This window comes from Equus asinus, chromosome 1 (assembly GCF_041296235.1).
Source record: "Equus asinus isolate D_3611 breed Donkey chromosome 1, EquAss-T2T_v2, whole genome shotgun sequence".
Lineage (NCBI taxonomy): Eukaryota > Metazoa > Chordata > Mammalia > Perissodactyla > Equidae > Equus > Equus asinus.
This window is the reverse complement of record NC_091790.1, coordinates 116,093,939-116,165,390: the sequence shown is the minus strand read 5'-3', so window position 1 is coordinate 116,165,390 and position 71,452 is coordinate 116,093,939. Positions and strand designations below refer to the sequence as shown.

Genomic DNA, 71,452 nt, shown 5'->3' with positions numbered 1-71,452 from the left:
GAGGAAGGTTGGCCCTGAGCTAACATCTGTTTCCAATCTTCCTCTTTTTTTGCTTGAGGAGGAGTGTCGCTGAGCTAACATCTGTGTCAATCTTCCTCTATTTTATGCGGGATGCCCTCACAGCAGGGCTTGATGAGCAGTGCTAGCTCGGCGCCCAGGAACCAAACCTGCAAACCGCAGGCTGCTGAAGTGGAGCGTGCGAACTTAACCACTATGCAATCAGGCGAGCCCCAGTGACTTATTTTTTTAAATTCTAAAAACATACTAGCAAACAGAAGAATGAAAATCACATTGGCATCAGATTTAGTTGCTAGACAGCGTGTTGAAGTAGTAAACCAATTTCCCCAAACTTTTAAGGATAAGAGATTTTGTGGCTATACCATAGTTCTACATTAACTATAAGGTTCAAAGGGAAAAATGATACCCATACACGAAATCAAAAACCTTACCTGCCACATACACTTGTTGAAAAAAATTCTTAAAGATTTCTCTCCAGAGAAAATTTTAAATAAGTAATAATAGAAGAGTGTTATTACTTAAAACTATTTTGTTTGCAAGTAACGAGAATCTAAGTAACCTGGCTTAGGCAAAATCGCGAGTTATTATAAGGATGCAAGGCTACTTTACAAAATCTATCTTAGATTGAGTCCCCCAGAAACCAAAGCCTGAAGCAAAAGATTTTGTGCTGCTATTTGATTAGAACATGCAAGACTTGGGGTCGGTGAGGGAATAGGAAGCCAGGAAGGGCAGGAAGGAGAGCCAACCAAGAGCTGTTACCAGGCTGTGGCCACTTGGTATCCAAAGAGGAATCGTGACAGGAGCATCTGTTCTCCAGGAGGCCTTATGAATGACAGGTATCAGGACAGTCTGTGCAACAGCTCCTGACTCCATTGAACAATGGTTTTCCCACAAGGAGCTGATTTCTCTGTACTTCTGAGTTCTACCATCATAAATGGGCACCACACAGATCCTGAAATTTCTCATGCTGCAGGAGCAAAACGGAAGCCTCAGGAAGAAGGTGAGTGGAGGGAAGTGAGGGTCAAGCAGTGTAGGTATGCAGCAGGCCTTGCCTGGCATGCCTTTGGGAAGTTAGAGCCCACCCAGAGCTGCTCACTCGTTGGTTGGAATAACAACTGGCCAAAGACTCTGGAGACGGGCGTGGATAAAAGGATCCGAACACACTTTAGACGTTGTCTGATGCAGAGTCCAGGAGCAGGGACATGGCTGGGCCTCTGCTGTAGACTAAAACCAGGGGCTGGGACCCACACAAAGCAGAGCCGTCCTTGGTTCCATTTCTCTTCATGCTTCTCTCTGTAGGTCAGCTTTGTTCTCTATGGCCCCAGATGGACTTGCTCAGAAATGAAGGGTGATTAAAAACATGTGAAAGAATGGTCTTGACAAACCAAAGGTGACGAGGAGCATGTTTCACTCACCTCTGAACCTTAGTTTCAAAAAAATGAAACAAACAAATAAATAAATAACTAGAAGGGATAAATCATGTAAATAGGGGAAGTCCAAATATTACAAAGATGTCAATAATTTCACGTTATAGATTTGGAGCAATTCCAGACCCCGCTGTAAGGGAATGTGGAGCAGGATCTTAAAATGATTCTGATTTTAGCTAGAGAAAAAAATGAGTGAGATTAACTTTTAAATATGAAAATCAATGGTAATATAAAGAAACTAGATTTCCAGCTACTAAAATATATCTAATTACACTTGGCTTAGTGCAAGAATAAACAGATTATGAGAGGTCAATGTACAAAGTGGTTTGTCAAGAACATCTCTGGCCATTATGTGGACATGAAAATTCAAGTTGTTAAGCTGATCCTGATTCTGATAATACCTCCGTCTGGGACTCTCATCATTTCTGCTGCTGCTTTTACTAGTCTCAGTGTTTGGCATTTAGGAATTTCTCATTCTTCCTTGTGAACACAAGAAAGCATTAAAAATTTTATTTATCTGAATCCATTCTACATGGTGAGAAATGAATTTATAACTCCTTCACACAAGAGAGGCCAAATAGCCAAACTGTGGCTTGGATCTCCTAATTCAATTCTAACTTTCCCAGGGAGTGGAGCTCATATCCTAATTTGGGTCAGAGGTCCACTCCTGACATAATCAGCTGTAGCTTGAGAGACAAAGCCATGTATAGGAACATAGCTGCTCCCACTGTGACCTTGTGGATTAAGCAAGTAAAGAAGAGACATTCCCACTACTCAGTGATAAAAAAAAGATGAAATCTTGCCATTTGTGACAGCATGGATGGACCTTGAGTGTATTATGCTAAGTGAAACAAGTCAGATGGAGAAACAAACACCATATGATCTCACTCAAATGTGGAAGATAAACAAACACATGGCTACGGAGAACAGATTAGTGGTTACCAGAGGGGAAGGGAGTCAGGGGAAGGGTGAAAGGGGTAAAGGGGAGCATGTGTATGGTGACGGATAAAAACTAGACTTTTTGGCCGAGTGGTTAAATTCGCACACTCTACTTCGGCGGCCCAGGGTTTCGCTGGTTTGGATACTGGGCGCGGACATGGCACCACTCATCAGGCCATGCTGAGGCAGCATCCCACATGCCACAACTAGAAGGACCCACAACTACAATATACAACTATGTTCTGGGGGGATTTGGGGAGAGAGAGCAGAAAGAAAAAAAAGAAGAAGAAGAAGGTTGGCAACAGTTGTTAGCTCAGGAGCCAATCTTTAAAAAACAAAGAAAACCTTCGACTTTTGGTGGTGAATACAATGCAGTCTAAACAGAAGGTGAAATATAATGATGTACACCTGAAATTTGTATCTTCTTATAAACGTGACCTCAATAAAAAAGTAAAATAGCAATCAGCTATATTAGAAAAGAGAGAGACATTTCCAGGAAAGCAAGGAGAATTAAAACAGTGGGTGCATGGAAAATTGTAGAACTTAGAGTTCAGTTGAAATGATTGTCCATAATGTGACTTCAAGATTCAATGTAATTACTGAGAAAGAATTTCTAAGATGATAGAAGCATAATAATGATCACCGGGAAATAGAAGTCCAGATAATTGCAATAAGTGATGGTTTTATTTGTTTAGGAGGGAGGTTATGTACTATATTAATTACTTCTTAATAGAAAAGTATAGGCTAAATCTTCTTCATGAATACTTTATAATAAGCAATTATTATAGTTTCCATTTTTAAAAAATAGGACAAAAATGTTCCTTTTCTATGATCCAGTTATTTTCACTTGTAGAAATCTATCCTAAGGAATAATTTGAAATGCAACAGACATGCACAAAAAGTTATTATAATGTTATTTATTTATAAGCGTAAAAAATTGAAAATAACTTAAAAGTCCAATTATGGAGACATTGTTTTACATAACTATTGGTATAGTCACAGAATGTATGCTATTGAACTATTTAAAATGATGTTTACAATGCATTGTTAATAATGAAAAAAATTCTTAGACTAAGCTAAGAAAAACTAAATATAAAATTGTATAAACTCAGAGAAGTAAAAGTAAGTATTTTGTGATGCCAGAAACTGCATCAAAATCCTACTTGGAGAGCCTCTAAGGACAATAAAGGATGTCAGCAGTTCTTGGGGTTTGTTGGGGTTTTAATCTAGAAGAAGAAATGGGTGAGAAATTATTCCTTACAAAATGACAGATCCATGCACAAAATAAAGAGCCAATAATCTCCTTGGCCTTATGTACACATTAAAATTCAGGTTCCTAAGTCAATACTGAATCTGTTAATACCTCCATTCAGGGTTGTCATAGTTTTAACTTGTGCATTTTCTACTCCTGGTTTAACTTTACTGAAATGACCCATTCAAGAAGTAGAAGGACATCAAAGCTTTGACTATTTTGCTCACTTTGCCCCTACTGGATTCCAGCTTTCTCTGACTGGATGCAGCTCTTGACCCTCAGAAAGGATGCTCCCAACATAAGAAGAGGGCCTTAGTGCCATAGAAGACAGAGGCAGTGGCAAGCTTTCCCATTGCTTCTTCTCAATGACTTTGGCTTGTCAGGCCAGGACAACTGCCATATGCATAAATAAGAACTTGTGTCAATCAAAGTAAAGATGTATTACTCAGATGAGTTTGGGAGCACAAAATAGAACACTTGGACCACTATAGTCTCATGGCCTTTTTCAATAGGGGTTCTGTGAGAAAATGAAGCCCTCCAGAAAATGATTGGAATCACTATTTTCTCAACTATCCCTCAGATGATAACATTACTAGTGCCACTACCGACACAGAGGAGAGAAGTTAATTCATTATATTCATTGAATGCTTTAAAGCTTAATCCTTTCATGAAATGTTAGTCGAGAAGGGCTAGAGACAATAGCTAAAATAGACCACGCTTATACCAAGCAAAACGGGCCACTTTCTTTGAGTAATTTGATATTTCAATCTACTAAGTACTGGATAGTCAAAATTACAAGACACATAACCTATTCTATCATCTGGCTTATGACCTCAGGAAATTTGTGGCCTAAAAACTTTAATGGTCCAGGTTTGTATTAGTTTGCCAGAGTTGACATAACAAAGTACCACAAATTGGGCTATTTAAACAACAGAAATTTATTATCTCAGGATTTTGGAGATGAAATCAGATTTTGGTAGGGTTGATTCTCTCTGAGGGCTGTGGGGGAAGGGGCTGTTCCAGGCCTCTCTCCTTGGCTTGTAGATAGCCGTCTTCATGTTCACATGGGGTTCTCCCTGTGCCCAAATTTCTCCTCTTTATAAGGACACCAGTCATGTTGGATTAGGGCCCACCCAGCGCCCTCATTTAAACTTAATTGCCTCTATAAATCCCTACCTCAAAATAAGGTCACATTCTGAGAGACCAGGGGTTAGGACTTCATATGAATGTTGTGGGGGACACAATCAACCCACAATAGGCAACTGTTCATTGTGCCTGGTCAGCATCCATTGCACTTTCTTCTTGAACTGAAATCCTCTTCTCAGTGATCATTACTACTTCCAGGACGAGGCACATAATCCAAACTCCAGCAATCAGAAAAGCACATCTCCCTGGCATTATGATTGGTCTAGGGATGAGCACACAACTCAGATCAAGCTAATCAACATCCTTGCTATAACTGTAATGACCGGAAAAGATGGCAGGTGCTAAGGCTTGTGCAAGCCCAGCTCTGATGGACATCTTTGGTGGCACATGGAAAGATAGTGCCTGAGGATGAAGTCCACCAACTGGCTGTGTGGCACGCTGCCCAGATCACTCCTTCAGAACTGGAGCACTCATTTTCCCAGCTGCTTGGAATTTTGGCAACTGATTGACTCCAGCTTAGTTGCTCTCCATGAACTGCCCTCAGCTAAGCAGAGCCACCTGGCCCAGTGACTGATTCATGTGGACATGAGGGCTTATAAAGGCCCAGCCCCCTTCCCTCAGGCAGAACCCTAAAGGGTTTTCCAGCCGTGGGTCACCTGCGAAATCAGCTGCTTCCCTCTGCCCAATCCTACTGTCTTCACTCTCCTCACACATGTTATACCAAGTACACTCCCCAGTAAACTTCCTGCATACAAATCTTTATCTCAAACCTACGATACCAATGCGGAGGAAAGCAGTATTACAGAATCCTGGTTACCTTGTTTGAGGGTGTGGATCCAACCCTTGGACCCCTTGGTTACATGAGCCAATAAATTTCCTTTTTTGCTTCAACTAGTTAGTTTTGGGTTCCTTTCACTTTCACCAAAAGAAACTTGAGTAATTACCACACCTTGGATTCAAGGATCAGAAATAACCAAGTGTGAGCTGCAGAGGAATGACCACACGTTCATTCAGCAAACACCGGGGCGCATTCACCCATCTACTCCGTGCCTGGTTCTGTTCTGGGCTCTGGGGACATAGAGTGCATAATTCAATGTCCCTGCTCTCAGAAGGCTTACATTGTAGTGGGGAGAAGAGGAAATAATCCAGTAAGAAAATAAACATAGAGTAGAATTTTCAGTAAAGGCTACCCATCCAAAACGGGCCCTGGAGGAATGGAGTGCCACAGAGGTTGGCTCTACCAGGTTGGATCATATTACACTCGAGCAGAAGAGGCTGCTCCCAGCTTCTGTACGCACACGCCATGTCTCCATGGAGCGCTCGCTGCTATGGCCTTCTTAGAATCACCCACAGGGACAAGCAGAGGCCTTGCAATCAACATGCTAACCCCCAGTGCTACTTTTGACCAAGGCCTAACTAGGCAACTCCGGAGACTGCTACGTCAGATCTTGACATTCTGGAGGCTCTGTCTCCCTGGACTTCAGCTCAGTTCCGTCTTTCTCAGATCATTAAAAGTGCCTTATGTGAACTGTTTCACTTAGCACTGGAAAAAACCTGTGAGGTGGGTGTTTCCATCTTCCCTGGTGGATAAGAAATCCAGGTCACTGAGAGAATCCATAACTTCTCCAAGGTCTTACACCACTGAGTGGATCTGAGGCTGGGCTGTCTGACTCTGGAGCCTTAGCTGCCCCTCTGGAAGCCTGCACAACTTGGCAATACTTGGCTCAGGGGTCACAACCTGTCAGGGTGCCTGTCAGACGTGTTTTTGGGTCTGTGCTTTTTGGCAATGTCAAAATCATGAGAAAAGGGATTAACACTTACTAGACACCTACCTTGTTCCAAATACTTTTCATGTGTAAGGTCATTTACTCTTAAAAAAAAAAAGCAAAGGAACAACCCAGCAAGGTTGCTATGAGTGTCCCTGCTTTATGTATGAGGAATTAAGCCCAGTACGGGTTAAGGCGTAGCCACAGCTCTAACTAGTGACAGAGATAGCTCTCAGACCTGGACCTAGCTGACTCCAAAACACGCACTCTTATTATGCTTACAATTGTACCACGCTACTTCTCCAAGCAGATGGTCATGTGGCTCCACTGAGGTTTAGTTGTTTACCTTCATTTAGTTTCCTCTGAATGAAACTGATGTTGTTGAAATATCCAATGTTTTTGAAACATCTCAAGAGGATTCATTATCTTGGGAATTGAGAATAGAAAGAGATTAATTGGGATGAATCCTGGCTACACTATAGATTTGCCAAGCTTTTTACTTGGGCATATATTTGCGTCCCACTATCAATAAGGAGTACTACACAGGAGGGGTCTCTGCGTAGTGCCCACATGCTTCCTCCTTAGAGGACTGGTGAGTGTTCCCACATGGGAGAGCTGAGGCATGGCCTCCATCCTGGGCGCGGCCCTCAGCCTCTCCCTCCTCGATTCTGGGCCTGCTTGACCAGATTACTCTGTCTTCTGTAGTGGTCATGACTTTGCAAGATTCTCCCCAAACTTCCTCAGGCTTTTTGCCTTTCCTCAGGCAACCATGGTTACCTCAATGTTTTTATCTGTACGTCCTATCACTGTGAAGATTCATGTCCATTTGTACCCAATACTAAACCCATGACCAGGGCAGGCCCTCTCCGAGAGGTCCCAAAGGTAGGACTCTTGGTTTGATCTGGGATTCTTTCTTCTTTGCTCTAGTTTCTCAAAACCGTGATTTCTCTATGCTCATTAGGCCCCAAGACAATCTCCCAAGTGAACACACCTTGGCTGCAGTACCACAGATCACTAACCTCTTTCTGGCTGTCTTCGCCTTCTAGTCCATTCTTATCACCAGCTCAGTGGGCATTGGATCTTTCCGTGGGTGTCACTGATACTGGCCCCGATATCAGTTCCCCTACTCTGAACCCAGGACACATGGGGTAAAACCAAAGCACTTTGCCTGCTTACTCCTCAGCTCCCTGACACCAGAATCCATCACGGAGACACACAACCAAGGACATGGTTTTCTCCTTGTCTCCCCATCCCCCTCCCTGCAGGCAGCCTCTTGAGGCCAAACACAGGCCGGTGAGAAAGCACCAACCAGCAAGGCCACAGGCCCCCCTCCCCTACCTAAAATCCCAAATGAAAACTCCTGCTCGTTATTTTTCAGGGAGTTTGGGATTACAGCGTTAGCTGCCATTCTCCTTTTTCAGTGCTTTGCAATAAATTCCTACTTTCTTCCACTATACTCAGTGTCAGAGATTGCCTTGCTGCATAACGGGTGAGGGAACTCACATCAGGTTGGATATCATCACTGTGGCTCACTCAGCTCCTCAGCTCTCACAGGTCCTGTGTCTTCCAGAATCTTGGGTCCCCTGCTACCCCATCCTGGGAAGAGCTATTTCTACCCTCCCCGGTTTTTGGTGGTGAGGATTAAGTTCCTTAGGAATAAATGACTCCTTTCTTATAGTTGCTTCCTGGATCCCCTTTGAAAAGATCTCTCTTCTTCCACAGCTTCAGGGCATGGGACAAAAAGATCTTTACTTAATATGCAGACCTTACAACCAGCCTTCCAACAGCTATTCCTACAGAAAGCCCTTTCCGATACTTAAAAAATCGTTTTACTTTTTCTTGCTCTGTCCCCATGCATATGGCTTATACATTTTTATCACAAATTTACAAACTATTTAATGTCTCTTTTAATATAGGTAATTACAGTGTATTTAAAGAGCTGATGCTACTCTTGAAGCATCTAAGTTTACTGCAAATTACAGACTTGAACTTTGGGGCTGGTAGTAAACATCATTTTCTTGTTATCTTATCATGACACATTCATAAGTCATAATTATAAGTGCTCTGATAATAACATATCAGTGTATGCTTATTCTTAACGCTATTTTCTCCAAAAATGAACTCTTTAAAAATAGAAACACAATTCCAGTCCATCAAAGTTTCACAATGTGGTTCGTAATCATTCTCTGAGAATAAAAGAAATAGCTTATATTTAATGAAAACTTACCATGTGCCATGCTCTGTGCTGAGCACTTTATAGATATCATCTCATTTAGTCCCTCAACAACTCTAAGAGGCTGGTATGATAATAATAATTTCCTATGACCTAGCTGAAGCTCAGAGGAGTCAAATAGCCTTATGAGAGTCCTAGAAGGAAGCCACGGTGGAGCCTGACTCCAAAGTCCAAACCTTAACTATCAAGTGACGTTGCCACCCAAACTAGGTAAAGATGAAAGTGTGTGTGTGTGTAGGAGAGAGAGACAGATAGAGAGGAAGAAATAGAGAAACAGAGAGAGTAAAATGACTGTCTTCAGCTCAGTACCCTCTTACCCCAATCAGATCCCCCTCTGTAGACCCTCTCCTGTGAACAACGTCACTCTCGCTAAGACTGAGAACATTCCATTTACTGGACAATGGAAGAGACATTTCTTTTCTCTTTTCTGACCAGTGGGGGGGGGGGGGGACGACTTGTCTTTTGTTCTCTCTGGATAGTCTCCTCAAAGCTTCCTTTACCTCTGACCTACTTTTTCAGACCACAAACGTAGTCAGAATCAAATTTACAGACAGTCTTCAATGTACGAAAAGTGTGTGTGGTTTTCTACTGTGCTATTGTGTTGGTTGTGACATAGCGGGCTTAAAAATATGCTGGCATTTTTGTTATACATAACCTATCGTTTATATAGTTTTACAAGGTTACAAGAAAATTCCTTAAGATATAGTCCTAATGATCAGATCTGTTTTGATTATTTAAATGTGGTCCATGAGAAACAAACAACAAATGAGCCAGATCACCCCTTGGGTCCAAATCCTGTGTGCCTGGTAAGGGGCCCAGGAAGTTGAATTAAGCTTTTCCACCTTTCAGTCTATGAAATTACACCTTGGTGTACTGCCGCTTCAGAGTGATGAATAGGTGGCCACTTTACCCGATTTCGTTTTAAAGAGAACTGTAGTGTGAATAATAGCATTGCAGTGAGTTATTGTGGCAGCAGCAGCAACAGCAATCTTGATACTATATTTATTACATGGAGATGGTGTTATTAAGGCTACGAAGTCAGAACATGGCATATCCATCTCATCATTCTGCCCATTTATGTGGAAAGAAGCAGATGACTCCTGTTCAGTAGCAGAGTGGGTCCAGGAAGCCCTAATTTGTCCCTAGACGGACGGTAAAGTGATAGGGCTTCTTCTTCTTTGGTTCCTTTCTCATTTTGCCGATCCACTGCTGACTCTTGAGAACTGCGTTGGCTCAGTCTGTATTGCCTGCCTTTGCCAGAGGTCTTGCGGTCAACTACGGCTGCAGGCTGACATTCACAAAAAATCCCTTCCAGTGCATAAAGGGGCTCTGGAATTTTCCAAACGCACACAGCCCCCTCAAGTTATAGGGCTTAAGGAATCTAACTATGCACCAAGATCTCCTCATGTAATGTCATTGAGACTCACAGTGAACTTCCTCATCAAAGTGAATACATTTTTATAACTCTTGTGATGGGTTCTGTGGGTTGGCTGACTCAACACGCAGCCCAGCTCCTTCTAGTGGAAAGATTGGGAATTTAAAACTGATCTTTCCAAAGTTCCCTTCAGCTAGGGTTCTGGATTTGAGTTGTATTCTGTCGAGTGCATGTGATCTTGTGAGAAGTAGAAGGCAGAAAGGAGGCAGAGGCTATATTCCTGCCTTGTTTTGGTCAGTTTTTTTGTATAGCACTGTTCCAGGGCCTGTTCTCAGCTTCCTGAGTGTCAAGAGCAGTTGAAGCAGCGAAGATGATGTCTTTATTTCAGCTTCCTGGCCGCTGGACACGGCAGCAACACTGGATTCCTGAACTCATGGCTCTAGGGAAGTCTCAGGAGGAGTACCTCCTCTGGGCACCTGATCCATATCATTCTTGGGTCCTTAAAGCAACCCAGGCCTTCAATCTTGCACCAACAGATGCAGTTGTAAAAGCTGTCTGCCGCAGGAAGGGCACACTCTCTTGTGCCCTCAGATGCAGCCAGTGAGGCTAACGGATGAAGAGGACAAAGCTGGGGGCCATGGAGGGCAAAGGGGTAGGGGTGCTCCTCCCAGGGAGCAGAAGCAGGGTCTAGACCAAAGACTTCATTTCATTGCCAAGATCCAACTTTTCACAACTTCCACTTAGCAGGAATTCATAACTCCCATTGACCAATGACCACCAGCTGCGTCCTGTCTTTCTCTTTTCCAAATGAGAGTATTGAAGTCACCCTCTTTCTACTTTGTTGTACTTTGGGTATAGGTGGAGGGCAGAACACTTTTCTATTTATTTATGGGCCAACAAACCAGATGATCCACTTGCAGCTCTGCTGGAAACACTGAGAGATGTTGGACTTTGAGCTGGTTGCAGTAACTGGAAGGAGTTTGATTGACTCCTTTAGGGAAGGAGGGAATGTGTTCAGTGTGTGGGAAGAAGCGTAGGCATATTTAGAAGGCGAGAGAGGAGACCTATGGCAGAGACTAACTGTCCACAAAATCCATTTTTCTCTTTAATGACAGAACTCTTATGTTCTAGGGGCCATATGACTGCCAAGGCATAAAATACATCTCTCAGCAGCCCTTATCGTTTGATGTCATCAAATTACTAAATTCTGGCCAATAGGATGTGAAATCAAGTCATTTCTGTCTGTTCAGAATGGCCCCTGCCCCCAAAGAAAGGTGTGCATGCCCTCCTGCCCTGTCCCCTCTCTGCTGTGTGGAGATGAGGACCTTTGAGAATGAGAACTTACTGAGGATGGCAGAGCCTCCCACTCACTCTGACCTGATTAATTCTGGACTGTTATGTGGCAGAATTATGCTGTTGTCTTGTTCAGACCGCTGTATATTTGGGTTGCTTTGTTACAAAAGCTCATCTTGTACTCTGATATTTGTGGCTTACTGTACTAATGCAGAAACAGATACAAAAGTTCATAACTAGCTAAGCCAGTGGCAAAAGCTGGCCAAACTAGAAATAAACATTAGAACCACATATAATAATTACCAGTTGTTACCATTACACCTCCTGGGACCTTGCATTTCTGTGGCATCTGTGGTAACTCCTAAAGCAACTTTATTTCCATCTCCTCCTCTCTCTTTTCAGACTCTGGTGTCCTCCTGATCTTCTCATTGACTCCCTCTCTGAACACACTAGTATAAATGAATAGAAGATAACTCACATATACTGAGCACTTTCTCTATGCCTAACACTATATACGAGGGGAGGTGGACAGTAGAATCATTGTTATTTCTCAGATGAAAAGGTGTAGTTCAGAGACATTTGCTAACTTCTCCTAAAGTCGCTTATCTAGTAACTGGTGGGACCTGGCTGAAAATTAGTTCCTCTCACTTTAAAACTTAAAAGTGTACACTCATACAGGGATTTATTCGTGTAGTTTCAGGTCTCTGAGTTGGATAGAAAAGTGGGTTTCCTATATGTGTTCTGTGTGGAGCCACTGAATCATGGCACAGAAATGTTTACACAGTTCTGGAAGCACATTAACACTTTTAACTCCTTTGAGGGCTTTTAATTAATGTAATAATGATGTTAATATAATGCAAATGACTATGGTGGCTTTTTTTCCTGCATTAATTATTAAGTATTTTAGGTATTTTCCAATACATTTTGTATCTTCTCTCCTTTAGAAGTATCTAGTTCAATGCTTTCCATCCTGCAGATTTATTGAAAGGAGCATGGCATCCTAAGGAACTCAACATAATCATAGCCCAATCTTAACCAAAAAAATTAAACAAAATATAGTAGAGTACACCAAAAAATCAAATATCAGAATGCACTGCACACAATATAAATAAGCATTATTTGTGAGAACGTTGTATTGGTATATGTATATTTATCTATCTATTTATCTATCTATCTGCAGGAAGAGAGACAGAGAGAGTTAGTTTCCTAGCATAACAAAGCACCACAAACCGGGTGGCATTGGTGTGGCCATGCTCTCTCTGAAAGCTCTAGGAAAGAATTCTTCCTTGTCTCTTCCAGTTTCTAGTGGTCACCGGCAATCTTTGATCTTCCGTGACTTGTAACAGTATAACTCCAATCTCTGTCCCCATCTTCACATGGCCTTCTTCCCTGTGTGTGTCCATCTGTGTCTCTTCTCTTCTTATAAGGACACCAGTCATGTTAGACTAAGAGCCCAGCCTAGTCTAGTATGACCTCATCTTAACTTATTACATCTGCTAAAACTCTATTTCCAAGCCAGGTCACTTTCTGAAATTCCAGGTGAATATGAATTTAGCAGGGACACTGTTCAACCCAGTAGGAGAGATATATTTATTTGTGTGTGCATGTATATGTGTGCATGTACTGGGTCAATAAAAAATGTGTTGCTCCCTGTGGGTCATGATATGAAATTCTCTGATTCTAGTTGAAGGGGACATGGCATTCCCTTATCACAACACTGCAAACTACCAAACACATACTGACACATAAGTCCTAAGAGGATGCGAAGTAGAGAAGAGAACTGAGCTATGCAGAGCCCAGAATAAACACTCAGCGTCACACCCGCTCTCTCTTATTTGACAATAGATTTGCGGTTGTCTGGATCAGTGAGTGGAGCTCATCATAAAATTTTGGAATCAGACAATGTTCCAAATTACTTTAATGATGATCTTTACTGTATGCCAGTAAGCATCATGAAAAGTAACTATTCTGCAGCCACTCTAGTGATCTTACGCTGGATTTGAACTAGTAACCTAGAAAGCAGTTTCTTGAGCATACCGATAATACTTCAAGGTCTTCAGGGATCAACTCAGTCTTAGTATGAAAATAGAAGCTTCAATGGTATATTGTTATGAAACCCACACAACCAAGGACTAGAAATTCACTGTAGAAAGTAAGTTTCAAGGATACAATGAGCAACCCAAGTATTTCTTTTTTAAAATCTATTTCACATCAAAGTATCAAATTTTCCTAAGCTAAAAAATTCCAATATATTGCCGATAGATGTAGAAATTAATTGGGAAGGAGCTGAAGCAAATATAGCAATATGATAATGTTAAGTTTTGGTGAATTGAACACAAACACTTCTCGTAATATTCTCCATATTTTCTTGTACATTGAAAGCATTTCTTTCTTTCTCTTTTTAAAGAAATCAGTTGTGCCACACAGTGTTATTGTGCTTATTCAGAGCTTAAGGGGTGGCTGCCATTTTCTGTTTTCAGAGTCCCTGCCTTCCTTCCATGGACAGATGTACAAACTCTTTCTTACCTGTTCTCTTGCTCTTGAATGTCACACACAGTCTTCAATTTCACAAGAAGACTTAGATCTCTAGTACCCATTGTGAGGTAGTGTCCAGTGTGATCCTGGATTCTCTTCTCCAGCCTCTTTTAAGCCACTCTGCTTATTCCTCATGGCTTCAGAACACCTTCAGGAGCAGCTCTCAAGGAGCCCCAAAAGAGTTCTCCACAATAACATCCCCTCCTAGGGAAAGTATGGTACCCAGGCACTAAGCCTGGCTCTGGGGGAGGGCAGGCTCAGGAGACAGATGTGTGTGGTGTGTGGCCAGCAGAAGGAGCCCTGGTGGGTCTGAAGGACCAGCTTCCATGAGTGACAGTGGGATATAGTAGTGGTCTTCAAACTACATTTTGTTCCACAACATAAAAATTTTAGGCATTGACAAAAATAATTTGTAAAACCATATACTCCTTCACACATTTTAAACCTGATTCCAAGAGTACTTATTACGTTTAACAGTTGCAAAGACTATAATTTCTGGTGTGCATCAAATATTGATGCATTGTTACAACTGTTATATCACTTTTTTAAAAGTAGCCAGTGGAATCTAAATATCCTAGCAATTTGATACCCACAAGAATCTGTTTTTAAAAGATCTGAACAAGAAGTTCCTTTTAGCAGACAGGAGTTTTAGTTTGTTCCTTGCTAACTCCTTTCTCCCTCCTCCACATTAATTTATCCAAATGTAATATCATTCTATGCTTGAAAGTCCTTTCTAAATCACCATATTATATTATCTGCAACACAAATGTGTATATAAGTTGAACCTTTTCATTTCATGTGCCCATAATGCTTTAAATGTTAAAATTTTCCATCATTATAATTGCTAGTACACAGTTGATCAAAATAACATTAATATGCTGACACTTTTGATGGAGAATTATTAAACACAAAAGAAATTTTTTGTTGGAAATGAATCTCTTAATGAGATGAATGTGGCTGCATTTAAAAAATTCATTCATAGATCCATGCGTGAATATTATTGTTACTAATATGAAAAAGATTTGGGGGTTTTTCCCTATTTTTTATTTTTATATATGTAAGGACTAAAAAATCTTGTTTAGATAAATAAGTATATGGGGATAGAAAAGGTTTTGCTGAAACAAGTCACTCAATTCTTTGAACCCCTTCTAAGTTTTATGTCAAAAATCACCTAGTGATTTGTCATAAAATTATTTTTCACGTTTTATCAAATGACAACTTGATTAGGCTTGCCTTCAATTTTGTTGGAAGAAAAGAGTTGGAAACCACTTGGCTTGCAAACGAATTTTTATCCAGTTATTAGGCCTTTCACCAAGAAAGCTTTGCCAAGATTTATCAAATGACTCAATTATATATGCTACTTTCGACTTAGAGGTGCTTTCTAAAATGAAATGTATTCAAAAGGGTTGGGAAAATAAAGATTCTTTATTTTAACATATCTTTGCATAGTCATAATTTTTAATAAAATTATTTTTATCTTATCATATAGTTTAAATATGTTTTTGTCAAAAGTTTGATAAGCTAAAACAACAAATTTAGCTCACTAAGTTTGTGGAAAATGTTCACCATCTAACCTCGTTGGCAAAGTCAGTCACATCACAATTACTTTCTTCAGAAAAACTCTGACTTCAGTTTTCAATTCAAGTAAATAAATTAATATAGATTTCAAGGGATATTGTGAAAACTGAATACATAAATTATGAAGCACATCTTATACAACAGATTGTTGAAAGTAGTAAAATTGAGATTAAAATTATGTAGAGGTAATAGAATTAATTTTCTCATTTTTACAATAGATTATAAAACGAGAAAATAATGCTATTCCTTGTAACAATCTGTAATTAAGTGCTGAAATGTGAAATTCTAGCTGAAGAAGCATGTCTTTCTCTTTAAAGTGGGAGAGGGACTTCCGGGAAGGGGATTTCAGAATGAAGAAGCTTCCTGAACATTCCAGCCAGTTCTCAGGTGGATCAATTTCAAGAAAGAATATGTGTGGGAATTGAGAACCTAGAAACTGATTCCCTTAAAACTATGCTCGCACGCCCCTTGGAAAGTCTTCTTGACCCAGGAGCACCCCAGATTGAAGACCAAGTAACCTATCTGCTTTGACACCTACAGGAACCAGGCATATAATCGGTAACAATTATTATTATGTTGAGAAAGGCCAACTGCCATTTATAGGCCGAAGACTCTTAAAATTATAATCAGTAGGGCTTCTGCGCAGTTTTCAGATGCCAGCTGAATATCACAGCTGGGTGACTCCCAGTCGTCTCAAACACAGCACCCCCATAACTGAGCTCATGCCTTCCTGCTGAGGCCTACCACTCAGCCTATGTGTCCCGTCTCAGAGCATGAAACCAACATCCACCTAGTCACCTGTGGAAACGCTTCTGTTGTCCACCGAATGTCCACTCCACTCACAGAACCGCTGTTTAGTTCAGAGAGGCAATATACCCAGCTGGAAAACTCCCATGCAACCAAGGGCAGCTATACCAACTGGCTCTGCCAACGCGTATTCTGACGACAGGAATGGGCGTCCAGGGAAGCTCTTTGCAAAGGGGCAGACCCAGCCTTTTGTCCTTCGCTCCTCTTCTTCATCCAGCCTGGACCACAGATGTGATGCTGGACGGAGCATCAATGAGATGACAACATGAGGATGAAGGCCCACGCTACAGCAGGCGGAGCAGGAAGCTCGAGGAGCCCGACCCCCTGCACCCGGCTGCAGAACAGCAGCTGCGCCTTCAGCTCTTTCACCAAACAGTCCTGGCTTCCTGACCAACCCAGAGACGTGAATCCTTCTCCAAGGCTCATTTTCCTCACTCACCACACCCACCTAGTGTCCAAGCCTGATGATCTTCTCTCCCCAACGTCTCCATCCTTCCCATTGTCTCTGCCCCGACAACCACCGCCTAACGTTGAGCCTTTGGTTTTTCCATTTCACTGAGGGCAATGTTTTCTTATCAGAGTCTCAGCTTCCCCCACATCTTTAAACAGACTCTGTTGGCTGTAGTATGAAACACCAACTTCTTTTTTTTTTTTATTGAGTTAATGATAGGTTACAATCTTGTGAGATTTCAGTTGTACATTAATGTTTGTCATTCTTGTTGTAGGTGCACCACTTCACCCTTTGTGCCCACCCCCACCCCACCTTTCCTCTGGTAGCCACTAATCTGTTCTCTTAGTCCACATTTTTAAATTCCTCATATGAGTGGAGTCATACAGAGATTATCCTTCTCTAGCTGGCTTATTTCACTTAACATAATTCCCTCAAGGTCCATCCATGTTACTGCAAATGGAATGATTTTGTTCTGTTTTACAGCTGAGTAGTATTCCATCGTATATATATACCACATCTTCTTTATCCATTCATCTGTTGATGGGCACTTAGGTTGCTTCCATGTCTTGGCTATTGTAAATAATGCTGCAATGAACATTGGGGTGCATAGGACTTTTGGAATTGCTGACTTCAAGCTCTTTGGATAGATACCCAGTAGTGGGATGGCTGGGTCGTATGGTAGTTCTATTTTTAATTTTTTGGGGAATCTCCATACTGTTTTCCATAGTGGCTGCACCAGTTTGCATTCCCACCAGCAGTGTATGAGGGTTCCTTTTTCTCCACAAACTCTCCAACATTTGCTACTATTAGTTTTAGAAATTTGTGTCATTCTAATGGGTGTAAGGTGATATCTTAGTGTAGTTTTGATTTGCATTTCCCTGATGATCAGCGATGATGAGCATCTTTTCATGTGCCTATTGGCCATCCGTATATCTTCTTTGGAGAAATGTCTGTTCATGTCTCCAGCCCATTTTTTGATTGGGTTGTTTGATTTTTTTGTTGTTGAGTTGTGAGAGTTCTTTATATATTATGGATATTAAGCCTTTGTCAGATATATGACTTGCAAATATTTTTTCCCAGTTAGTGGGTTGTTTTTTTTGTTTCAATCCTGTGAAACACCAACTTCTTTAAGTGAAACACTAGGTCCTAGACTGTGAGCCAACTCTGGCTTTCCATGCTACACTAACTTCTGACCATGCTTCTCTCATCCTTCACTCCAGACAAACTGAACTATACTGAGTTGTCTGCACTTTTTAGACCATTTTTTTCTCTCTTCTTTCCCCTAAAATAAACTTCATCTCTCATGTCATTATGGTAGGCATCTACTCTCTCTTTCTCTCTTTTGGTGAGGAAGATTGGCCCTGAGCTAACATCTGTAGCAATCTTCCTCTATTTTTGTATATGGGACACTCCCACAGGATGGCTTGAGGAGTGTTTGTAGGTCCAAGCACAGTATCCGAACCCGTGAACTCAGGGCCGCTGAAGTGGAGCACGTGAACTTAACCACTATGCCACGGGCCAGCCTCGACATCTACTCTTTTTTTTAACACTCGACTTACACCACTCTTGAAGGCTTTCCTGATTCCCCCCTTCCCTTGCTGAAACCTATAAAGAAAGAGAATTAGGGGATTAATAAGACTTGATTTAATAATCATTTTATCCTTTTCTGAGAAATGGAAATTTAAAGTGCTACAATCTCTACATGAATATAGAAAAATTGCTTTTAATATATAGTACATATTATATATGTAGAAATTTACATATATATGAAATTCATATATATGAATTTTAACCCAAACTGTACCCTAATTAATCCTGTTATAGATGACATTAATTGTTTGTGGATTTCATAGCTTTGCCAAAGTTACTGTTTCCACAGAAGCTAGTGATAAAATAGAATCAGCCCAGTAATTTTGAAAAATATCATGTGTATCAGACTAGGGCCATTATTTTATATGGCTTATTAGCATTGCTGTTTATTCTGAACACTGAACCGTGCCTGGCGGTTACCTGTCTGATCAGTTTGTTTTAAGTAGGAACGAATCGCAGCTCCATCAACATGTCAGCATTTTATGAACATTTGGGGGCAATGATTGAATAGGAACAATGTGAATTGTCCATTCACTCATCATAATACAGGCACCATCATGCTGTAAGTGTTGATTATATACTCACAGTTGAGAAGAGATAATAATGCCCAGATTTATGTTTGACTGTATTAAAATAAACATGGTATTTGAAACATCTGGCCAGTCTTTGCTTCCCTATAACATGTAGTGATTAGGAACTATTTTTAAAGGCTCTTCCTACAGTGCTAGAAACCCTGAAATGATATACACAATAAAGAAGACTGGACTTGAGAACTTATTTCCTTAGCTTTGTTGGGCATTTATTTTTAATGATTATATAATACACTGAATTGAAACACACCTGCACAACATGACAGGGCACACTGTTCCAGGATGTGATGTAAAATATATAAAGTAAAGGGATCTGCCTTTGCCCCTCAGCATACGTCCTGTGGAACTAAGTCTGGTGGACTGCTTCCGAAAGTGACCTCCCTTCCAGTGTCACACAGAACATCCCTGTCCAGCTTCTCCCCTCCAAAGACAGTCACAGCTCAGTGTGTCTCTTTGCCACTTCTCATTCTCCCCAGGAAGCACACAGTCTCCTGCTTTTTTTTTCTAAGATTTAATTTTTTTCCTTTTTCTCCCCAAAGCCCCCCGGTACATAGTTGTATATTCTTAGTTGTGGATCCTTCTAGTTGTGGCATGTGGGACGCCGCCTCAGCGTGGCTTGATGAGCAGTGCCATGTCCCCGACCAGGATTCGAACCAACTAAACACTGGGCCGCAGCAGCAGAGCGCTCGAACTTTAACTACTCAGCCACTGGCCAGCACCCCCAGTCTCCTGCTTTTGGATCACGTGCCTTCCCCGGGGCAAGATGTGTAGGATTGTTTCAAAGTGGGTGAAATGGGAGGGAGAAATTGAGCGGTCAGGAAGAGGGGCCAGGAAGGAGGTCAAGGGGAGAGTGGTCTTCTTGATAAAACCCTCTTCCCCACTCACGTTCTTTATGAAGAGAAGACACCCAAAGAGAAGGGGCTAGAAAGGGAGGGGAACTGCCCCGGGCCGCCGCGGCCACAGGCCTGCACCCCGGGGCCCTGCGCGCGGACCGCAAAGCCTGCCCGGCCTGCACAGCCCCCCAGTCCCGGGCGCGTGAGCCCCCCAGTCCCGGGCGCGTGAGCCCCGAGCCGGAGGGCGGAGAAGACCTCCGTCACTGAGCGGCCGGTGCGGAAACTTGCTGCCAGGATGACAGTAAGGAGAGAGAGGGGAAAGAAACAGAGAGGAAACAAGGAAAGAAAAAGGAGGGAGGAAAGAAGGAGGGAGAGTGGGAGAGAGGAAGAAAAGGAGAAGGAAGAAATGGAGACAAGAAAGAGAAGCAGGCAGATGACGCTCCCCCCACACGTCCCCAGGGTTTAAGGATGTCGGCCATCTTCCTCCAGCCCGTGAAGAAGGACTTGGCAGCGTGTACCCCTTGTGGCAGGGCCATGCTGTGTGGGCTATATCTTCTTGGCCGGAGGAAGAGAGTAGAGGCCGTAGAGCCAGCTGACGGACCCTGTGTCTGTCACAGAGTGTCTCTCTGACGGGGTCTCAGCTCCAGTGCCCACAGGGCCACATGGTAACGCGACAGTGAAGCCAGCCAGGGAGTGGCTCTGGTGACCTGGGCGCACAAGCCAGGGGCCACCAGAACTTTACTCCCGCCAATATTCACCACGTCATAATCTTGGCCTAGATTACCAAATCTCCTGTTGCATTTTTGAAGAGAATCCAGGAATCTGTGTTTTTTGAGGAATCTCTTCATTTTTAAATGTCAACAAATAATTCTAATTGTTTTCAAACAGAAGGATCAAAATGAAATACTTCTGTGGGCCAGATGTAATCCATAGGTCCACTTCTTGGTTAATTTTTTTTTTCTCCTCCTTAAACTTCTATGTAACTTTGTGGCAAGAGCAGCTGATCATTCATTTCCGTTTTTAGGAGGTCCGTGAAAGGAGGTCAGAAATGTGGAAATTCATTGTGAAAACAATTACTTAAAGGAATTGTTAAAATTACACAAATGGAGATAATATTTATCTACGTTTTGGGGGGGTTGTTTGGGAACACAATAATCACCATTTATAACATTATTTTGGGGAAAAACAAGTTCCAACAACAACAAAAAGAAGTTAAGTTTTTGGAACTGCACCTCTTCATTGGTTGTGGGATGCCATATAGCCAGTATTTCAGTGGGAGAGGGTTTTCTACGAGGTGCTATCTGATGAGATTTTGGAGGATTCCTAAAGGTTTAGCTAGGTAGTTGGTGTTCTTGATATAACATAGTCATCTAGTCTTCTTTGTATCTAAGATACCTCAGCCAAAATTAGTGCTATTACCTGTGGCCTATGCCACATTAAATGGTAAGATCATAGATCACTTGGAACAAGATATAAATATCCATCAGAAGATTAACATATAGTCAAGCCATTTGATTAGAAAACTGAGCATCTTGACTTTAAACAGGATTTATAGATGCTAGGATAGTTAATTTTATATATCAGTTGGCTAGGCTATGGTGCCCACACACTCTTTAGATGTTGCTGTTAAGGTATTTTCTAGATGTACTTAACATTTACAATCAGTTGAGTTTAAATAAAAGAGATTATCCTCCATAATGTGGGTGGGCCTCATCCAATCAGTTGAAGGCACTAAGAGCAAAAACTGATCTTTCCTAGAGAAGAAGAAATTCTGTCTCAAGACTGTAACATAGAAATTCCACCTGAGTTTCCAGCCTGCCCACCTGCCCTCCATATTTCAGACTCACTAGCCTCCAAAATCACATAAGCCCATTCCTTAAAATTAATCTCTATCTACATGTACATGTGTACTATTGGCTCTGTCTCTCTAGAGCACCTGAGTGATGAGATGCCCACCTAGGAGTCTGGAAATCAGCCTTCCCCCAGTCAGTCTCTTTCACCTGTTCCTCAGTTCTGCCTTGAAGCATTATTTCTTTAGTGTAAGGCTTAAAATGTGAACATATAAAGTTAACGCTTTGTAATCTGGCGGCTTTCATTTTGCATCACAAGTTCTAATTCAACCTTAGGCTGAACCTCTTAGTCTATGGGGAGAAAACAGCTAAGGAACTGATACTTATTGAGCAGACACTTTGTATACTTCATTCAACAAACTTCTGAAGTCGGCAATATTTTTATTAGTATCCCCATTTTTATAGAGAAGGAAAGCATCTCTAGAGAGCATATCATATATGTACAGCTTGATGCATTTTCACAGTCTGAGCACATTTGTGTAGCCAGCACCTAGGTCAAGAAACAGAACATGACCAGCACCCCAAAAGCACCCCCAAGTACTATGTATATATAAGTACATATGTATGTAAGTGTATATATGCATATGCACGTGTGTGTAACCACTACCCAGAGCAAGATAGAAAACATTTCCAGCACTGCAGAAGGCTCCCCTTGAGCCCTCTTCCAATCACTCCCGCCTCTCAAAGGGAGCCCTGTCCTGACTTCCAGCAGCAAAGATTCGCTTTCCTTGTTTTGTATTCTATATAAACAGAATCATACAATGTATCCTGGAGTCCCGCTTCTTTCCCTCAACCTTTGTCTTTGTAAGATTCATCCATGTTGTTAACATGAAGCTGTGGTTCATTAATCTGAGACTCAGAGATTGTAAGCCACCACTGAAATCATGCAAATTATGTGACCAAGATCACACAGCGATAGCATGCAGCAGGGCAAGTCCAGCACACAACTGTCTTGTTCCAAAGTCCAGGCCGTGTTTCTGTGGGACCAATGTTTTCCAAAGCAGCAGACGTGGTGTAACTGCAGCTGGCACACAGGTGAATATTAACAGCTCTGCTTTATTTTACGTATGAAGAAACAACAACTAGCCCGTAACAGAAGTTCCTCTTTATAAATAGACGCAGTTCAAAAGCTAGACCTGCGCCTGCTCTGTGAGCCGGTACCTCCTGCTGTGCACACGCCCACCAAACACAAGAGCAAGCGGGGGCTGCATTCCTCACAGTCACGCCGTAAACAGCCTGAATTCCCATCAGCAGTAAAATGGATAAATAATTCGTGGAATATTCATGTAATGAAATGCTATACACTAATAAGAAAAGAACTAATGCTGCAAACAACAGCACGGATGAATCTCAGACATTGTGATGAGCAAAGATGACAGACACAAAAGAGTGTGTGCTCCACAAGTCCGTTTTTATGAAGTTGAAGAGCAGGCAACACGAATCTACGGAGACTGACACAAGAAGAGTGGTCACTTGAGGGAGTGACAGTCACTACGAAAGGGCATGAGAGAGGCGTCGAAGCCTGGACACATTTTGTACGTTGATATGAGTGGTAGCCATCTGTGTGTGCGTACGTGTAAAAATTCATAGAGCTGTACACACAAGACCTTCACCTGATCATATAGTCTAGAAAAATCAGTACAGTTTAGAATAAAAAATCTATCTCCATTTTTAAAAAGTGAATCTATTTGATCAAAAATACTAAATTAAAAGCAATTCCAGCGTTCCACAAATACTCTAACAACCAGGAAGATTAGAGTCACTTCATAAAACGTGCTTGAGAAACACTGCCCTGGACGCCACAGCCTCCCCCTACGGCAGCGCTGGGGGACAGGGAGCGGGACCTGGACCCTCCCCGTCTCAGAGTGAGGTCTGAAGCTGGTGGTCTGGCGCCGCCTGGAGCTTCTCAGACGGGTAGGGTCTTCTGCCTCTCTCTAGACCTAGTGAAGCACAACCTACATTTTCACAAGATCTCCAGGGAATTCATAGGCCCTCGATGGAAAATGGAAGCATTGAGAGCGACAACGACAAGGCTAATTGTTTCACCTGCTTCTACTTCATCTTCCTCACCAGATCATAAGCTTCTTGAGCACAATGTGAGAGTGACAGAGAGCTCAGACTCCAGTTATGCCATATCCTAGCTGAGCAGCTTTGGGAAGTTACTGGATTCCCTTAGCCACACGTATAAAGCAGAGATAATGATAATAATAGCATTATTATTGATGCCTACCACATGGGGTGTTATAAAGGTTCAATAAAATAATGAATGTAACGTGCTTAGTGCTCTGATAAATACACAGTAAAAGACTAATCAGCGTTAGCTATCACTCTCACCTTGGTCCATGGTGATACGTGAAGGACACTTGTTCATTTAGTCAACCAATGTTTAGTAAGCACCTACTGCATGCTGGGTATTGTTTTAAGCACTGAGGACACACCTGTGAACAAAACATTTAGAAATCCCTGCCTCGTTGGGGTTTCTGTTGTGGTGTGAAGGGTGGTAGCTGTGCAGCACCTGAGAAGTTTGAGAGACCCTCAGGAGAAGGATGGGCAAGTTTCCTAACTGAGTCCTGGGGATCTGGCAGCACTGAGGACAGGCTCTCCCTCCCAGACGGGCTGTGACCACTGGTAAACGAAGTGTACCAAGGTCTGTCACGCCTTCCCTGGAGACAGCGCAGCAACGTACCAGGAAAGAGAAGAGGTGGCACCTGCTAATCTCCGCTCAAAACCTCTTTGTAAAGAAATCCTTCTTGTTCCCTTGATACCTTTGCCGCTATAATTAAATTGGGAGGAAAGTCTCTATTTATATCTCAAATAAAGAGGAGTTATGATGAGCTAGCACATTGGCCCGTGTTTCTGCTCCAGGCAGGTGATAACAGAGGCCGTAATCCTCCCCTCGTTGCTGGATCAGTTGTCCAGGTGGGCGGAACTACCCTGTGTCCACCCTCTTTGAACGAAGCACGCCTGTCCTGGGGCTCAGGCCTCGAAAAGCGTCCACTTTTGGCCGAGGGCTGAAAGCAATGCCGGTAACAGGAGAAGAAATCTTTCTGCAGCTCTTTGTCTCTTGGTGTTCTTCAGTTTTTGTCATAATGTACTTAAAAGAAACACATAATCTAGCCCAAATTGGAGAGTCTTCTGGGTGTTCGCAGATCCTAAAAGAGAGGCTAGGAAGTTGCTTTGGGGAGGCTTTTTCTATTTTTTTCCCTTTCTCCTGTTTCTCCCACTGCATGAGTCACTGCATAAAAAGCCACTGAAAATGCCTGAACCCATTCAGAAAGTCGTTCTGGGCCTCAGACCTTCCTTCCCAGCCTTCTTGACCCTCCCTTCTCATATTGCCCATTTAGATTTGAGTTGAGTTGAGCCCTGTAGACATTCTAACACGGCAGGGAGGGTCAAGCCTGGGATATAAATAATCCAGAGGCATCTGTGTTTTTGCCTAGCGGAAGCTGTAGGATTCTGGACTAGAATTCCAGGTTCAAGTAGCCCCCAATGTCAGCATCTCTGAATTCCAGGAGTTGATACCTTCAACCTAACTGGGTTAGCACAGACTTGCCCACGTTCCCAGATACCGCGTGACCACTTCTTAGGAAGCAGCATTACAGAGGTGTTTGCTCCCTTAGCCCCAGGCTTGCTGGCTCCTGGCTTACTCCTTTTCCCCTCTTCCTGACGCTCATCTATCAACATGCTTTGCAATCAAGTCTTACTGAATCATGACACCTTGATTTCCAAGTATTTAATAATAGAAGTGAACGTAAGGTGTTACCATAACACAATGATTTTCATGGGAATTTTAGCTTTTTAGGACATTTTCCTTAATGTCACCAACACACAACAAGTAGCTGCCCTTTGTTAAAAGTTTCATCAGGCTATTTGTTTGAACATCGTGTCTCAAACTTTTTGGATTATAGTCCGTGTAAGAAAAATGACCCTAAGTGCCACCCAATAGTCTGATTTTCCAGCAGGAGAAAGAAGTGTGATAAAAACAAATTATTGCTCTATAAGCACGTATTGTATGCTTTATGTACATGTTTTCTCTAGCAAGAGTATGAATTATTCATATCTCAAAGTCTAGTTTTAGGAAAAATATAGGCCAAAAGTACCATTGCCTTGAATATGTGTCACCATTTACAAATGTTCTAATCAAACACCAAGTTTATAATAATGAACTTAAATTCAGTCGTTAAGCAGCCAGAACGGTAGCAATCGGAAATCATGACCAACTCAGTAAAACACTGATGATACACCATTAACAAAGCACTCCTTGAGAAAAGCCTAGGAATTCCAACCATCTTTATGTGCATATGTGGTACGAGTCTGACAAAACTGGAGTTCCGAGTACCAACCAGACTTGTTAGCAGGCTACTGAATGAGGTGCTTTGTTGGCTCTGATTTTAGCTTACAAATAGCTGAGTTAACAATCCTTAGCTTTCTTAGTAGGTTACTAGTAAGCATCTCTTTGCCCTAGGTAAAATGAAAGTCACTTGCCCCGAAGCACCAAAGAAAGACTTGGCGTGTTCAGATTGGTGGGGCTCTTCAAGAGGACTCTGCTCTGGAACCCACTTTGAAAACCATGGTAGTAACTTATGCAAATATGCACGTGCAAACAATTGTTGCTTTAGGCCATTTGCTGCCCTGTTCCTCCTCTATTGGCATCTCTGCCCTTGTCCACTACGTAAGCTCCCCTTTCTTCATTCTACTCTCTACTCTGATCTTTGTCATTCTCTCTCTCAACCCAGAATTTTGAGGCCTCTCCAAACTTCAAAATCTATTGTCATTCCAAAATAAAGATTGCTTAAATCTTTATCAAAACCTAGCATTCCCTCCTCTTGTGCTTTAATTTCCTTGGGAATGTTCTAGTCAACGACAGCCTCCGCAGCCAGGACTTGCGATAGCGGACACTTCTCTTGGCCACAACTCTGGGGAAGCAGCTGCCGTCCTCTGCCTCTGCACCCCGAACTCCTGTGTATGCAGGGCCCCAGTTCCCCAACATGCACACACCTAAGACTAGATTGTTCTTGGTTCATTCCGAAACTTTTCAATTTTGGCACAGCCTTGCAAAGGCTCATTTTTAATTCTTTAATTATGAAATGTATTCTAGAAATCTGGCAAGGAAATGAAGGGTTTGTTATTTCATAAAATAAGGAGCCATGTGTTACCTTTCCATAAGAAACTACTCATTTATCAACCAAACACTATATAATAAAAGTTGCTAAAACCCTGATTTAAAAAAAAAACAAAACTATAGCACACCACCAAATCAAAGAACTGTAACTGCCAGCCCATATGCTTTCTTATTATTTTAAGCTGGAAGTGACCATGATACAGGAGCATACTCCTGATGCTCAGAACAACTGAGCTCTTCTGCTAACTTCATCCATCCATCCATCCTTTCATTCTTCCAGTCATTCAACAACTATTTATTAAGCACCTATCATGTGCCAGCACTGTTCTAGGTACTGGAGATTCATCAGTGAACAGAAAGACATAGTCATGATACAAAGGTATAGTGAGTTATGAGAGGTGAAGATTTAGACTTCAAACCAAAATAAAACTATTGTTTGTCAATGAGTCTCTGGATTTTCTTCCTCTGTCTTTCAGTAAGCCTTGTTTCCTCCCCTTGACGTCTGACACAATGAAACCTCACCGTGACCACTTCCTCTGCTGCGTTGTCCTTGATGCTCTGGTTACTTTCAGTACTGCATGAAACAAGTAACAACCCCAACGACAATGTCCCTGCCAAATCAAATAATAGTAACAACTAACATTTATTGAGCAATTACTGTATTCCAGACACTGAATTCTCACACTAATCCTAAAACATAGGTCTTTGATGGGCTGAATGCTTCCTGGCTGCAATGGTAGAGTCCTGAACTCTGTGGCTGACTCCAGCTCCCAAAATACCTCAGCTTTCTCATGGGCTCTTGGTGCTGACACCCTTTGCCTCTCTCTGCAGCTCGCTGTCAAGCAGGCTCCTTCTCTGCTGATTACAACATCAGCACACAATAAATATTGAATATGTGTGTAGACTGTTTACTATTCTAATCAAATAGAGCATCCATGAAGTTAATTTGGACCTATTTAATGAGACATGTAATTGTTATTGAATTGCATGGTAATTAGATAAAGTTGTTCAAATAAATTCTGTAATCAGACCCAAATAATTATTTTATGCTTTCTACTCCCATTTTTTAATTTTGCAAGATCTACGATTTCCTGATATCATGTGCTATTTCTTCTCTCACTTCTTCCATTTCTTCAGAACACACTCACGTGAAACAAAATATGATAAGCTGAGATCGTGTTCCCCAGTGGCTTAAAGGCCACATTCCTTAGGGATGACATCTTTCTGGGCCTCTCTGGGCATACCACACCTACTTTCCTGATCCTCATCTCTGCCCAGATGCCCTGGAGGCTGAAGGGTTCAGAGACAGCAATAACCAGGCAAAGCTTGCTTTGAGAGGGCTGCAGATACATCACATGCTGGGGACCGGCAACACAGGGACCTCATCACAGCTGACGACAAGGCAGAGCTAAAAATGAACTCTGAATTTTATGCATTTGAGATCTAGGAGTTTCAGAGCAAAAAGATTAGAGAAAACAGTTTAGGAATAAGAAAAAAGGAGATATTTTCCAGATAGTATGGTAAATCGATCAGCTTTTTAATATTCTTTTATTCCTGAACCTGTTCTTAACTGCAGCAAATATATGAAGAAAGCCACAAATTCACAAGGACAAAGAATGTGGAAGGAGACAATAGCTGATGAGCAAGGTTAATAATCTTCAGAGGTTAGAAGGCAGATGAAAGAACGATAATAGACTTGAGAAAGCTGCCACCTCAGCACCTGTGGCTAAGGACACCAGCAGGAATTGAGCCAACCCTCCCTCCTCGGAGCCCCAGAGGGGCTCAGCACAGGGCACTTCCAGGGGCCTTAAGGCAGGAATGAGGCACGTGCTTGAAACTGGGGACTGGTTGGACATCTGTACACTGACCTGATGCACCTTCCCCAGGTCCCATCTCCCTTCCTGTGAATCCAGACAGCCACCCCTCCTCCTCACAACACAGACTAAGGTCTCCGGGAGAACGGAGAGGAAGTGGTCCATACCGAGACTCCCAGGTACGGTAGAGGGCAAGGGTGACGAGGAGAGCTGAGAACAGAAGAGCTGATTGGAGAGTGGGACCCCAGCCTCTTCCCCAACTCTGCTTCCTGAGTGCCAGCACCCAGGAGACACACCCAGGCAGAAAATGGCTGAATTCTTCTTGAGAGAAAATGAATGGCTTCAGAGAAAAAAATAAAATAAAACCTACAATGTTGATGTTGGGGATTTTCACAACAAAAAGCTTGCTTATGGTCTGATTACCATACAGCAAAGCTCACCAGCACAAGTTGGCAAAAACTCTCTACCAAGCCAGAGCCTCCTATCGGTTTTTGGTGATTCACGATTCAATATTAATAGAGAGTCAAAGATCTCTAGGAATTTGAGGAAATGCTCTAGCAAAACACACAAAAATGGAGATACAAACAATTTGAAAAAAGGACCTCAGTTGAAAGAGACAATACAGAAAGTAGAAGAAAACATCCATGAAACCATAATGAATAGCCTTAGAGGGACAAGACAAGACATCATACCCATGAAACAGGAACAGTATGCTATCCTTTAGTAAAAGTATGAGAAATTTCAATATGAAAATAGAATTTTAACCATTAATTTTAAACAATAAAGCAAAGTAAATCTCTTATAAAGGAGAACAAAAAGATGCAAACGATAGAAGGGGAAAATTAGAAAATTAGAGTATTAATTCAGAAGTGCCAACATCCAACTAACAAGAGTTACAGAAAGAAAAAAAAACACACAGAAAAAATGTTGGGAAAGCAATTATCAAAGAAGTAACACAAGAAAACATCACAAAACTAAGGAACATAAGTTGCCAGAATGAAAGAGTCAGTCCAATGCCTGAAATAAAAGGTAAAAAAAAAATTATCTATACCAAGATACAATTTGGCAAAACTTTGGAGCATTAGAGATAAAAAGATCCTAAAAGAAGTTTTCACAATAAAAAAAAAGTCACATAAAAGTGATAAGGAATTAGAATGTCACCTGACTTCTCAACAGCAGAAGTGGAAGCTATTTGACAATCTACTGATGCCACTTTTTCTACCTTGGAGTGCCTCTCTTTCTCTCTTTCTCTCTCTCTCTCATCCTCTTCTCTAAGGAGCCATGTCACCCCAGGAGTTGTTGGCAGCTATTTTTTGACCAGGAAGAAAGTCAGATCAGAATGACATAAATGAAACTGACATCACAGAAGGCAGAAGGAGAAACAGAAAAAAAAGCAGGATCTTGATGACATTGAGTTGCTTGATCGAGCCATCCCTGAATCCTCACCCCTCTCAACATTGCATTGCATGTGCCAGGTAGTTGCTTTCTGGCCATTTATGACCTAGCCTCAGAAATCACTAGCATCACTCTCATTGTATTTTATTTGCTGAAGCAGTCACAAGCCTGCCCAGATTCAAGTGGGAGAAATGTTGAACTAGCACTGACTCTCAGAGATGAAGTTTGTGAGTAGTAGACCTGGAAGCTCACTGCAGGCTTTCCTGATAGAGGATATGTGCCTACTGCAGCACACACCACTCCTAGCCTGCGGGCAAGGAGTGCAGGAGACCGTTTGTGCAGCAAGCATTTCCTGTGGGCAAGTGTTGCACATAATGAACCTGCGTTACTCTTAGGGTTAATACGAGGCAAACTCGTTTACAGTCGCTGCTGAAATCACCCACATTTTCTTAACCATGGACACTAAGCGTAGGGCTCACCTGTGGAGGGAATCTTTTTTTATGCCCCACAAAGGCGGTCATATCCCTTCATGAACCGCGCCTGTCTTCCTCCGCTCCCCAAACGCAGAGCACCTCTGGGGGCGCCCGGCTCGCACCGGCCCGCCGGTCACAGGGCCACCGGCCACAGGCCCGCCAGGTCGCACGCCTTCCCCGCCCCATGTGCAGCCCGAGCCCGTGGAACCGGGCTGGCAGCTGACGGAGTCGATCCTTAAGCTGATGAGTGACCTTCGGGGTGACCTGTCAGCAAACATTGTCAGTTCAGGACAAAGGGAGCTCCTCGGACCCTTCATATCAAGCATGTTAGTGTCGCCATGCAGACACACAGCACCTGAGACACGCAGCAGCAGAGCGACACTAACAACCACAGTAGCGAGGGAGCAAATGCACATTACACAGCAGACGGAGGTGAGGAGAGCAGGAGGACCCGATGGAAGACTCGGAATCCTGCGGCAGGGGGCGGGGCGAGCGCGAGGCTGTGCCCGGGAGCAAGGGCGATCCAGGCCGCCCTCAGAGCCACTCGGACCGCGTCCCCTGGGTCGCCGGTCACGGGCTCGCGGCCAGACCCTCCGCAGCTCGCGGACTGTGTGAGCGGAGGCCACTGAGCTTGCACCGCCTCGAGTCCGCAGCCCCTCCCCGGGGAGCCCCGCCCCGGCCCCGCGGCCCCGCCCCCGGGAGCCCCACAGCCCCGCCCCACCCCCAGGAGCCCCGCCCCACCCCGCCCCCGGGAGCCCAGCCCCGCCCCGCGGCCCCGCCCCGCCCCACAGCCCCGCCCCCGCCCCCGGGAGCCCCGCCCCACAGCCCCGCCCCCGTCCCGGGAGCCCCACGGCCCGCCCCGCCCCCGGGACCCCCGCCCTAGCTCGGGCTCGGCTTGGGTCTCGGGGATCTCGCTTTCTTTCCTTCCGCATCGCCCAGGATCCGTCCAGGTCGTTAATCCCCATCACCCAGCTAAGAGAAGCTCCATTCCTTCTAGTCGAAAGTGTCTTCAGTAAAAGAACTAGAGAAAAAATATTTTTTAAATAAACTTTTTGCTGAGGCTGCTAGAGATTAAGAAAAAGGGGTTTTCAGACGAAATCGTGTTCCTGAAAAATAGTATTCTGTCTGATTTCTCGTCACAAACGGCTCCTGCAGAGCGAGTTTTCTTTGAGGAGTTATTTACATCTTGTTTAAGGAAGAGGAATCGCCACGATTATCTGACTATAAATTAAAGGGCCTGCCTTTCTCTTGACCTTTCCGGATGTATGAGGCTGTGAACTCCCGAGTCCGACGCCGCGTGCCACACGGAAGAGCCGCTGGTCCCCGCGCCGTCACTCGTCCTCGTGTCTGTCAGCCGTGGGCCGTTTTCTCTAACTGTCTCGAAGTGGAGGCAGCAACTCAGACACCGGGGAAAGTGGGGTGTTAGTTTCAATTAAGATAAATTCCTCAAATCGACTTTTGTGTAATGTACTCTTAAATTGTGCCTCCAGGACACAAAGGAGTGCTTGGATTTTCTGTGATGGGAACGTAAGGAAATTTGAGTGTGCTAAAGTGGTAACTTTAATCAATTTTTCAATTAACAGTCATTCACTATGAAGATGATAAACTATACTTATAGTTTGTCTTATATCATCCTAATAAGCACTGTTTCAAAACTTACAAACCAAAGTTACTTCCTAATTGGTGGTACTTAAATTATTTCACGTAAAGTTTTGTACGGTTCTTTGTAATTCACTATTATTAAGACTTACACTTAGAATTGTTTCTTCTATTTAAGAGTTCAAACAACGTCCCGGCCTTTCTCAGCCCCAGTTCTGAAGACGCCTGTTAATTGCCTTTCTCTCCCTTGCTGGCAGCAAGGACTCCACCAGTCAAGTCTTCCCAATCGTTCTGCTGCTTGAAGACATACTTCATCCCCGTTCTTCCCCCGGAACATCATTATCCAAAGCGTTTTCTATATTTAATATATATTGTGCAAATTGTTTGTTTCTCTTTGAGGACTGGAGTCAGATTTTATTTCTTCTTATTTTGCTTTACTTTAATAGCCCCTAATGCCTAGCATGGTGGCTTGACCAAATTAGATGCTATAGGTTTTCGTGGCATGAAGGAAGAAATGTTTGTGTTCATAATTTCTAATTCCCACCCACCGCTAGCCGATGGCACTCATTCCTGAGATGCCTAACTGGAATGCAGTTTATGGCCAAGAAAGGTTATTTTCACTGTGCGTCCGGCTCAAAGGAAGTCAAATTTATGATTTTGAATTTTAAGATCATGATCCAATAAGAAAGATTATCCATACTGGAAGTTGTCACAAAGAAACTGACCATCTTGAATTTAAAAGAAAATATCTAAAACTGTATCATGGATGTCAGTGGTACAGGAGAATGCTATCCTGTTAATTTTCTCAAAATAACTAAACAATCTCATGGATGTATCTTTTCTAGAAGTTATTTCTCAAATTCTGAATCATTATGGGTTTGAAATTTTGAAATTTCATTTGATACTCACCAAGAAGACACTAAACAAAGTGACAAATTGAGTAAATACTTCAACTTACTTCTGTAGATTTTTTAAGGAAGCCTGATTACAAGGTTAGCGTTGTCTCAAAAAAATTCCATCCGATCTATGAGTTTCCCCGACTGCTTCCCTCTAAAAGTTGCTTCCCTTTCTCAGCCCAGGCTTATACAAAACCTGTAGATTGTGTGTCGTTTGTTCCAGTCCCTGATAATTAAAGTTTCAGCTTAAAGATAATAGTAGAGGTAGAATGGTGATCATCTATACATACCGAAATTGGGATGAAAATCAATCTTGAACTGTAATTCTCAAGACTCTGTCTATAGTCCTGAGCCATCACCTGAGTTCCAGAACCAAATCCTTACCTGCTTACTACACATTTCCACTCTACCCACCTCACGTTCATCATGCCCAAACGAGGCTCTCCCTAAGATTAGCTCTCCATTTCCCTGTCTCTGTTAATGCCTCATCCTCAGTCAGAGCCACATATGGTGGTGGCTTTTGACCATGCCTTCTCATTTATCTTTTGATTTCTGTCACGTACGTAGTTCTATGGATCATCCTTCCCAAGGTCTCTTGTATTTACAGTCAACCTATGCTGTGTCGTTCCCATGTACCCAGCATCCTTTCCTTTGGGGAGCTATCCCTGTTCTATCTGAGGTGAGGCTGTGACGTGCAGTATCTGACCCCATCCTCCCTCAGAAACAAGCACAGGACCCAGGCCTGTCAAGTCAAGGGGATTTCAGCCTCTGGCAGGTGTTACTGGTCAAAGGGGCAGGTTTACACTCAAGTGGAGCCAATCAGAGTTCCTTTCTTAGAATTTATAATTAGACATAATAAATTCTCCACTAGGGTTGCTAGTCTAGGAGTAGGTGAATTTACAACTACTGGTAGGGATCTTCCAAGCTATATATAGGAAACCTACTTAGAGTAGAAAGAGAATGAGATTGAACCCAAGAAGGCCTCTGAGCCCATATGGAAAGGCAGAGTTTTGACAACATTGTTTGAGTCCCTGGAGCCAGCCATGCCTGAAGTCCACACCACCCCTGGAATTGCCAGTTAGATTAATCAAACTTCAAAATCCTGACTCATTCACTTTCTAACTAGGTGAACTTTGACAGACTACTTAGCTTTTCTGTGCCTCTCTTAACTCATCAATAAAATGGGAGATAATACCTATCTCACAGGGTTCTATGAGGATTAGCATAGTAAATGCTCAATAAGTGTTAACAATGACTATGAAGTGCCAGTGAATTCTGTTGTTGTTTGATCTAGTTTGAACTGGGGTCCTGTCACAATAGAAAGGGTGCTGATGACAGAGGTTTCCTTAAACATATGCTTGGAACACATCCTTCTCCTGCCTTTCTATTATTGCCACCCCCATGAGATTCTGGAGCCATGCTCCAGCTGGCTTGTCTCACAACAGCTTACTCTCTATCATCCACCCTCATTACCAGGGCTAGAGCTACCTTCACTCCACATGACTGTCATCATGGAACTCCCCTGCTCCTATTTCTGTTCAGACTCCTATCTCTGGCTTCCCAGGTTCTACCTTAATTACCCAATCTGAATCGCTGCTCTCCCTAATATTCCAGTCGATCTGACATCCTACCTTTCACAAGGTCGTGCCTTGCTAATCCATGTCCCTCTGCCTTGCCATCACCTGTCCCATCATCTGTCATCACCTTCACCCATCCCAGATTTTCCCCTCTGGATAATCAGCTCCAGTCATGCAAATTCGGCCTCTTCTATGGTACCTTTGCCAACCATCATGGCTTTCACTGTTTTTACCCTCCATGAGATTCTGTGCCATTTTCAATTCTGAACTACAGGCTGCAACATGCAATTAGAAACAACTCTGTATTGTTTCAGCTGAGTAATTAATTCAACTACAAAGTGAATTCTTTAGGTTACTTTTTTTGCATGTCCCCTCAGTGTAAAGCGCAGAACAGGCATCCAAATCATTATGTTTTTTTATAACACTAACCGTCCTGACTTTTTTGATTCTGCAGTTTTAAGAGAATTTTTCTTCAAATTACTGCACTTACCTAATCTTGGTGCAAACACTGGATTCTGAGAGGCACATAAATCTTAAATGACAAAATAAGGGAATAAGGCAATTTTAAGGCAGTTACATGTTTTATTATGTAAACTCTATAATATTCCTTGTGGGAGCTGGTCTTCAGTTTGCTTCTTGCTTTCACAGAATGTCAAATATGTGTAGAAATTGTCTAAGAATGATTTATGAAACAAACACTCTTGCACTCCCACCAAAAAAAGCCTCAATGCCTATATTTTCCAACCAGATTCCTGAGAAAAATAATAGGTTATGTTTATTTTACAGTGTCATACATAAATTTTCTTTCAAGATATAAAAAAGAACAGACTTCTAAAATATGAGTTCCTTTTTGTTTACAAAGTTCTATAAAAATACATCAAGTATGTTGATATGTTGCCCTTTGACTTAACATTTCCAGTTTACCAGAAACAAAAATTAATATTAAAGATATGAAAACCACATCAATCTTGCAGCAATATAATGTCAACATCATCGTGAACACCTTGCAAAAGCAGCTCTCCTGGGTACGTAACAATCTTCCTTCGTTTCGCAGCTTTGAGAGTTCCTACCAATGCTTCAAAAAGGTTGGCACATTTGTCATCTCGGAAGAGGACCCCAAATTTCACACTTAACTTCCCATCAGCATCTAATTTGAGAAAATATAATGTTAGCCAATGCAAAGTCTGTTTCTTGCCCCCATGTATGGCAGAGTTACATCATCTTTAATAAACATCTAACTATAGGTGAACCAAGATTACAATTGAACAGTCATAAATTCAATGTAACCTGTTGCCAGACCCAAAAAGTGATGGAATAAATATAATGTGTCATGTATCTCTTAGCCTTAATATAATCTGAAAGAAGAGTGGAAGAGAACCAAGAAATTTACAAAAAGTGAATGTGTTTCAGTGCTACTATTATGGACCAATTCCTCTCTAAGTTTTGATTTTTTTAATTGTTATGTTAGCTGTTGAATAAAAACAACAAATACAAGAGAAAGCCTGGGTCAAGAGCAGTGTTTCTCTACGTGTGTTCTGCATGCACTTAGAACCCCCAGGGAGGGAGTGGTGACCTTAACAATGAAGACATCTGTATTTACCAAGATCCCTAGGTTATCTAGTTTGGAGGCAAGTTTTTAATATAGATCTTAAAAACTGAGATAAACAATAAAAAGAAATGAGCTATCAAGCCATGAAAATGCATGAAGGAACCTTATATGCATACTACTAAGTGACAGAAGGCAAACTGAAAAAGCTACATGCTATATGATTCCAACCATAGAATATTCTGGAAAAGGCAAAATTATGGAAAAAGATCAGTAGTTTTCAGTGGTTGGGGTGGGGAGAGAGATGAACAGACAGAGCACAGATTTTTAGGGCAGTGAAAATATTCTGTATGATGCTATAATGGTGGACACGTCATTATACATTTGTGCAACACCAAGAGTGAACCGTAATGTGAACTGTGGACCATGGTTGACGATGACGTGTCAGTGTAGTTCATCAGTTGTAACAAATGTCCCACTCTGGTGGGGAATGCTGATAGTGGGCGAGGCTGTGCATGTGTGGGGGCAGGGAGTTTATGGGAAATGTCTGTACCTTCCTTTCAATTTTATTGTAAATCTAAAACTGCTCTGAAAAAAGCAAAGTCTGTTTTTTAAAAAACAAACGAATCAACTGGAAACTGGGAGATAAGGGTGATCTGGGACAACCCGCATTGATGGCGGAGGCCTTTGATCCACCTGGCTGAGCATGGATCGCTTCCTCAGCAGGGCCCCGCAGTCTTCCCTCTGGAAGCTGCACCCACTGTCAAGAAGATGGCCACAGTGGTGAGGGAAGCACTCCTTGGCCAAGGGTTCTTGAGTTCCCATGCTCCCCTGCCAGAACTGCCACCCTGAGGCTGAGTGAACCCCTCCTTGAGGGCAGCACTGTGCTAGCACTGGAGGCAGACAAGGAGGACAGAATCATTCTCTAGCTTTCGAAGAAATGTCTTCAGTTCCCACGAGGAAGAAATAAATGCATAACAAGTAAAGCAACAGCACAAAGCAGCATGTGGCTGGATGTCAACTGAGTAGAAGGACAACCTGTCCTACGGTTTGGAGGGGCACGCAGACTTGGCCAGGTGATGAGGGAAGACTTGGTGGAGGAGCGGCACCTGCTCTGGACTTTAGAGGAGAGTGTGACGTGGGGCTTGTTAAACATCCGACGACCCTCATTGAAATCTCTGCCTCCTACTAGTTGTTTGGCTTTGGGGAACGTGCTTAAGCTCCCTAAGCCTCAGTTTCCTCATCTGTAAATGGGGAGCAGTGCAGGTGAAACTCCTCAGAGGCAGGAACCTGGGTGCTCCTGGAGCTCCGCCACTCACCCTCAGGCTTGCGAGGGAGCCCGCCTTCTTTGTATCTTCTGTGGCTCTGGCCTTTCCTCTCCATGGACAATTCAGTCCTTCAGCCAGGCCAGAGCTGATTCTCAAGACTCCTTACCAGCCTTCCTTTCTTCATTTTTGCCCCTCAATACCTCCTCCATATTGGTGCAGAATAAAAAACGTGGATGAGACTTTGTAAGATGCAAACTTCATTGATATTCTTCTACTTTAATCTTTCAATGGTTCTGTCATCTTCAAAACAGACTGGAGCCTGTGGCCTCAGAGACAAGACTCTTCAGCCTCTGGCCCTCGCTCTCACCCTTGCTTGTCTCCTGCTATGTCACTCCACACACCTTTTGATCCAGTCAAGATGAACAACTTGTCACCCAAGGTGCCATGAGAGAGCCTGCCTTAGTAACTTTGCCCCTGTTGAGCCAGCTGCCCAGCTTCCAGCACCCTCTTCCCTAGCTAAATTCTTTTTCTTCAAGAATGGACTCAAATGTCACCTTCTCAGAGAAGTCCTCTGTGATTCCTTCAGTTGAGTTAATAGCTCTTCTTATAAAACTGACTTATAGCTATCAAAGCGCTCACCATCGATTATAATAATAATAGTTAACATTTATTGAGTACTGGCTATGTTGCTAAAAGGTTCAATGGATTTTATAGTCATTAAAACTCATTTAATTCTCATTTCATCACAGATAAGATACAACTGATTGCAAGGACCATTATTTTATGTACCAACTAAACTACCAATTTAACTGTAGCACACCATTAGGAGAGACATCCTTATTTTAAAGATTTCAAAGTGTGGGGAAAAAAAGTGCCTCTGAATCATTGAAATAGAGTATTATTATTACAAAAATAAGAAAACCAAGGTACAGAAAAATTTAGTGACAGACCCAAGGTCACAGAGCAAGTATGTGGAGGATCTGGGATCCATGCTCTTAACCACTTCTCAGGACTTGCTTCCAGTTTATTTGTCTATGTTCCTGCTACCTAAAGACACACCCACAAGGGCTGAGATAGAATTTTGTTTATTTTCACGTCTCCAGCATTTAAGCATAAAGGCAGCACTCAAGAAATATTTGTGGAATGAAAGAATTTAAGTTTCCAAGTAATTTTTATCCACTTAATTTTTTTCCATTGGATGAAAAATGAGAGACTTTAAAGAGTTTTATTTTAAAAAAACAGATTAAATTCACCAATTTCCAACTTCAGCTAACACATCACATTTAGATTAGTCTAAATATGATGAATCTAAATCATAATTTAGTCAAAATTATTCCCGACACAACGTAAACAATGAACCATAACATGTCAGTAGATAAATGTATCTCCAGAGACACTTTTCAACGATACAGCATCTATTACCAGGAACAGGTAAGTCAGGGAGGCTGGGGAAGCTGCAGTGCTCCAAATAGTTTCATCCTTAGAGAAGGTATGATCATTACTTTGTAGTCTTCTAGTTTGTAAAGCTACTAATTTTGAAGTGCAGGTTTAGCCTACCCTAGCAGAATAATAACACTGCTAGGGATGTAGGGGTTAGATTTTTAAATGCAATTGAATCTGGCCGAGAAACACTAAGGTGACATGGAGAAAGATCCAAGAGAGAAGAAAATCCTACAAATCTTGGGAAATACATCTTTAATACCTTCAACAATCCAAACAAGAGTACTACTCCCAAGAGTAATAGGCTCTCACAGTGCTCAGCAGAAACTGGGAATGTAGAAACGACGAACACAGGCAGGGACAGCACTATTGAAAACAAGACTCACCAAACTTCCATCAGGTGGATGTGGTGAGGTGGGTGGGAAAAAAATGGGGTTAGGAAAGATTGATCATTTGTTTGCCTGGGGCACTAAAGAAATTATCCTCTACTATCTCCTCAGTATTCTCCACAAACATCCCAAATTCAGCTCATGCACTTTGTCCTAAACTGACCTGCCCCACACTTCAAAGTTTTACCTGATATTCAAGGCTTCACTGAGTGCCCCCAACTACTACAGCTTCTACTAATCTATTTCTCTGGGACCATACTGAACTGAACGTCAGCACTTCACAGTTTAGCATACTGTTTTTTCTGATAATTGCCTCATCAATTTTTAATCTATTTTTCTCAACTAAGCAGTAAGATCCTTGAGGAACAGGAGCATATTTGATGTCACTTGTCGTTACACAGTGCTTGGCATATACAGATGCTCAACAAATAGTAGCTGACCATACAATTAAACTCAGGTGGTGCCTGAGTCCACACCAACTCTTATACGCTTGGTTTATCTTTCCTTGATATATTTCAGTAATGATGACTCAAGTTTGATGCAGAAATAAAGTGACTAGAGAAGACCAAAAAGGGGAGGTGATAGGAAGAATAATGGCCCCAAAGATATTCATGTCCTAATCCCCAGGACCCAGGAGTATGTTACCTTACATGGCAAATGGGATTTTGCAGGTGTGAAATAGGGAGATTGTCCTGGACTATCTGGATGAACCCAACGTAACCACAAGTGTCCTTAGAAATGGAAGAGGCACATAAGGAGGTCAGGGTGACATGCTGTGCAGACTCGACCAGCTTGTGCCGGCTGTGATGGAGAAAGGGACCACAAGTCAAGGAAGGTGGTTGCCTCTAGAGGCTAGAAAAAGGCTAGGAAACAGATTCTCTAGAGACTACAGGAAGGAATGCACCTTGCAGACACCTTGAGTTTAGCCTGGGGAGACCCTTATCAGACTCCGCCAGGGTCTGAATGTTTGTATGCCCCCAGAATTCAAATACTGAAACCCTGACCATCAAAGGTTAGGTATGGCCTCTTGGAGGTGCTAAGTCATGAGGGTGTAAGGACATCAAGTCATGAGTCATAAGGATTAACGCCTTATAAAAGAGGCTGCAAAGAGCTCCCAAGCGCCTTCCACCATGTGAGGACACAAGAAGTCTGTCACCTGGACGAGGACTGTCACCTGCCCGTGCGGGCACCCAGCTCTCAGACTTCCACCCTCCAGAACTATCAGCGATAAACTGCTGCTGTTTATCAGCCAGACAGTCTGTGGGATTTTGTTACAGCCCCAAATGGCCCACGACAGACTCCTAACCTACATTGCTGTTAAGATGTTAAATGTGTTGTTTTACGTCACTAAGTCTGTGGTAACGTTACTGCAGCAATAGAAAACTAATACAGGGGATTTTTGATACTAATGGTTTAATGGGATTTTCAAAGTATGTCAGTATTTCAAATGATTTGTGACTCATGAGCAGACAGAGCTATAAGTAAGAAGAATCAAGCTACAATGACAAAACAACTCTTATGAGGTACTTTTAAAAGCTGTTTTTCATTTATATGATGTAATTTTAACCTTTGTGTTCCATTATCCTAGCTGTTGCTGAATATGTCTATTGCACTTACAATTTTCAGAATGCTCCCCAAACTCTTGCATGTCTTGCTGAGATGTACAAATACCTAAAGCTACAAGCGTAATAGTTACGTTCATTACAACTCAAGAAACGGGGACTATACCAATTTTACATGTCATTTATCTTATGGTAGCTGCTGAAGAAAAAGCTGACTTAAAAAAACTACCTAAAGGATGGTTTCTTTTAATTATATGTACACAAATACTCAAGAATTTAGAGCAAATAAAGACAATTTAGTGTAATTTCAATCTGAGTCCCTAATCATTTAGAAGTTTGTAAAATGGTGGCAGAATAAAGCAGAAAAATGAATTTTGATCGTGTGACAAGTAAAAATGTGAACACGATTCAATTACCAAACCTCAAAGCAGGGTGATTAACGAAACAGCAATTTCTTTCCATCCAAAGGCTAAGGGGGCATCTTAACAATTCTCCGCGTCAGATCACAGTATCCCAACAGCTTTGTGTCCCCAAATATCGCCACATGGTTGAGGGCAGTTATCACGGGACTGAGGGCAGAGATGCCATACTGTGTCCTGAAGCCCTGGGCAAGCCCTTCATAAGCCTTTCCCAAAAAAGTTGATTCTATCTGCTGTGAGGTAAACTCAGAGGAAATACTGTATCCACGTTATCATACTTACTTTTTGAACCCAGACGATGAATTTCCTCCACTAAGAGGTTAACCTCATGATCCACATTCATTGCTGCCTGAGGGAGAAAAAAGTAAGCTTGTATTATTACCATTTCTACAGTCCATTAACCACATCTTACCAAATCCAAACTATTGTCTTTTTTTTCCTGTAGCATTTGGCACTTTTAATTTACCACGACCCACTTCCTAAAAATACTTGTGTGATGCACATGGCACTAGAGTACCTCCATTTTCCCTCTATCTTTACAACTTTCCCTTGGGGCTGATCCCACTCTTACTCTACACACTTGATTTGTGACCAGGGAACCAGGCAAAGAAAGGGTTACTGAGGATCTGATCAATAACTAACACCATCTGTCAAATGTTTTCCAGACAGGAAGAAACTGTGTTCTGTTTTGCAGAAATCGCTGTCCCCGTTGTGCAGACGTTGCTGTCTTGCAGAGAAACTCACACATCTGCAGCAAGACCCCAGCAAAATGTTCCAGCTCCAAGTGTCTGAAAGTTACCTTAAACTCATCAGCATCTTAAATTCTCCTCTGGAAGGGTCCAAGCAGCCGTTCTCAGATCATGCGACCTGCTACGTATGTACCCTGAACAGGCACAGGTGTTACACAGCTGTTACAAATAAACCTGTTAGCCTCTGCTCTCTTGTGTATAAAGTCTCCACTTGCACTGAACTTGGGAAATAGCCCAGGTGTTCTCCATGGCTTGTGCATCCAATAAACCTGTTTCTTCACCTGCTTCTGCCTTGGTTGTGCTTTTCACCTCTGCACTCACCAACAAGCAAACCCAATGACTTCAGTTTCAGACTGGGGAGAATGCAGCCATTTTCCTTGCACCCAGCGTTAACCCTAAGCCCATCCTCTTCCTGGTGCTCTGCTCACCAATAAAAACACATAGGTGAGTGACACAGGACATGCCCTCAGGGAACTCTCAGTCCAGAAGCAGAGAAAGGCCTGGAATGAATCGCTATGTGACAGCACTCTGTGAGTGGTGGGTCCAAGGCTTTATGGGAGCAGAAAGGAGGAAGCCACAGGAGGGTTTGTGGGGGTCACCGGGGAGGAGCGGACCAGGCAGACAGCTGGGAAATGGTGTTCTGCGCACAGGGAGGAGCAGACGCAGAAGCGCGGAAGCAAAGGAGTCAGCGCAGCACACTTGGGGCGGGCGCTGAGCTATAAGCGGGGCACCCAGACAAACCGACCCCTCCCTCCCGTCCAGGCGCTAAGCTAGGAGCGGGCACCCAGACAAACCGACCCCTCCCTCCCGTCCAGGCGCTAGGCTAGGAGCGGGCACCCAGACAAACCGACCCACTCCCTCCTGTCCAGGCGCTAAGCTGGAGCGGGGCACCCAGACAAACCGACCCCTCCCTCCCGTCCAGCAGCCTGCAGTCCAGTGGGGAAGGCAGAGACATAGGAAGGGAATTTTAACACCAAGGTCAGCACACTGATGACTTCTGAGTCACACGCAGGGGCATTGTGCCCATCCATGGGCAGTGTCCAGTACAACCTGACTGCAATGGAGTACTCATGGTGAAGACCATTCATCTTCAGATGAGGAGTCCAGGACTAAGGGGAGCTGGGAGACCCACCTTGGCTCACCACACGCCCCAGGGGCTGGGTTTTGCCACAGTTCCAGCCTTCTCCACTCCACCCCCTTAGTCTCCCAGCTGCAACTGCATGGGGCTTCATTTTATTCCTCCAGTGCCCCTTGCTCTCTCACCTCCAGCCTTCACACATACTGCTTCTTTGACCCAGACTATCACTATTCCTCTTTCTTGAGACTAACTCCCAGACATCAAGTCCCAGCTTAGATATGACTTCCTCCAGGAAGCCTTCCCTGACATGCTGGAGTGGGAGAGCGCCCCTACTGTGGGCTCCCAGAGCACTGTGAACCTTCTTCATTTCCCTGGATTGGAATTACCAATTTCTTAGCTTCTACCACGAGACAGTGAGCTCCTTGATGCAGGGATCTGACTGGAATGCTCACTGCTGGATTCACATCTGGCACCAGGAATAGAGGTGCAATAAATACTGGCTTCACTGAAAGACAAGCACACGCATGAGAGAGCATGAAGCACAGCTGCGGGGCTGTCGCCACAGACCTGCTGACCCCGGTGGAGAGGAGAGAGGAGTCAGAGACAGAAGCAGGAAGGCAAAGGAGCCTGGCAAACACCCACCGGAAGCGAGAGGAGAGAAATACCAGCCAGAAACAGGAAAGAGTAGGTGGAGGTGGATGAGAAAGCTCCAACCATGCTGGGTCACAGAAGTAAAGGAAGAAGCGTTTCCGTAAGAAGACAGTAATTCACAGTGAAAACAACAGGAGGTCAGAAAATAGGAACGACTAGGCAGAACATGCATCAGTTTAATCTGTTTTCAAATCATAAGTTTTCCAAATCACATGAGGGACTAAAACAGTCAAGTTGTGTACATGGATGGTTTACTTTGGGGTGACGATTTGGAAGAGACAACTTCATCCAGATGATTAACGAATTCCTGGTAGCTTTTAAAAACGAGAATGACATCTATGTTTAAATGACATTGATTGGGACACCAGATTTTCTATCAGCTAATAATCAAAACCGCCACTGCCATCTGCTACATGATTTGTGTGAATATTATAATTTAAGAAGCTTGTATTACAATAAAATGCAATATCTTACGTTAATACATCCACATAAAACACACTATCAAACACACTATCAAAACTTTTTAGTGTTCAAATATTGGAAACTTTGTGTTGGTGAAATTGTAACATTATATTCAAGATATCATTTAAGAGAGACGCTAAAAAGCTAAAATATACCCAGAGGACACAAATGAAAAACACGCCATGAGAATAACGGTAGAAAAAACCTGTTAATGGAGAGTGGGGGACAGCTGTCACTTTTGCACACCTAGCACCCCTTGCCCATCCTGGCACCAGCAGTCTAATTTTTGTTTGAATAAAGCCTTTCCTTCCTCACTCTAGACCCATGTAACTCGGGGAGAGCCTCACCCTGGACTCCAGGAGGGGTTCAGAGCCAGAAAAACTGGTTTGGGGCATAAGGTAGGTGAACAATGGGTTCAGCCCACAGATTGTGCCGGAACTACAACTCTCCTCCTGGGTCCTGAGCCGTTTACAGCCCTGATGTAAATACGGCTACCATGTGGAAAGAGCCTGCCATGAAGAAAGCCAACACAAAGGAAAGTCCAGCCACATAACAACGACTGAGCCTGTCCCTGACCCTGGGCTTCCAGTTCCAAGAATCAATCTATCTTTCCTGGTTCTGCTTGTGCTGGATTGACTGGGTTTCCGTCACTTGCACTCTAAAGAATCTTGACCCATTAAGTTAGCCTAGAGAAGACCTGGCACTATGTTTTTAAAATTAAAACTCTTTTTACATACTTCTGTGAATAGTCTCTTCTTGAGTTGCTTAATTGGGCAGGATGGGCAGATGTAATAGAAAGGCAGATTTGGGAGCTTTATAATAAAAAATTTCTCTACCAAAACTGCCTAACAATGAATAAAGTTTGCACCCTGTGACTGGAAACATCCATGGGGAAGTAGTACGGTTCTGTGAGGCTGATGAGGAAGCAGCCCACACTGGACAGAGAGAGAATGAAAGGTCCCGGGGACTCCATCCTCTCCAGTTCTCAGATTCTGATTTCCTCCCACCCTGAAAACATCTCTCTTGAACATGGCTCTCCTCTCCTTCCACCTGTAGCACACTTGAGACACGGCTGTCCTTTAACAGAGACTCAGAGGAAACTCCACTGTTATGCAGAATGGGACTACCTGCCCCACTTTAAGCAGATGTATGTTCATCCAATTTTACGAAGGGAAGGCAACCAGCATTTCTTTATAATTAATTACACATGAGGTTCCTTAGCTATTTTGATTAATGTAATCCTAAGCATCTTGCAAACTATTTTTTATCCCCATTCTATGGATGATGAAACTGGCTCAGAGGGACGCCCACAATTAAATGCTGTTTTTACCACATAATTCTGGCTTTTTCTTCTCCTTTTTTCTTTTGGTGGCTATTATGCAAACTGCACTAAATGTAATAGTGAGTTGTTTTGTATGAAATTTTACACGCTGGTTTACTAAGGCAGAATACTTATAAAGCAAAAAGGCTCCCAGCCTAGTCCCTAACAAGTAGGAAAATAACAGGCTTAGAAACGATTGCTAGCATACATCATTTGGCATGATTTATTTATTTTATTATTTAGTGGGAAAATGGGGAAAATACTCATTGTTATGGGAAGGCCCAGGACACTTTATAAGGACAGAAGCCTGGGACTAGAGTGACAGCAACATCAAGAACAATGAAGAGAGGCCATAAGCAGAGCAAGTCTAAGGGGAAGAAAGAGCTCATCAACAGGGGGCTCCGGGGAAGGCGCCGACAGACGCTCCGGGCCCTCTGCCTGTGACAATCTCATTAGGCACGGCGCGTTGGAATCACGAGGAAAGCGAATGCCGGAGGGTCGGGGCATATGCTGAAATGCTCCACCATCAATATGCGCTGAAGAGCCTATTTAAGGACACCCCTATCGTTTTTTTTGTTAAAGTTTGGAGGCATTACATAGAGATTTTCTAATGTTCAAAGAACAAAGCCTCTGGAGCGGGGACGTCCGGGAGCAGCAGCGAGCTCTACCTACCATGGGGGCCACCTTTCCCAGCTCGCCTCCGCGTCCCTGACCAGCAGCTGGAGCCAGTCAAAGACGACCCGGCTCCTTCCTGCTTCCTCGCCGGCGCGCACACACTCCATATTTGGTCATCCTGGCTCCAAGTTGGGGAGCTTTCCCGGAAGGGGTCCCGGGACCCTGTCCCCCGCAGGTCACACGGTTACCCCCGCCCCGGTGCAGAGTTGGGGAGCGCAGGGCTCGGTCCCCGTTCCGGGCAGCACAGCGGACCCGGGGTGGTCTCCCGGGAAGGCCCGCGTCCCGGAAGCCTTTGTCTGGGCAACTCCCGCCTCCGTGCTACCCGAGGCCCTTGCAAGCCAGCGCGCCGCCAGGCGAGCGCCCGAACCGGCCGCAGAAACAGACCCGGCCAGGGGCTCCGCGAGCCCCTCGGGTGCTCTCACCACCATGCACCACCATGCACCCCAGGCGCACCCTGGAGCGCGCCGCGCCGCGCCCAACGCCCGCGCTGCAAAAGGCGTCCCTCAACGCTTCGGGGGCTCTCCCCTCACCCCAGCCCTTCCCTGCCTAGCCTTGCTGCATCGGCTCCCGAGCCAAGTGCAGAGCGGACACGCTGCCCCGCTTAAAAACGGTGACATCTCTGCTCGCTTCCCGGTCTGCCCCCGGCCGGCTACGGTCACGTGAGCCGAGCGCCGAAGCCCACCGGCGAGGGGCAGCAGGGTGCACGCCGCTCCTCGGGCGCCGTCTCCGCCCAGGTCTGGCGGTGCTGAGCTGAGCCCGCTCTGGGGACCCGGGTCCCAGCCCACGATTCCCCTGGCTGCTGCGCCTTCGCCGGGTACCCGGGTCCATCCTTTACACGTGGCCACATCTTCCCCGGGGACTCGCTCACCTCTCCGCCTCCTTTTATTTTTTGATGAAAAACTGGGGTACGTCGGTCCGGACCTGGCTATCTTCTCCAACGCACTGGAGAGGAAGAGGCTGAGGAAGGAAGTGACAAAGAGAAGGGCTGGTGAGCCGGGCGAGGAGGAGGAGGAGCAGGGTGGGGGTGGGGGACTAAGTTTCTGCGCTCAGGAAAGGGGCCGCCCACACTCCAGGAAAAAGCCTCTGAGCAGGAGACTCAGGAGAGGAATCGCCGCACCAAGGGGCAGACTCCAGACAGGTGTGCGGCGCTCGAGACTTCTGGGAAAACGGACCCAGAGGTGCCATTCGCCACCTTTCTTTCGCTCTCCTCAGAGCCAGGGATCCCCAACCCCGCATCTGGTCCTGGGCATTGATATATTGCCAAGATTTCTCTCCTAACATATGAGATAAAGCGCCCCCAAAGTGCTGAATGTTGAGGTGTCCTAGGAGGAACGTGACATTGTTCTGTATGCCAGGAGCAGGCGCCGCCAGAAAACTGCCACTGATGACAGCAGGATGGTTCCATTTGCAAAGCAAAACGCATTCTTGAACATCGATTTGTCTCACTGCAGAGAAACGTTACTGGGGTAAAGCTAGTTTTTTTATCCTGGGTCAATATAGGTTTCTTCCCTTTTTTATTCATTATTTCCTATGTTTGACTGCATGATTCAATCGATTCGTACTCCCTTTATTTCAGTCACTGTTGTTTTCATCTGTGTGTGTGTGTGTGTGTGTGTGCGTGCGCGCGCGCGCGATATGCTTGCCATACCTAGAGTCCCTTTGGAAAGGAAACCGAGGCCCTGCTGATGAAACCGGCAAACAGCCATTGATGATTAGGTAGTAGCTAAAGTTTTCTTTTCCTTTTTGCAATTACTGATTACAATTTTTAGCTGTTCCCCTGCCCATTGTTGCCTGTGCTGCTTAGGCAATATGGTATCTGACTCCCACTCGGTTCCCATAGATAACATCTCCCTGGAGCCTGGGTCACCATGGGAATGGGTGGGTGAGCTGTTTTTCAGGAATTAGGACCCCTTTGTCCACTCTAGGCCCAGTTGAGACTGCCAACTCATCATCCAGGCTGTGCGGATGTCCCATAAGCAACCTTTTGATGTCAAGAGGCTAAGAACTCCACCCTCAGATCATGCTAACACAGCCATTTTGTGAGCATGGGTCCCATGAAGAGGCGTGAAGTCTGACTACGCTTGCACAGATCGTCAATTACCCGACCTCTCCTCACCTCCAGTCATCTATCTCCAGGCTTAAGACCACCTTGTCCTTTGCCCCGTAAATATCCCTGAGTCCCCATTTTCTGGGAGGCAGATTTGAGATTCATTCTCCCGTTTCCTCACTTGGCTGCCCTGTGATTAAACCCTCTCTCTGCGGCAATTTCGTCATCTCGGTGTCTGGCTTTCTGGGTGATGGGCGAAAATTAACCTGATTCGGTGGTAACACTGAGAGGAATGACCCAAACTATTCCTGGGGCAAAAGTTGCACAAATAACTACTCAAAAGCTCCCCTCCCCCAGAGCTGATTGGATTGAGCGATCATGTGACCCAAGAGCACACGGGCCCTAAACTGGCCGTCGTCCTAGGAGGTGACCTGGAACAAACAGTCCTCACCACGCAGAGCCTCTGGTCATTAGGCAAGCCAATCAGATTCTCCCTTGGAAGTTGAAAGCGGAGAAAACAGAGAATGTGCTGTCTGACAGAAAGGCTGAGGCCGAGAGAGGGCTTTAGGCAGAGGCAGAGAAGTGGGCTTCCAGAGAGCAAAACGCTTCAGAAAGCAGACAGGAGCAGGAAGTAGGAGGTAGATGCAGGCAAAGGTCGTGGGAGCAGAGTCCAAGGGAAGCTGATGGAGTAATGGCCTCAAAGACCTGCTCCCTGGGGAGACGATTGTCCCAGTCCCTTGGGCTACACTGCATCGGTCTGCTCCCAAACCATGTTCTAGCTACCCTTTCACAGTCAACACCTCTCACTTTGGGTGTGACCCTGAGTGAACCTCTCTTCCCTGTCAGCAAAAGATTACTCTTCAACAAAGGTCGGATTCGGCCCAGGTTTCTCACGTCAGATGAGGGTTAAGGTGACTCCAACATCCTTTGAGGCCGATTTTTTTTCTCACAAAGAAAGCTGAGATGTTTACTTTATATCTTTCGAAGTCTACTTAATGCAGAATCTATAGTTCAAGAAAAGTATCACATTTAGCAATCCTCCAAGGGGGAGCTGGCTTTTTGGCCTGTGGCATGATGACAATTCTTCATTCAGATGATATCCAGTGAAAGGAATAATCAGTCTGTGGTGGCCACTTCTGTTATGGTTGAGTAATTTGTGTTTCACATCACTCTACCACGAGCAAAAAAAGGAGTAGGTGGCTTCACCAATGCAAGTGAAAGTCCCTGTGATATAACAATGGACTCACTCTTTAAAAATACTTTATACATGTCGATGCAAAATAACCAATGATCGTTCAACAGATATGAGAGATATGTGAGTTTTACTTGAGCCAAGGTGAGGATTATAATCCTGTCAGGACTTTTCCAGAAAGGAAGAAAGTGTTCTGGAGAATCATGGTTTTCAGTGCAGGCATAACTTTTTAGAACAAAGAACATACATTAAACACACCCAGGATACATATTCATCAAAGTTTCAAAGAGGGGTTCACTTGCAAATTAGCAGGTCAACATGACCCTGATGTCAGGAAAGGGACTAATTCAGGTAGCGTTATCAGTAGGGTGAAGGAGGGGCAGTCTGCATTCTTATCTTGAGAGCGTGCTCTTTACTTTAATGGGTAAGCAGATGGACAAAGTGTGTCTGACGGGCCCTAAGGCAGGCTTCTTTAGTTCGAGCCCAATCAGTTTTGAGCGCAAGTAGTTGCCCGTATCCCTCAATGTGTAAAAGTCTCTCGTACCTATTCTGCAGTAAGTGTTACCTAACTTCATGTTAATCTGTGAGGAATTACAATTCAAGAAAGTTGTTTTGATGAAATATTGAAAATTTTACCAATTAGAACTTTTCATGCCCAATTCCTACTCTTTGTGTTTCCATACAGACTTTTGCCATCTTTTCTTGTTATCTCAGGAATATTATCATCAGGCAGCTAAACACTGTGGACTCAACCTAAAAATCAAAAAATAAAGTTTATCAAACAGTTAAGAAGTATTCATTACCCATGAAGCATGTAACAGGAACAGAGTGCCAGTGTTGTAGGGCACAGAGTAGCCTACAGCATGAGCTTTGTCAGAAAGAACTTTAGGGAGTGTCCATATAAAATATGAAGACAATCTTTATCCATTTATTTAATTTCATAGTATAGACCAGCACTGTCTAATAGAATTATAATTGTGAGCCAAGTATGTAGTTTAAAATTTTCTAGTACCTGCATTAAAAACATGTGAGAGCTGGCCCTGGGGCCTAGTGGTTAAGTTTGGCGCACTCCACCTCTGTGGCCTGGGTTCAGTTCCTGGGCACAGACCTATACCACTCATCTGTCAGTGAGTGGCCATGCTGTGGTGGTAACTCACATACAAGAAGAAGACGATTGGCAGCAGATGCTAGCTCAGAGCATATCTTCCTCAGCTAAAAAGCAAAACAAAATATGATATTAATTTTAATAACATGTCTTATTTAACCCACTATATCCAAAATACTATCATTACAACTGTAATGGATATTTAAAAATTATTGAGATATTATCCATTCTTTGTTTTGTTCTATGTCTTTGAAGTCTTTTTAGTATTTTACACTTATAGCACATTTCAGGTGCTCAATAGCGTTATTTGATTAGTGATTACTGTATTGGTCAGTGTAGCTATTGACAATTCCAGAATAAAGCATGACATGGCTAATAATTTTACCTGAGAAATTACATGTTCCTGGAATGAGAAAAATTATATTTAAAGGTTCATGGAAAATTGAGATATTCCTTTAAAAATATAATTGTCTATTTTGTAATGAATAGAAAAAAATCCTTGTAAAGGAGTTCAAGAACAGCAATTCTGTCCTGAGTATATACCCAACAGAAAAGGTACATAGATTCACCAAGAGACAGGTATGGGAGTATTCATGGCAGCAGTGTTCATAATATTTCTAAACTAGAGCTACCCGAATGCCCAGTAACATTTGAGTGGTTAATCAATTGTGGCATATTTATATAAAGGGAAATCATCCACCAAGAAGAAGGAACAGCCAACAACTACATGCGGTGATACGAATAAATCCCACAAATACACTTGAGTGAAATGAGCCTATTATTCCTTTCACATGAAGTGTTCAAAGCAGGCAAAACTAATCGTGGTGTCAGAGTTGGGGCAGTGGTGATCCTTGTTGGGTTGGGGGCTTTAGTGACTGAGACGAGGCCTGAAGTGGAGACTTACAGGGTGCTGATGATGCTATGCTTCTTGATCTGCATACTGGTTAAAGAGGTGTTTTGTTTTGAGAATTCGTTAAGCTGTACACTTAAGATAAACTTTTTTCCTGTGGCTATGTTCTTTTTTAATAAAACATTTTTTGAAAAATAAAGAATAGAGGATCTTGACCAAACAAGGCTTATTCCAGGAATGTAAGGATTATTTGACATTAGGAAATTTAATAATCCCCTATACCCAATAATCTCTATTTTTTTTTCTGCTTTATCTCCCCAAATTCCCCCTGGTCCATAGTTGTATATCTTAGTTGCAGGTCCTTCTAGTTGTGGCATGTGGGACGCTGCCTCAACGTGGCGTGACGAGAGGTGCCATGTCTGCGCTCAGGATCCAAACTGGTGAAACCCCGGGTTGCCACAGTGGAGCTTGCGGACTTAATCACTTGGCCACCGGCTGGCCCCTCTAATTTTTATCTTATTCATTAAAATGAGATTTCTATTTGGACCTGTCGTTCTAGTTCAGACTACCATCACCTTGTGCTCATGTTAATGTTGACTGACAGTCAACATGCGATGACAGTCAGACATGCAACATGACACGCAACATGACAATCAGACATGCAACATGACAGCCAGACATGCAATGATGATTGCATGTCTTAGGCACTTCTTCTTGATCCAGTTGTAGCAGTGTTTGAGTGCTTTGGGTGACACAAGGAAATAAAAGTAAAATCTGTGCCCTCAAGAAATAATGGAGGGGGCCAGCCCCGTGGCCCAGTGGTTAAGTCTGCATGCTCTGCTTTGGTAGCCCAGGGTTCAGATCCTGGGTGCGGACATGGCACCACTCATTAGGCCGTGTTGAGGTGGCATCCCACATGCCACAACTAGAAGGACCCACAACTAAAATAAGTACATACTGGGGGGATTTGGGGAGAAAAAAGCAGGAAAAACAAGACTGGCAACAGTTGTTAACTCAGGTGCCAATCTTTAAAAAAAAAAAAAAAAAGAAAGAATGGAAAAAAGACTATACCATGAGCAAGTGGGATTTATTCCAGGAATGCAAAGTTGGTCCAACCCTGGAAATTAATCATTATGATACAGTATTTTAATAGGATAAAGGGGAGAATTCACATGATCATAACAATAGATGCAGAAAAAGAATTTGACAAAATACAGTACCTTTTCATAATGAAAAGACTCAATAAACTTAGAAGGGAATTTCCTCAACCTAAGAAAGGGCATCTACAAAAACTTCATAGCTAGCATCATACTTAACAGTGAAGGACTGAAAGTGTTTACCCTAAGATCAGGAAGAAGACAAGGATGTCTACTAAAGAATCCACAAAAAAGCTATTACAGACAATAAACCAATTCAGCAACATCGCAGGATATAATATCAATGTATACAAATCAGTTGTATTTGTATATACTAGCAATGAACAATCTGAAAATGAAACTAAGAAATCAATTCTGTTTACAATAACATCCATAGAATAAAATACTTACGAATAAGTTTAACTAAAGGAGTGCAAAACTTGTATACTTTTACAAAATGTTGAAAAGAAATTTTTGTAAACCTAAATAAGTGGAAAGACACCCTGTGTGTATAGATTGGAAGACCTAATATTGTGAAGATAACAATACTTCTCCGAGTGATCTACAGATTCAACGCAATTCCTATCAAAATTTTAACACCCTTTTTTTGCAGAAATTGACAAGCTGATTCTAAAGTTTACATGGAAATGAAAGGTATGCAGAAAAGACAAAACAATCTTGAAAAAGAAGAACAAAGTTGGAGGACTCATATACCCTGATTTCAAAGTTTACTGCAAAGCTACAGTAAGTGGCACTGGCATAAGGAGTGGCATATAGAAAGTGGAATAGAATTGAGACATCAGTAATAAACCTATTCACCCATGGTCAATTGATTTTTGATAAGGGTGCCAAGACCATTCAATGGGGAAAGAATGATATATTCAACAAATGGTGCTGGGACACTGGATATCCACAAGGAGAGGAATTAATTGGATTCCTATCTCACACCATATACAAAAACTTAAAATAGATCAAAAACCTAAATGTAAGAGCAAAAACTATAAAACTCTTAGAAGAAAACATAATCTTCATGACCTTGGAATAGGCAACGTTCTCTTAGATATGATACCAAAAGCACGAGCACCCAAAGAAAATATAGAAAAACTAGATTTCATAAAAATTAAACATGTCTATGCTTCAAAAGATACCATGAAGAAAGTGAAAACAACCCACAGAATGGAAGAAAATTTTTGCAAAGCTTACATCTGATAAGGTTCTCATAACCAGAATATGTAAAGACCTCTTACAACACAACAATAAAGAGACAAATAACCCTATTTAAAAATGGGCAAAGAATTTGAATAGATGTTTCTCTAAAGGAGATATACAAATGGCCAATAAACACATGGAAAGGTTCTTGACGCCATTTGTCACTAAGGAAATACAAATCAAAAGTACCAGATACCGCTCCACACCCACTCTGATGGCTATAATGGAAAATAGCAAGATTTGGTGAGGATGTCAAGAAAGTTGTCCCCTCGTACATTGCTGGTGGGAATGTAAAATGGTGCAGCCTCTGTGGAAAACAGTTTGGCAGGTCCTCAAAAAGTTAAACATATATTTCACATTCTTTGACGCAGTAATTACACTCCTACTTCTATAACCAGGAGTTGTATGTCCAAAGTAGGCAAATTCACAGAGAAAAGCAGATGGAGTCATGGTTGCTAGAGACTAAGAGGAGAAGGGAACAGGGCTAATGGGCAAGAGATTCCTTCTCTGGTGATGAAAAATATTCTGGAATTAGATAGCGATAAAGATTACACAATCATGTGAATACACTAAAAACCACTGAATTGTACACTTTAAAATGGTGAATTTTGTGGTATGTGAATTATTTGTCAATTTAGATTTTTTTGAAAAAGAAACAATGGAAAGACAAGACTAATAGACAATAATTAAAAGCCAAATCAGAGAACAAATCAAGATGATGTAGCTGAAAAAAGCTGCTGAATGTAGAGGTTGATCTGACTGCTTGAGGAAGGTGCTGCTTTTCCTCTTTGCTGCTTCACTCATTCATTCATTTATTCCTTCATTCAACAAGTATTTATTGAAAACCATTATGTGCCCAAACTCGTGTCTCTTTCTCAAAGAGAGATCAAAGACAACCATCTTCTCATGTGAAAGAAAATTGTTCTGTCTCAGCTGAAGAACACAGCTCTTCTAAACTGGCTTATTAGACAATGCATATGACCATTAATTCTAGAATTTGCATTAAGATGTTTTCCTTTTACTTTTTTTATTTTTTTCTTCCTCCACATCTTTATTTCTTTTTTTCTCCTCTCTAGCCCCCAAATCAGAAACAATGTCTTCAACAAAGCTCAGGTATTATATCCATCACTCACAAGACAACACAATTTCTTCCCCCTCTTTCCCTCCCACTCCTCCCTCCCTCTCTTCCCTCCTTTCACTACGTAGTTTCTAGTCTTCACCCCAACATAACTTCAGGTTGCACATGGCTTTGGCTTTCTATGGTACGGTCTTTAATACCAACCCTACTTGTTCAACTCATCATTACCCAATAGATGCAGTCTTTCAGTATCTCAGTTCCAGATTCTTGAGAGAGAGAATCTAATTGACTCATTTTGGATTGATTATTATGACCAGTTAAATATGCTATGTCCAGGACATAAGGCTGCTTTTTCCAAAAGCCATAAATGAGATAATTTCTCTCCAAAGGAGGAGTGAGAGAGGAGTCACTCAAAAGCACGTCTATCATAGACACCATCAACACTACAGATCCACCTCATACAAGAAGTAGCTACTAGACTCATAGAGATATTTTCATTTACGTTTAAATTAATTAAAGTAAAATAACATTAGGGTTAGGGTCAGGGTCACGGTCGGGGTCAGGGTCAGGGTGAGGGTTCGGGTCAGGGTTTGGGTTAGGATTTAGGGTTCAGGATCGGGCTTGGGTTGGGGTTCGGGTTTGGGTTTGGATTAGGGGTGGGGTTAGAGTTCAGACTCGGGCTCAGGTTCAGGTTTGGGTTAGGGCTCGGATTCAAGGTTAGGATTCAGGTTCAGGTTCGGGTCAGGGTTAGGGTTAGGGTTCGGGGTTAGGTGTAAGGGGTTAGGGTTAGATTTAGGGGTTAGATTTAGGGGTTAGGGTTAGGTTTCGGGTTAGGGTTAGGGATAGGGTTAGGGTTTAGAATTAGATTTGGTTTCGGGTTAGGTTTCGGGTTAGGGTTAGGGTTAGGTTTCGGGTTAGGGTTCGGGTTAGGTTTCGGGTTAGGGTTCGGGTTAGGGTTAGGGTTAGGGTTAGGTTTCGGGTTAGGTTTTGGGTTAGGGTTCGGGTTAGGGTTCGGGTTCGGGTTCGGGTTAGGGTTCGGGTTAGGGTTGGGGTTAGGGTTAGGGTTCGGGTTAGGGTTCGGGTTCGGGTCGGGTTCGGGTTAGGGTTCGGGTTCGGGTTCGGGTTAGGGTTCGGGCTAGGGCTAGGGCTAGGGCTAGGGCTAGGGCTAGGGTTAGGGTTAGGGTTAGCGCTAGGGTTAGGGCTAGGGCTAGGGCTAGGGCTAGGGCTAGGGTTAGGGCTAGGGCTAGGGTTAGGGTTAGGGCTAGGGCTAGGGCTAGGGGTAGGGCTAGGGTTAGGGTTAGGGTTAGGGTTTGGGGTGAGGGTTAGGGTTAGGGTTAGGGCGAGGGTTAGGGCTAGGGTTAGGGCTAGGGTTAGGGCTAGGGTTAGGGTTAGGGTTAGGGCTAGGGTTAGGGCTAGGGTTAGGGTTAGGGTTAGGGTTAGGGCTAGGGTTAGGGCTAGGGCTAGTGTTAGGGTTAGGGTTAGGGTTAGGGTTAGGGCTAGGGTTAGGGTTAGGGCTAGGGTTAGGGCTAGGGTTAGGGCTAGGGCTAGGGTTATGGCTAGGGCTAGGGCTAGGGCTAGGGCTAGGGTTAGGGTTAGGGTTAGGACTAGGGCTAGGTCTAGGGCTAGGGTTAGGGTTAGGGTCCGGTAGGTGGGTCTTGCGAGTCGAGCAGGTGGTTCTGGCGTTCTCGGCAGGTGGTTCAGGCGTGTCCGGCAGGTGGTTCCAGTCTGTCCAGGACGTGGTTCCAGCGTGTCCGGCACGTGGTTCTCTTACGTCTGAGAGGTGGTTCCTGCATGGCCGGCAGGTGATTCCGGACTGTCCGCCAGGTGGATCGCGTATAGCCAGCTGTTGATTTTGGCCTGTCCCGCTGGTGGTTCAGGCTAGTCGAGCCGGTGGCTCCGGCATGCTCGGCAGGTGGTTCCGGCATGTCTGGCAGGTGGTTCGGGCATGTCCGGCAGATGATTCCCGAGTGTCCGCCAAGTGGTTGTGGCATACCCGGCAGGTCATTTTGGTGTGTCAGGTAGGTGGTTCCGGCGAGTCGAGGAGGTGGCTCCGGCGTGCTCGGCAGGTGGTTCCGGGATGTCTGGCAGGTGGTTCCGGTCTGTCCGGTAGGTGTTTCCAGCGTGTCCGGCATGTGCTTCCGGCACGTCTGAGAGGTGGTTCCGGAATGCGTGGCAGCTCATTCCGGAGTGTCCGCCAGGTGGTTCTGGCGTACACAGCAGGTGATTTTGGCGTGTCCGGCAGGTGTTTCTTGTGAGTCGAGCAGGTGGGTCCGGCATGCTCGGCAGGTGCTTCCGGCGTCTCTGGAACGTGGTTCTGGTGTGTCTGAGATCTGGTTCCGGCATGTCCAGCAGATGATTCCGGAGTGTCCGCCAAGTGGTTCTGGCATAGCCGGCATATGATTTTGGCCTGTCAGGCAGGTGGTTCCGGCATGTCCAGCAGGGGTTCCAGCGAGCTCGGCAGGTGCTTCCGGTCTCTCCGGCACGTGGTTGTGGCACGTCTGAGAGATGGTTGCGGCATACCCAGCAGGTGATTCCGGAGTCTCCGGCATGTGGTTCTGGCACCTCTGAGAGGTGGTTCCGGCATGCCCAGCAGGTGATTCCGGAGTGTCTGCCGAGTGGTTCTGGCGTAGCCGGCAGGTGATTTTGGCCTGTCCAGCAGGTGGTTCTGGGGAGTGGATAAGGTGGTTCCGGCATACTCGGCAGGTGGTACCGGCGTGTCCGGAACATGGCTCTGGCAAGTCTGAGAGGTGGTTCCGGCATGCCCGACAGGTGATTCCAGAGTGTCCGCCAAGTGGTTCTGGCGTAGCCGGCAGGTGATTTTGGCGTGTCCGGCAGGTGTCTCTTGCGAGTCGAGCAGGTGGCTCAGGCATGCTCAGCAGGTGCTTCCGGCGTGTCCAGCACGTGGTTCTGGTGTGTCTGAGAGCTGGTTCTGGCATGTCCGGCAGATGATTCCGGAGTGTCCACCAAGTGGTTCTGGCATCCCCAGCAGGTGATTTTGACCTGTCAGGTAGGTGGTTCCGGCGAGTCGAGCAGGTGGTTCCGGCGTGCTCGGCAGGTGGGTCAGGCGGGTCTGGCAGGTGGTTTCGGTCTGTTCGGGGTGTGGTTCCGGCATCTCAGGCACATGGTTCTGGCACGTCTGAGAGGTGGTTCCGGCCGGCCCGACAGCTGTTTCCGGAGTGTCCGCCAGGTGGTTCTGGCGTAGCTTGCAGGTGATGTTGGCGTGACCGGCACGTGGTTCCAGCAAGCCCGGCAGGTGATTTTGCAGTGTTCACCAACTGGTTGTGGCGTAGCTGGCAGGTGGTTCTGGCGAGTCGAGCAGGTGGTTCATGCGTGCTCAGCAGGTGCTTCTGGGGTCATTGGCACGTGGTTCTGGCACGTCTGAGAGATGGTTCTGGCATGCCCGGCAGGTGATTCCAGAGTCTCCGGCATGTGGTTCTGGCACCTCTGAGATGTGGTTCCGGCATGCCCGGCAGGTGATTCTGGAGTCTCTGCCGAGTGGTTCTGGCGACGCCGGCAGGTGATTTTGGCGTGTCCGGCAGGTGGTTCTGTGGAGTGGATCAGGAACTTCCGGCATTCTCGGCAGGTGCTTCCGCCGTCTCCGGCATGTGGTTGTGGCACCTCTGAGAGGTGGTTCCAGCATGCCCGGCAGGTGATTCCGGCGTGTCCGGCAGGTGGTTCCGGTCTGTCCTGGAGGTGGTTCCGGAGTGTCTGCAGAGTGGTTCTGGCGTAGCCGACAGGTGATTTTGGCGTGTCCAGCAGGTGGTTCTGGGGAGTGGATCGGGTGGTTCCGGCATACTCGGCAGGTGGTTCCGGCGCGTCCGGAACATGGTTCTGGCACGTCTGAGAGGTGGTTCCGGCATGCCCGGCAGGTGATCCCGGAGAGTCCTCCAAGTGGTTCTGGCGTACCCCGCAGGTGTTCCTGGTGTGTCCGGCAGGTGGCTGTTGTGAGTCGAGCAGGTGGTTCCGGCGTGCTAGGCAGGTGGTTCAGGCAGGTCCGGCAGGTGTTTGCAGTCTGTCCATGACGTGGTTCCGGCATGCCCGCAAGGTGATTCAGGAGTGTCCACAAAGTGGTTTTGGCGTAGCCGGCATATGATTTCGGCCTGTCAGGCAGGTGGTTCTGGCGAGCTCGGCAGGGGCTTCCGGTCTCTCCGGCACGTGGTTGTGGCACGTCTGACATATGGTTCTGGCATGCCCAGCAGGTGATTCCGGAGTCTCCGGCATGTGGTTCTGGCACCTCTGAGAGGTGGTTCCGGCATGCCCGGCAGGTGATTCCGGAGTGTCTGCTGAGTGGTTCTGGCGTAGCCGGCAGGTGATTTTGGCGTGTCCAGCAGGTGGTTCTGGGGAGTGGACCAGGTGGTTCCGGCATACTCAGCAGGTGGTACCGGCGTGTCCGGAACATGGTTCTGGCAAGTCTGAGAGGTGGTTCCGGCATGCCCGACAGGTGATTCCGGAGTGTGCGCCAAGTGGTTCTGGCATAGCCGGCAGGTGATTTTGGCGTGTCCGGCAGGTGTTTCTTGCGACTCGAGCAGGTGGCTCAGGCATGCTCAGCAGGTGCTTCCGGCGTGTCCGGCACGTGGTTCTGGTGTTTCTGAGAGCTGGTTCTGGCATGTCCGGCAGATGATTCCGGAGTGTCCACCAAGTGGTTCTGGCATCCCCAGCAGGTGATTTTGGCCTGTCAGGTAGGTGGTTCCGGCGAGTCGAGCAGGTGGTTCCGGCGTGCTCGGCAGGTGGGTCAGGCGGGTCTGGCAGGTGGTTTCGGTCTGTTCGGGGTGTGGTTCCGGCATCTCAGGCACATGGTTCTGGCACGTCTGAGAGGTGGTTCCAGCCGGCCCGACAGCTGTTTCCGGAGTGTCCGCCAGGTGGTTCTGGCGTAGCTTGCAGGTGATGTTGGCGTGACCGGCACGTGGTTCCAGCAAGCCCGGCAGGTGATTTTGCAGTGTTCACCAACTGGTTGTGGCGTAGCTGGCAGGTGGTTCTGGCGAGTCGAGCAGGTGGTTCATGCGTGCTCAGCAGGTGCTTCTGGGGTCATTGGCACGTGGTTCTGGCACGTCTGAGAGATGGTTCTGGTATGCCCGGCAGGTGATTCCAGAGTCTCCGGCATGTGGTTCTGGCACCTCTGAGAGGTGGTTCCGGCATGCCCGGCAGGTGATTCTGGAGTCTCTGCCGAGTGGTTCTGGCGACGCCGGCAGGTGATTTTGGCATGTCCGGCAGGTGGTTCTGTGGAGTGGATCAGGAACTTCCGGCATTCTCGGCAGGTGCTTCCGCCGTCTCCGGCATGTGGTTGTGGCACCTCTGAGAGGTGGTTCCAGCATGCCCGGCAGGTGATTCCGGCGTGTCCGGCAGGTGGTTCCGGTCTGTCCTGGAGGTGGTTCCGGAGTGTCTGCAGAGTGGTTCTGGCGTAGCCGACAGGTGATTTTGGCGTGTCCAGCAGGTGGTTCTGGGGAGTGGATCGGGTGGTTCCGGCATACTCGGCAGGTGGTTCCGGCGCGTCCGGAACATGGTTCTGGCACGTCTGAGAGGTGGTTCCGGCATGCCCGGCAGGTGATCCCGGAGAGTCCTCCAAGTGGTTCTGGCGTACCCCGCAGGTGTTCCTGGTGTGTCCGGCAGGTGGCTGTTGTGAGTCGAGCAGGTGGTTCCGGCGTGCTAGGCAGGTGGTTCAGGCAGGTCCGGCAGGTGTTTGCAGTCTGTCCATGACGTGGTTCCGGCATGCCCGCAAGGTGATTCAGGAGTGTCCACAAAGTGGTTTTGGCGTAGCCGGCATATGATTTCGGCCTGTCAGGCAGGTGGTTCTGGCGAGCTCGGCAGGGGCTTCCGGTCTCTCCGGCACGTGGTTGTGGCACGTCTGACATATGGTTCTGGCATGCCCAGCAGGTGATTCCGGAGTCTCCGGCATGTGGTTCTGGCACCTCTGAGAGGTGGTTCCGGCATGCCCGGCAGGTGATTCCGGAGTGTCTGCTGAGTGGTTCTGGCGTAGCCGGCAGGTGATTTTGGCGTGTCCAGCAGGTGGTTCTGGGGAGTGGACCAGGTGGTTCCGGCATACTCAGCAGGTGGTACCGGCGTGTCCGGAACATGGTTCTGGCAAGTCTGAGAGGTGGTTCCGGCATGCCCGACAGGTGATTCCGGAGTGTGCGCCAAGTGGTTCTGGCATAGCCGGCAGGTGATTTTGGCGTGTCCGGCAGGTGTTTCTTGCGACTCGAGCAGGTGGCTCAGGCATGCTCAGCAGGTGCTTCCGGCGTGTCCGGCACGTGGTTCTGGTGTTTCTGAGAGCTGGTTCTGGCATGTCCGGCAGATGATTCCGGAGTGTCCACCAAGTGGTTCTGGCATACTCGGCAGGTGATTTTGGCGTGTCAGGTAGGTGGTTCCGGCGAGTCGAGCAGGTGGTTCCGGAGTACTCGGCAGGTGGTTCAGGTGGGTCTGGTAGGTGCTTTTGGTGTGTTCGGGGTGTGGTTCCAGCATCTCAGGCACATGGTTCTGGCACGTCTGAGATGTGGTTCTGGCCGGCCCGACAGGTGTTTCTGGAGTGTCCGCCAAGTGGTTCTGGCATAGCTGGCAGGTGATGTTGACGTGACCGGCTGGTGGTTCCAGCCAGCCCGGCTGGTGATTCCGAAGTGTTCACCAACGGGTTGTGGCATAGCCGGCAGGTGATTTTGGCATGTCCAGCAGGTGGTTCTGGCGAGTCGAGCAGGTGGTTCCGGCGTGCTCGGCAGGTGCTTCCTGTGTCATTGGCATGTGGTTCTGGCATGTCTGAGAGGTGGTTCCGGCATGCCCGGCAGGTGATTCCGGAGTGTTCACCAAGTGGTTCTCGCGTAGCCGGCAGGTGATTTTGCATGTCCGGCGGTGGTTCCGGCAAGTCGAGCCGGTGGTTCCGGCGTGTCCGTCAGGTGGTTCTGGCACGTGTGAGAGGTAGTTCTCTCATGCCAGAAAGGTGATTCCGGAGTGTCGCGTAAGTGGTTCTGGTGTAGCCGGCAGTTAGTTTTGGCGTGTCCGGCATGTGGGTCCAGCGAATCGGGCAGGTGGCTCCGGCGTGCTCGGCAGGTGCTTCCGGTGTCATTGGCACGTGGTTCTGGCATGTCTGAGAGGTGGTTCCGGCATGCCCGACAGTTGATTCCGGAGTGTTCGCCACGTGGTTCTGGCGTCGCCGGCAGGTGATTTTACATGTCTGGCGGTGGTTCCGGCGGATCGAGCCGGTGGTTCCGGCATGTCCGGTAGGTGGTTGCATTCTGTCCGGCAGGTGGTTCTCCTGTGTCGGGCATGAGGTTCTGGCACGTCTGAGAGGTTGTGCCGGCATGCCCTTCACGTGATTCCGGCGTCTCCGGCACGTGTTTCTGGCACATCTGACAGGTGGTTCCGACATTCCCGAAAGGTGATTCCGGTCTGTCCGGTAGGTGTTTCCGGCGTGTCCGGCACGTGCTTCCGGCACGTGTGAGAGTTGGTTCCGGCATGCGCGGCAGGTGATTCTGGAGCGTCCGCCAGGTGGTTCTGGCGTACCCGGCAGGTGTTTCTTGCGAGTCGAGCAGGTGGGGCCGGCCTGCTCGGCAGGTGCTTCCGGCGTCTCTGGCACGTGGTTCTGGTGTGTCTGAGAGCTGGTTCCGGCATTTCCAGCAGGTGATTCCGGAGTGTCGGCTAAGTGGTTCTAGTGTAGCCGACAGTTCATTTTGGCGTGTCCGGGACGTGGGTCCTGTGAGTCGAGCAGGTGGTTCCGGCGTTCTCGGCAGGTGGTTCAGGCATGTCCGGCAGGTGGTTCCAGTCTGTCCAGGACGTGGTTCCAGCGTGTCCGGCATGTGGTTCTCTTACGTCTGAGAGGTGGTTCCTGCATGGCCGGCAGGTGATTCCGGACTGTCCGCCAGGTGGATCGCGTGTAGCCAGCTGTTGATTTTGGCCTGTCCGGCAGGTGGTTCCGGCTAGTCGAGCCGGTGGCTCCGGCATGCTCGGCAGGTGGTTCCGGCATGTCTGGCAGGTGGTTCGGGCATGTCCGGCAGATGATTCCCGAGTGTCCGCCAAGTGGTTCTGGCATACCCGGCAGGTCATTTTGGCGTGTCAGGTAGGTGGTTCCGGCGAGTCCAGCAGGTGGCTCCGGGGTGCTCGGCAGGTGGTTCCGGGATGTCTGGCAGGTGGTTCCGGTCTGTCCGGTAGGTGTTTCCGGCGTGTCCGGCATGTGCTTCTGGCACGTCTGAGAGGTGGTTCCGGCATGCGTGGCAGCTGATTCCGGAGTGTCCGCCAGGTGTTTCTGGCGTACACGGCAGGTGATTTTGGCTTGTCCGGCAGGTGTTTCTGGCGAGTCGAGCCGATGGTTCCGGCATATCCGGCAGGTGGTTGCATTCTGTCCGGCAGGTGGTACCCCGGTCCGGCATGAGGTTCTGGCACGTCTGAGAGGTTGTGCCGGCATGCCCTTCACGTGATTCCGGCTTATCCCCCAAGTGCTTCTGGTGTAGCGGGCAGGTGATTTTGGCGTGTCCGGCAGGTGGTTGAGGCGAGTTGACCAGGTGGTTCCGACGTGCTCGGCAGGTGATTCCGGCGTCTGCGGCACGTGTTTCTGGCACATCTGACAGGTGGTTCCGACATTGCCGAAAGGTGATTCAGGTCTGTCCGGTAGGTGTTTCCGGTGTGTCCGGCACGTGCTTCCGGCACGTCTGAGAGGTGGTTCCGGCATGCGCGGCAGGTGATTCCGGAGTGTCCGCCAGGTGGTTCTGGCGTACCCGGCAGGAGTTTCTTGCGAGTCGAGCAGGTGGGGCCGGCATGCTCGGCAGGTGCTTCTGGCGTCTCTGGAACGTGGTTCTGGTGTGTCTGAGATCTGGTTCCGGCATGTCCAGCAGATGATTCCGGAGTGTCCGCCAAGTGGTTCTGGCATAGCCGGCATATGATTTTGGCCTGTCAGGCAGGTGGTTCTGGCATGTCCAGCAGGGGGTTCCAGCGAGCTCGGCAGGTGCTTCCGGTCTCTCCGGCACGTGGTTGTGGCACGTCTGAGAGATGGTTGCGGCATACCCAGCAGGTGATTCCGGAGTCTCCGGCATGTGGTTCTGGCACCTCTGAGAGGTGGTTCCGGCATGCCTGGCAGGTGATTCCGGAGTGTCTGCCGAGTGGTTCTGGCGTAGCCGGCAGGTGATTTTGGCCTGTCCAGCAGGTGGTTCTGGGGAGTGGATAAGGTGGGTCCGGCATACTCGGCAGGTGGTACCGGCATGTCCGGAACATTGCTCTGGCACGTCTGAGAGGTGGTTCCGGCATGCCCGACAGGTGATTCCAGAGTGTCCGCCAAGTGGTTCTGGCGTAGCCAGCAGGTGATTTTGGCGTGTCCGGCAGGTGTTTCTTGCGAGTCGAGCAGGTGGCTCAGGCATGCTCAGCAGGTGCTTCCGGCGTGTCCAGCACGTGGTTCTGGTGTGTCTGAGAGCTGGTTCTGGCATGTCCGGCAGATGATTCCGGAGTGTCCACCAAGTGGTTCTGGCATCCCCAGCAGTTGATCTTGGCGTGTCAGGTAGGTGGTTCCGGCGAGTCGAGCAGGTGGTTCCGGCGTGCTCGGCAGGTGGTTCAGGCGGGTCTGGCAGGTGGTTTCGGTCTGTTCGGGGTGTGGTTCCGGCATCTCAGGCACATGGTTCTGGCACGTCTGAGAGGTGGTTCCGGCCGCCCCGACAGGTGTTTCCGGAGTGTCCGCCAAGTGCTTCTGGCGTAGCTTGCAGGTGATGTTGGCGTGACCGGCACGTGTTTCCAGCAAGCCCGGCAGGTGATTTTGCAGTGTTCACCAACTGGTTGTGGCGTAGCTGGCAGGTGATTTTGGCGTGTCCGGCAGGTGGTTCTGGCGAGTCGAGCAGGTGGTTCATGCGTGCTCAGCAGGTGCTTCTGGGGTCATTGGCACGTGGTTCTGGCACGTCTGAGAGATGGTTCTGGTATGCCCGGCAGGTGATTCCGGAGTCTCCGGCATGTGGTTCTGGCACCTCTGAGAGGTGGTTCCGGCATGCCCGGCAGGTGATTCTGGAGTCTCTGCCGAGTGGTTCTGGCGACGCCGGCAGGTGATTTTGGCGTGTCCGGCAGGTGGTTCTGTGGAGTGGATCAGGAACTTCCGGCATTCTCGGCACGTGCTTCCGCCGTCTCCGGCATGTGGTTGTGGCACCTCTGAGAGGTGGTTCCAGCATGCCCGGCAGGTGATTCTGGCGTGTCCGGCAGGTGGTTCCGGTCTGTCCTGGAGGTGGTTCCGGAGTGTCTGCAGAGTGGTTCTGGCGTAGCCGACAGGTGATTTTGGCGTGTCCAGCAGGTGGTTCTGGGGAGTGGATCGGGTGGTTCCGGCATACTCGGCAGGTGGTTCCGGCGCGTCCGGAACATGGTTCTGGCACGTCTGAGAGGTGGTTCCGGCATGCCCGGCAGGTGATCCCGGAGAGTCCTCCAAGTGGTTCTGGCGTATCCCGCAGGTGTTCCTGGTGTGTCCGGCAGGTGGCTGTTGTGAGTCGAGCAGGTGGTTCCGGCGTGCTAGGCAGGTGGTTCAGGCAGGTCCGGCAGGTGTTTGCAGTCTGTCCATGACGTGGTTCCGGCATGCCCGCAAGGTGATTCAGGAGTGTCCACAAAGTGGTTTTGGCGTAGCCGGCATATGATTTCGGCCTGTCAGGCAGGTGGTTCTGGCGAGCTCGGCAGGGGCTTCCGGTCTCTCCGGCGCGTGGTTGTGGCACGTCTGAGATATGGTTCCGGCATGCCCAGCAGGTGATTCCGGAGTCTCCGGCATGTGGTTCTGGCGACACCGGCAGGTGATTTTGGCGTGTCCAGCAGGTGGTTCTGGGGAATGGATCGGGTGGTTCCGGCATACTCGGCAGGTGGTACCGGCGTGTCCGGAACATGGTTCTGGCAAATCTGAGAGGTGGTTCCGGCATGCCCGACAGGTGATTCCGGAGGGTGCGCCAAGTGGTTCTGGCGTAGCCGGCAGGTGATTTTGGCGTGTCCGGCAGGTGTTTCTTGCGAGTCGAGCAGGTGGCTCAGGCATGCTCAGCAGGTGCTTCCGGCATGTCAGGCACGTGGTTCTGGTGTGTCTGAGAGCTGGTTCTGGCATGTCCGGCAGATGATTCCGGAGTGTCCACCAAGTGGTTCTGGCATACTCGGCAGGTGATTTTGGTGTGTCAGGTAGGTGGTTCCGGCGAGTCGAGCAGGTGGTTCCGGAGTACTCGGCAGGTGGTTCAGGTGGGTCTGGTAGGTGGTTTCGGTCTGTTCGGGGTGTGGTTCCAGCATCTCAGGCACATGGTTCTGGCACGTCTGAGATGTGGTTCTGGCCGGCCCGACAGGTGTTTCTGGAGTGTCCGCCAAGTGGTTCTGGCATAGCTGGCAGGTGATGTTGACGTGACCGGCTGGTGGTTCCAGCCAGCCCGGCTGGTGATTCCGAAGTGTTCACCAACGGGTTGTGGCATAGCCGGCAGGTGATTTTGGCATGTCCAGCAGGTGGTTCTGGCGAGTCGAGCAGGTGGTTCCGGCGTGCTCGGCAGGTGCTTCCTGTGTCATTGGCATGTGGTTCTGGCATGTCTGAGAGGTGGTTCCGGCATGCCTGGCAGGTGATTCCGGAGTGTTCACCAAGTGGTTCTCGCGTAGCCGGCAGGTGATTTTGCATGTCCGGCGGTGGTTCCGGCAAGTCGAGCCGGTGGTTCCGGCGTGTCCGTCAGGTGGTTCTGGCACGTGTGAGAGGTAGTTCTCTCATGCCAGAAAGGTGATTCCGGAGTGTCGCGTAAGTGGTTCTGGTGTAGCCGGCAGTTAGTTTTGGCGTGTCCGGCACGTGGGTCCAGCGAATCGGGCAGGTGGCTCCGGCGTGCTCGGCAGGTGCTTCCGGTGTCATTGGCACGTGGTTCTGGCATGTCTGAGAGGTGGTTCCGGCATGCCCGACAGTTGATTCCGGAGTGTTCGCCACGTGGTTCTGGCGTCGCCGGCAGGTGATTTTACATGTCTGGCGGTGGTTCCGGCGGATCGAGCCGGTGGTTCCGGCATGTCCGGTAGGTGGTTGCATTCTGTCCGGCAGGTGGTTCTCCTGTGTCGGGCATGAGGTTCTGGCACGTCTGAGAGGTTGTGCCGGCATGCCCTTCACGTGATTCCGGCGTCTCCGGCACGTGTTTCTGGCACATCTGACAGGTGGTTCCGACATTCCCGAAAGGTGATTCCGGTCTGTCCGGTAGGTGTTTCCGGCGTGTCCGGCACGTGCTTCCGGCACGTGTGAGAGTTGGTTCCGGCATGCGCGGCAGGTGATTCTGGAGCGTCCGCCAGGTGGTTCTGGCGTACCCGGCAGGTGTTTCTTGCGAGTCGAGCAGGTGGGGCCGGCCTGCTCGGCAGGTGCTTCCGGCGTCTCTGGCACGTGGTTCTGGTGTGTCTGAGAGCTGGTTCCGGCATTTCCAGCAGGTGATTCCGGAGTGTCGGCTAAGTGGTTCTAGTGTAGCCGACAGTTCATTTTGGCGTGTCCGGGACGTGGGTCCTGTGAGTCGAGCAGGTGGTTCCGGCGTTCTCGGCAGGTGGTTCAGGCATGTCCGGCAGGTGGTTCCAGTCTGTCCAGGACGTGGTTCCAGCGTGTCCGGCATGTGGTTCTCTTACGTCTGAGAGGTGGTTCCTGCATGGCCGGCAGGTGATTCCGGACTGTCCGCCAGGTGGATCGCGTGTAGCCAGCTGTTGATTTTGGCCTGTCCGGCAGGTGGTTCCGGCTAGTCGAGCCGGTGGCTCCGGCATGCTCGGCAGGTGGTTCCGGCATGTCTGGCAGGTGGTTCGGGCATGTCCGGCAGATGATTCCCGAGTGTCCGCCAAGTGGTTCTGGCATACCCGGCAGGTCATTTTGGCGTGTCAGGTAGGTGGTTCCGGCGAGTCCAGCAGGTGGCTCCGGGGTGCTCGGCAGGTGGTTCCGGGATGTCTGGCAGGTGGTTCCGGTCTGTCCGGTAGGTGTTTCCGGCGTGTCCGGCATGTGCTTCTGGCACGTCTGAGAGGTGGTTCCGGCATGCGTGGCAGCTGATTCCGGAGTGTCTGCCAGGTGTTTCTGGCGTACACGGCAGGTGATTTTGGCTTGTCCGGCAGGTGTTTCTGGCGAGTCGAGCCGATGGTTCCGGCATATCCGGCAGGTGGTTGCATTCTGTCCGGCAGGTGGTTCCCCCGGTCCGGCATGAGGTTCTGGCACGTCTGAGAGGTTGTGCCGGCATGCCCTTCACGTGATTCCGGCTTATCCCCCAAGTGCTTCTGGTGTAGCGGGCAGGTGATTTTGGCGTGTCCGGCAGGTGGTTGAGGCGAGTTGACCAGGTGGTTCCGACGTGCTCGGCAGGTGATTCCGGCGTCTGCGGCACGTGTTTCTGGCACATCTGACAGGTGGTTCCGACATTGCCGAAAGGTGATTCAGGTCTGTCCGGTAGGTGTTTCCGGTGTGTCCGGCACGTGCTTCCGGCACGTCTGAGAGGTGGTTCCGGCATGCGCGGCAGGTGATTCCGGAGTGTCCGCCAGGTGGTTCTGGCGTACCCGGCAGGAGTTTCTTGCGAGTCGAGCAGGTGGGGCCGGCATGCTCGGCAGGTGCTTCTGGCGTCTCTGGAACGTGGTTCTGGTGTGTCTGAGATCTGGTTCCGGCATGTCCAGCAGATGATTCCGGAGTGTCCGCCAAGTGGTTCTGGCATAGCCGGCATATGATTTTGGCCTGTCAGGCAGGTGGTTCTGGCATGTCCAGCAGGGGGTTCCAGCGAGCTCGGCAGGTGCTTCCGGTCTCTCCGGCACGTGGTTGTGGCACGTCTGAGAGATGGTTGCGGCATACCCAGCAGGTGATTCCGGAGTCTCCGGCATGTGGTTCTGGCACCTCTGAGAGGTGGTTCCGGCATGCCCGGCAGGTGATTCCGGAGTGTCTGCCGAGTGGTTCTGGCGTAGCCGGCAGGTGATTTTGGCCTGTCCAGCAGGTGGTTCTGGGGAGTGGATAAGGTGGGTCCGGCATACTCGGCAGGTGGTACCGGCATGTCCGGAACATTGCTCTGGCACGTCTGAGAGGTGGTTCCGGCATGCCTGACAGGTGATTCCAGAGTGTCCGCCAAGTGGTTCTGGCGTAGCCGGCAGGTGATTTTGGCGTGTCCGGCAGGTGTCTCTTGCGAGTCGAGCAGGTGGCTCAGGCATGCTCAGCAGGTGCTTCCGGCGTGTCCAGCACGTGGTTCTGGTGTGTCTGAGAGCTGGTTCTGGCATGTCCGGCAGATGATTCCGGAGTGTCCACCAAGTGGTTCTGGCATCCCCAGCAGTTGATCTTGGCGTGTCAGGTAGGTGGTTCCGGCGAGTCGAGCAGGTGGTTCCGGCGTGCTCGGCAGGTGGTTCAGGCGGGTCTGGCAGGTGGTTTCGGTCTGTTCGGGGTGTGGTTCCGGCATCTCAGGCACATGGTTCTGGCACGTCTGAGAGGTGGTTCCGGCCGCCCCGACAGGTGTTTCCGGAGTGTCCGCCAAGTGCTTCTGGCGTAGCTTGCAGGTGATGTTGGCGTGACCGGCACGTGTTTCCAGCAAGCCCGGCAGGTGATTTTGCAGTGTTCACCAACTGGTTGTGGCGTAGCTGGCAGGTGATTTTGGCGTGTCCGGCAGGTGGTTCTGGCGAGTCGAGCAGGTGGTTCATGCGTGCTCAGCAGGTGCTTCTGGGGTCATTGGCACGTGGTTCTGGCACGTCTGAGAGATGGTTCTGGTATGCCCGGCAGGTGATTCCGGAGTCTCCGGCATGTGGTTCTGGCACCTCTGAGAGGTGGTTCCGGCATGCCCGGCAGGTGATTCTGGAGTCTCTGCCGAGTGGTTCTGGCGACGCCGGCAGGTGATTTTGGCGTGTCCGGCAGGTGGTTCTGTGGAGTGGATCAGGAACTTCCGGCATTCTCGGCACGTGCTTCCGCCGTCTCCGGCATGTGGTTGTGGCACCTCTGAGAGGTGGTTCCAGCATGCCCGGCAGGTGATTCCGGCGTGTCCGGCAGGTGGTTCCAGTCTGTCCTGGAGGTGGTTCCGGAGTGTCTGCAGAGTGGTTCTGGCGTAGCCGACAGGTGATTTTGGCGTGTCCAGCAGGTGGTTCTGGGGAGTGGATCGGGTGGTTCCGGCATACTCGGCAGGTGGTTCCGGCGTGTCCGGAACATGGTTCTGGCACGTCTGAGAGGTGGTTCCGGCATGCCCGGCAGGTGATCCCGGAGAGTCCTCCAAGTGGTTCTGGCGTACCCCGCAGGTGTTCCTGGTGTGTCCGGCAGGTGGCTGTTGTGAGTCGAGCAGGTGGTTCCGGCGTGCTAGGCAGGTGGTTCAGGCAGGTCCGGCAGGTGTTTGCAGTCTGTCCGTGACGTGGTTCCGGCATGCCCGCAAGGTGATTCAGGAGTGTCCACAAAGTGGTTTTGGCGTAGCCGGCATATGATTTCGGCCTCTCAGGCAGGTGGTTCTGGCGAGCTCGGCAGGGGCTTCCGGTCTCTCCGGCGCGTGGTTGTGGCACGTCTGAGATATGGTTCCGGCATGCCCAGCAGGTGATTCCGGAGTCTCCGGTATGTGGTTCTGGCGACACCGGCAGGTGACTTTGGCGTGTCCAGCAGGTGGTTCTGGGGGATGGATCGGGTGGTTCCGGCATACTCGGCAGGTGGTACCGGCGTGTCCGGAACATGGTTCTGGCAAATCTGAGAGGTGGTTCCGGCATGCCCGACAGGTGATTCCGGAGGGTGCGCCAAGTGGTTCTGGCGTAGCCGGCAGGTGATTTTGGCGTGTCCGGCAGGTGTTTCTTCCGAGTCGTGCAGGTGGCTCAGGCATGCTCAGCAGGTGCTTCCGGCATGTCAGGCACGTGGTTCTGGTGTGTCTGAGAGCTGGTTCTGGCATGTCCGGCAGATGATTCCGGAGTGTCCACCAAGTGGTTCTGGCATACTCGGCAGGTGATTTTGGTGTGTCAGGTAGGTGGTTCCGGCGAGTCGAGCAGGTGGTTCCGGAGTACTCGGCAGGTGGTTCAGGTGGGTCTGGTAGGTGGTTTCGGTCTGTTCGGGGTGTGGTTCCAGCATCTCAGGCACATGGTTCTGGCACGTCTGAGATGTGGTTCTGGCCGGCCCGACAGGTGTTTCTGGAGTGTCCGCCAAGTGGTTCTGGCATAGCTGGCAGGTGATGTTGACGTGACCGGCTGGTGGTTCCAGCCAGCCCGGCTGGTGATTCCGAAGTGTTCACCAACGGGTTGTGGCATAGCCGGCAGGTGATTTTGGCATGTCCAGCAGGTGGTTCTGGCGAGTCGAGCAGGTGGTTCCGGCGTGCTCGGCAGGTGCTTCCTGTGTCATTGGCATGTGGTTCTGGCATGTCTGAGAGGTGGTTCCGGCATGCCCGGCAGGTGATTCCGGAGTGTTCACCAAGTGGTTCTCGCGTAGCCGGCAGGTGATTTTGCATGTCCGGCGGTGGTTCCGGCAAGTCGAGCCGGTGGTTCCGGCGTGTCCGTCAGGTGGTTCTGGCACGTGTGAGAGGTAGTTCTCTCATGCCAGAAAGGTGATTCCGGAGTGTCGCGTAAGTGGTTCTGGTGTAGCCGGCAGTTAGTTTTGGCGTGTCCGGCACGTGGGTCCTGCGAATCGGGCAGGTGGCTCCGGCGTGCTCGGCAGGTGCTTCCGGTGTCATTGGCACGTGGTTCTGGCATGTCTGAGAGGTGGTTCCGGCATGCCCGACAGTTGATTCCGGAGTGTTCGCCACGTGGTTCTGGCGTCGCCGGCAGGTGATTTTACATGTCTGGCGGTGGTTCCGGCGGATCGAGCCGGTGGTTCCGGCATGTCCGGCAGGTGGTTGCATTCTG

The 71,452-nt window shown here is 47.1% G+C and overlaps 1 protein-coding gene and 1 long non-coding RNA gene across 2 annotated transcripts; one reads left to right on the top strand and one right to left on the bottom strand.

Moving 5' to 3' along the window:
* Positions 1-35,121: 35,121 nt before the first annotated feature.
* On the bottom strand, positions 35,122-47,125 carry ABRACL (ABRA C-terminal like). Its single transcript, XM_014866477.2, has 3 exons — positions 46,988-47,125; positions 41,466-41,532; positions 35,122-35,706 (listed from the first exon to the last, which is right to left on the bottom strand). The coding sequence occupies exons 2-3, from the start codon at positions 41,524-41,526 to the stop codon at positions 35,522-35,524; spliced, it is 246 nt and encodes an 81-aa protein (XP_014721963.1). The 5' UTR covers positions 41,527-41,532; positions 46,988-47,125; the 3' UTR covers positions 35,122-35,521.
* On the top strand, positions 46,971-48,382 carry LOC106847266 (uncharacterized). Its single transcript, XR_006527099.2, has 3 exons — positions 46,971-47,107; positions 47,475-47,585; positions 48,045-48,382. It is a non-coding gene; the product is annotated as an uncharacterized lncRNA (long non-coding RNA).
* The last annotated feature ends 23,070 nt before the right edge of the window (positions 48,383-71,452 follow it).

Excerpts from the sequence above, each read along its gene's own strand:
- ABRACL (XM_014866477.2), bottom strand. The coding sequence starts at position 41,526 with ATGAATGTGGATCATGAGGTTAACCTCTTAGTGGAGGAAATTCATCGT. Across the intron at positions 35,707-41,465 it reads TCATCGTCTGGGTTCAAAAA|ATGCTGATGGGAAGTTAAGT; the intron begins GTAAGTATGATA and ends TTCTCAAATTAG.